The sequence below is a fragment of the Nannospalax galili genome, unplaced genomic scaffold (assembly GCF_000622305.1).
Source record: "Nannospalax galili isolate Female #2095 unplaced genomic scaffold, S.galili_v1.0 scaffold196, whole genome shotgun sequence".
Taxonomy (NCBI): Eukaryota; Metazoa; Chordata; class Mammalia; order Rodentia; family Spalacidae; genus Nannospalax; species Nannospalax galili.
The window spans coordinates 757718-823062 of record NW_008337421.1 but is presented as its reverse complement, the minus strand read 5'-3'; the positions used below and the strand labels follow the sequence as shown (position 1 = coordinate 823062).

The 65345-nt window shown below is 46.0% G+C and overlaps 6 protein-coding genes and 1 pseudogene across 14 annotated transcripts; 3 read left to right on the top strand and 4 right to left on the bottom strand.

Moving 5' to 3' along the window:
- Nucleotides 1–7108: 7108 nt before the first annotated feature.
- On the bottom strand, nt 7109–17117 carry Klhl33 (kelch like family member 33). 4 transcript variants are annotated; one of them, XM_029563322.1, is made up of 5 exons: nt 15359–17117; nt 10209–11133; nt 9933–10100; nt 9634–9700; nt 7109–9009 (listed from the first exon to the last, which is right to left on the bottom strand). In XM_029563322.1, the coding sequence occupies exons 1-5, from the start codon at nt 16080–16082 to the stop codon at nt 8929–8931; spliced, it is 1965 nt and encodes a 654-aa protein (XP_029419182.1). In that variant the 5' UTR covers nt 16083–17117; the 3' UTR covers nt 7109–8928. The 4 variants fall into 4 exon arrangements, with proteins under 4 accessions (XP_029419182.1, XP_029419181.1, XP_008830782.1 ...); XM_029563321.1 differs by having other exon boundaries at nt 7109–9700; nt 15359–16160; nt 16317–17117; XM_008832560.2 differs by having other exon boundaries at nt 7109–9700.
- A 7369-nt stretch (nt 17118–24486) lies between these two features.
- On the bottom strand, nt 24487–35473 carry Osgep (O-sialoglycoprotein endopeptidase). Of its 2 annotated transcripts, XM_008832557.3 has the most exons (11): nt 35218–35473; nt 32107–32226; nt 31795–31970; nt 27041–27136; nt 26653–26702; nt 26444–26522; nt 25856–25921; nt 25659–25749; nt 25369–25444; nt 25179–25277; nt 24487–24717 (listed from the first exon to the last, which is right to left on the bottom strand). In XM_008832557.3, the coding sequence occupies exons 1-11, from the start codon at nt 35330–35332 to the stop codon at nt 24678–24680; spliced, it is 1008 nt and encodes a 335-aa protein (XP_008830779.1). In that variant the 5' UTR covers nt 35333–35473; the 3' UTR covers nt 24487–24677. The 2 variants fall into 2 exon arrangements, with proteins under 2 accessions (XP_008830779.1, XP_029419178.1); XM_029563318.1 differs by lacking the exon at nt 25856–25921.
- On the top strand, nt 27662–27761 carry LOC115070257 (annotated as a pseudogene).
- Nucleotides 35474–35500: 27 nt separating the features above from the next.
- Apex1 (apurinic/apyrimidinic endodeoxyribonuclease 1) lies at nt 35501–38076 on the top strand. Of its 2 annotated transcripts, none has more exons than XM_008832559.3 (5): nt 35501–35615; nt 35820–35945; nt 36147–36334; nt 36982–37174; nt 37304–38076. In XM_008832559.3, the coding sequence occupies exons 2-5, from the start codon at nt 35888–35890 to the stop codon at nt 37819–37821; spliced, it is 957 nt and encodes a 318-aa protein (XP_008830781.1). In that variant the 5' UTR covers nt 35501–35615; nt 35820–35887; the 3' UTR covers nt 37822–38076. The 2 variants fall into 2 exon arrangements, with proteins under 2 accessions (XP_008830781.1, XP_008830780.1); XM_008832558.3 differs by having other exon boundaries at nt 35579–35717.
- An 83-nt stretch (nt 38077–38159) lies between these two features.
- Pip4p1 (phosphatidylinositol-4,5-bisphosphate 4-phosphatase 1) lies at nt 38160–41856 on the bottom strand. Of its 4 annotated transcripts, none has more exons than XM_008832555.3 (7): nt 41602–41852; nt 41164–41354; nt 40638–40744; nt 40309–40414; nt 40093–40145; nt 39909–39999; nt 38160–38990 (listed from the first exon to the last, which is right to left on the bottom strand). In XM_008832555.3, exons 1-7 carry the CDS (start codon nt 41762–41764, stop codon nt 38847–38849), a joined length of 855 nt encoding a protein of 284 aa, XP_008830777.1. In that variant the 5' UTR covers nt 41765–41852; the 3' UTR covers nt 38160–38846. The 4 variants fall into 4 exon arrangements, with proteins under 4 accessions (XP_008830777.1, XP_008830778.1, XP_029419179.1 ...); XM_008832556.3 differs by having other exon boundaries at nt 41623–41852; XM_029563319.1 differs by lacking the exon at nt 40309–40414 and having other exon boundaries at nt 38879–38990; nt 41602–41856.
- Nucleotides 41857–50043: 8187 nt separating this feature from the next.
- Nucleotides 50044–56015, bottom strand: LOC103733663 (60S ribosomal protein L37a). The gene is made up of 2 exons (XM_008832553.3): nt 55517–56015; nt 50044–50258 (listed from the first exon to the last, which is right to left on the bottom strand). Exons 1-2 carry the CDS (start codon nt 55734–55736, stop codon nt 50107–50109), a joined length of 372 nt encoding a protein of 123 aa, XP_008830775.1. The 5' UTR covers nt 55737–56015; the 3' UTR covers nt 50044–50106.
- Nucleotides 56016–56062: 47 nt separating this feature from the next.
- Pnp (purine nucleoside phosphorylase) lies at nt 56063–62660 on the top strand. The gene is made up of 6 exons (XM_008832554.3): nt 56063–56198; nt 58377–58546; nt 60862–60965; nt 61145–61320; nt 61434–61624; nt 62018–62660. The coding sequence occupies exons 1-6, from the start codon at nt 56188–56190 to the stop codon at nt 62233–62235; spliced, it is 870 nt and encodes a 289-aa protein (XP_008830776.1). The 5' UTR covers nt 56063–56187; the 3' UTR covers nt 62236–62660.
- Nucleotides 62661–65345: the final 2685 nt, after the last annotated feature.

Sequence of the window (65345 nt, the reverse complement as noted above, 5' to 3'; positions counted from 1 at the left end):
TCCGGGCCGCGGGGCGGGGCCTCGGGACGGGATGGGGCGGGGCCTCCGGGTGGGCGGGGCTTCAGGCCTCGGGCAGATGGCTCCCTCTCAAAAGCTGCTGGCTTGAACGACCACACCCGGTTTTATGTAGTTTTGGAGTTCAAACTCTGGACTAGGCAGGCAGTTTACAAACTGAGCTACATGCCAGCCCAGTACAGTCATAATACTAATATAATTTGGATCTTAAATGTGCCCCAAAGGCTTATATGCTGAAAGAACGGTTGCCAGCCTGTGCCAGCTGTTGGAAAGTGGTGGAACTTATAGAAAGTGAGAGCTAGTGGCTGCTCTTGCAGAGGACTGGGGTTCGATTCCCAGCACTCACATGGTGGTTAACAACCGTGGGTAACTCCAGTTCCAGGGGATCAAGGCCCTCTTCTGACCTCCATGGGCATTGAACGACTTGGGTGCACTTACATACATGCAGGCAATACATTCATACACATTAATAAATTAAAAAAAAATGTGGTCTTTTTGAAGCAGGGTCTCCCTGTAAGCCCCAGCTGTCCTGGAACTCACTATGTAGACCAGGCTGGCCTTGAACTCACAGAGATCCACCTGCCTCTGCCTCCCAAGTGCTGGGACTACAGGCGTGCGCCACCACGCCTGGCTAATAAAATAATTTTTTTTAAGGAAAGTGAGAGCTAGTAGAAGGAAGTTAGGCCACTGGGAGTGTGTCCTTGAAGGGAATAATTGGGAGGCCAGTCTGGTCTACAAAGCAAGTAACAGGCCAGCCAGGGTCGCACATCAAGACCCTGTCTTATAAATTGAAAACAACACTTAAAGACATTTATTATCCCAGTTATTTTGTCCCAGCGACAAAAGATAATCCAAATGGTGGCCACATATCATGGACAGAGTCAGGGATTTGCCATGACTTTCCAGAATAATGTGTAACTTTTTACAAATTTTCAAATACAATAACGCATGTTCACCCCATGATTTTCAGAGTACTTGCACATCTCAAAAGTCTTGTGTATATTAAAAATACCATTAGCCAGGTGAAGTAGCACACCCCTAAAATTCCAACTATTTCAGAGGCTGAGGCAGGAGGATCACAAGTTCCAGACTAGGCTACTTAGGGAGAATGTCTCTCTCTAAATTAAAAAAAAAAAAATCTTAATTGTAGTGGGTTTTTACCTATATGAATGACTGGTAGACTTATCCAAAGTTGGAAGTACAAGAATGTCCCTCACTGTAGAAGTGCTCTGCCCACTTAGGACCGTCCTTCTTTTGGGTGGTGGTGGTGGTGTGGATCCAACATGCATTCAGGCACACTATTACCGTACTACATCCTTAGCCCTTCAAATTTTTAATTGGCTTTATCCGTGATTCTAGAATTGAGAAACATTTCATTTCATAAAATATGTGTTCCTATAGGCTAAGCAAAAGAGATGGATTTTAAAAAAAATATTTTATTTATTATTTTTATTTTATGTGTCTGAGTGTGTTGCCTGCATGTGTGTGAGTGCACCAAGAGATGAATTTTAAAGGCAGAGAAAGGGTTGAAGAAAGTAGAAACAAAACATTAAAAGGCGAATTGTCATTTTGAAGTTACTTTCCTCATAATGGTTGGACAGGGGAACAGAATATTAGAAAAATAGTTGATTGGTTAACAACAAGTAATTTCAGTATCTTATTTTGTGTAAGAGTTAAAGCAAGAAATCTTCACTATCCTGGCAATTGAAACAGAGTTGCTTGTGAACTTTGGCAGTCATTCCTCTAACCTTAATTTCTCAGAAGATCAGATGAACGGCTTTATTTTGACTTGGTGACATGGAGCTTCTAACCCGAAAGACTCCTTTTTTTGTTTGTTTGGTAGGTCAGTTTTGCTTTTTTGTTGTTCTGTTTTGCTTTGTTTTCTGTTTTTTGAGACAGGGTCTCACTTATACAGCCCTAGCTGTCCTGGAACTGGCTATGTAGCCCAGGTCGGCCTCAAACTCACAGAGCTCTGCCTGCCACTGCCTCCTGAGTCCTAGGATTAAAGGCGAGCACCCCCACATACAGTTTGAGACAAGATCTTAGTCCTGGCTGGCCTGAAACTCGAGATGCAAGCAACGTTTACCTTAAATTTGCAGTGCTCTTTCTGCCTCTGTGTCTCTAGTGCTGTGGGATTATAGGCATGACCCACCACACGCAGCTTCCATTTTCATTTTTAGCCTGGTCTGTTGAGGCATAGTCTAGAAGCTTACTCCAAAACAATGGAATGCACCTGCCACACCTGAATTACATGTATATAAATTAAAATTTTGACAGGCATAATTACATGCCTGTAATCAAGCAAAGAGGCAGAAACAGGAGAATTACTGCATGTTTATGGCCAACCTGATCTACACAGTGAGTTCCAGGGCAGCTATGACTACCCAGAACAAAACAAAATAAAAAATTGGACCCAATTCCAGAGATTCTGATTTAGTCAGAAAATCACTGCCTGAACCCTAAAGGACATTTCAGCTGAGATTTGGAGAAAACAGATAAACTGTATCTTTGACTGAGACAGAGAAAACCTTTCAGCTAACAAGATGGTCTCAAAGTGCAAACGCAGCTTCTTTTTCCCATGGACACATTGCCAACATTTGCTTATCTAAGCCCTGCCTTCCAAGCCAGCCACTTCCTTGAGTTGAAGCTTTTCCTTAGATTATAATCATTGATTGAATCAAGAGTTTTGACAACTATTCAGAGCCAAAGAGACGCACTGCCATTTTCCTGCACCTTGAATCCATTTAGAGTCATATTTTCCTTATTGTCAAGAGCTTAGGACCACTCACTTTTTTTTTTTTGGTGTTTTTGCTGGAACTTACTATGTAGACCAGGCTGGCCCTGAACTCACAGAGATCCTCCTGCCTCTGCCTCCAGGCATGCACCACCACACCTGGCTTTTTTTAAATTTTTTTTATTGAATTTTTGTGTATTTCATACAGAGTATCTTAATCATCTTTATATCCCTTCCCCATTGGCCTCCTCCCATAGCCCCCCCACTTGAATTCATATATTCTGTCATCCGTGTTAAGGCCTATCATGTCAAGTTAGTGTCCCCAGATGTCCCTCAGTGCGGGTTCATACACTGAGGTATAGTCAGCCTATCTAGAATCCTTCCCTTTAAGAAGATCAGCTCTTCCTCACCCAGCAGTAATCAGCTGCCAATAATTCTTCTACTAAGATTGGGGTCTGCTGTCCATTTCCACAGCTCTGTGCTGGGTTTTTGTCTGCTTGAGTTTGTTCCAGTCTTGTGCATGCTGACACCATTACTGTAGGTTTGTATGAGAAGGGTCCCAGGAGCCTGTAGGACTATTTCCATATGGTCATGTACCTCCTCCCTGGCTCTTCCAATCTTTCTGCCCCCTCTTCCAAAATGGTCCCTGAGCCCTCAGTGGGTGGATTTTAATATAGGAGTCCTGTCTAAGGACCCACACTCTGTAGACTCTTATTCTCTACGTTTCAGCCATTTGTGACCTTTTGTGTTCCTGGCCCTCTGTTGCATGAGGGAGCTTTATTGATGAGAATTGAAAGATGCATTAGTGTTCTCTTCATCCCTTGTTCTACATTCTGTGAGCCTTAGGTGGAGAGGTTACATCCTAGATGTGCCACTTAGGCTTGGGCAAGTCACAGAGAATCTCTGTGTGTGACCATTTGGGGAACTCTGTAATAATCTCTGTTGAAAAGAAGGTTCTTTGATGGGTGGTGACTGGGATACTTCTCTGTAAAATTAAGAGTCCATATTTTGCACATGTTAAGAAAATGCATCCTTAACTCCAGTTCTAGGGGAATCTGAAGTCCTCTTCTGACCTCAGAGGCATTGCACAACACGGGTGCACTCACATACATGCAGGCAATACACTCATACACCAAATAAATAAATAAATAAATAAGCAATATAATCACCAACCTTTTTCTCTGCTAGAGTTTCAAAATATTTCAAGACCTAGTTTGATATATTCAGCACAATAAAGAGGTTTACTCAGGGCTAGAGAGATGGCTCAGTGGTTAAGAACATTGGTTGTTTTTGCAGAAGACCCGGGTTTGAATTCCAGCACCCACATGGTAGCTAACGACTATCCATAACTCCAGTTCCAGGGGATCCTACAGCCTCTTCTGTCCTCCACAGGCATTGCATCATGCTGGTGCACTTACCTGCATGCAGGCAATACACTCATACACATAAAATAAAAATAATAAATAAAATATTTAGAAAGAAATTACACCAGGCGTGGTGGCATATGCCTTTAATCCCAGCACTCAGGAGGCAGAGGCAGGCAGATCTCTGTGAGTTCAAGACCAGCCTGGTCTACATAGTGAGTTCCAGGACAGCTGGGGCTACAGGGAGACCCTGTCTCAAAAATAAAAAAAAAAAAAGACATTGGTTTAGGGATGACAGCCTTGGGGTTTTCTCTAAGATCTATGGGTTTATAGTACTGCACATGAGTTTTCTCCCATTGAGCAGGCTTTAAGTCCCATTAGGCAGCTGTTGATTACCCCCAAGATAAAAGTGCCACTACTGCACCAATGTCATTTGTTGTGCTGGTCATTGATGTGATTTTTAGACCTTGAAGCTGGGCTTGGACCATTGATTGATGGTCCCTTAGCACCTTGCATAGTACTCTCCAAAGCTATGAGACCTGGGGGAGGTGGTTTCCAGGTTAGTTCCAGCTCCATTGCTCCAAATCCTGTAGGACCACTCAGTTTTAAAATGTATTTTTATGTTATCATTCAAAGTAATGGATTTCATTATGATATTTTCATACATACATGGCATTCTATTATATACTTGTTTATCCCTGTGCCCCACTGCCTGGCCCCAAACCCCTGTCTCTGTCTTACTGGTCTCTTTCTCCCCTAATAGTCATCCCTTTCTACTTTTGTGTCATGTGTGTTCCGTTACCCTGTCTTCTTTTTCTCCCTCTGCCTCTCAACTTCTCTTCCTCCTCTGTCACTGTTTCCTCTCTATGTAGCCTATTCCCATAATTGTTGATCAGTGGCATTGAGGCTCAGTGGCCTTTGGAGGAGTATAATGTCTACACTGACATGTCTCTGATGTCTTTTCAATCTTTAGAAGCCTTTTTTTTTTTAAGACAAATTTTCCATATATAGCCCTGACTGGCCTGAAGTTCTCTATGTAGAGCAGGTTGGCATTGAACTCATAAAGATGTGCCTGCCTATGCCTCCCAAAGTCCTGGGATTAAAGGTGTGTACCACCATACCCAGCTCTTGGAAGTCTTAAGAAAAAAAAATTTATGGGGGCTGAAGAGATGGTTCAGCAGTTAAGAGCACTGACTGCTCTTGCAGAGGACCTGGGTTTGATTCCCAGTGCCCACATGATGGCTAACAATCATCCTCAACTCCAGCTCCAAGGGATCTGACCTCTGAGGGCACTGCATGACATGGGTGTACCTACCTACATGCAGGCAATACACTCATATACATAAAATTTAAAAAGAATTTATTACATTTTAATTTATTGTATGTGTGTGTGCACATGCACACCCACAGCACATGTGTGGAGAGCAGAGGAAAACTTGTAAGAGCTGATTCTTTCCTCCCACCATGTGGATTCTGGGGATTGAACTCATGCTGTCAGGCTTAGGAGTATGAGCTTTTACCCCTGAGCCATCCCACCAGCCCTGGAAGCCCTTTTTGAAAAAATCCATCCACCTCTTAAAATTTCTCACCTTTGTTCAGTTTTCCTGTCCACTCACTGTCCTCCTCTACTTTGCTTCAACAAACATCTGTGCCATGCAAAGGACAGTCATACTTGTGTAAAATGTGTAAAAACACATGCTAGTAATTTTTTGCCAACTTGACACAAACTGGAGTCACTTGCTAAGAGCAAATCTCAACTGAGGAATTTCCTCCTTCAGACTAGCCTGTGGGGCATGTTCTCGATTGCTGGTTGCTGCAGGAGAGCCCAGCCCACTTCGGGTGGTGCCATCCCTGGGCAGGTGGGCCTGGGATGTATAAGAACAGTAGCTGAGCAAACCAGTAAGCAGCATTCCTCCGTGGTCTCTGTTAGTCCTGCCTCCAGCTTCCTGCTGTGAGTTCCTGTCTTGGCTTCCCTCAGTGATGGATTACAGTCTACAAGCCAAATAGACCCTTTCCTCCTCAAGTTGTTTTTGATCAGTGTTTTATCACAGCAACAGAAAGAAAACTAAAACAACAGGTCTTCTACATGATCCATGGTCTCATAGAGATGCACATCTGAAAAATCACGAAAATATTAGGCAGATGACACAAAGTGCTGTATTAGACTGAGGAACAAACTACAAGGCCATATAGTGTGTGTTGGGGTGAAGGGATCCCCAGCAACTTCCTGGAGGAGATCAGACTTTGAACTGGGAAGAGAAGGCCTCTGATAAGTAGCTAGGAAGGGAGTAGGTGAACAGAGAATAAGAACAGCACTTGTTTTACCTGAATCTCTCCCCCTTCATTCCCAATCACTGCCTTTATAGTGTGTGTTTCTTCTGTATAACACCCAACAACTTTTTAATTTAAAAAAATTTTTATTTATTATTTTTATTTTTATGTGTGTGTATTGCCTGCATGTAGGTAAGTACAACCGTGTCGTGCAATGCTCGTGGAGGACAAAAGAGGCCATCAGATCCTCTGGAACTGGAGTTATGGACAGTTGTTAGCTGTCATGTGGGTGCTGGGATTCAAACCCAGGTCTTCTGCAAGAACAATCACTGTTCTTAACCGCTGAGCCATCTCTCCAGCCCCAACTCTTCAATTTTTTTAAGCATTCAATACATGGTTGCTTTTATTTACTAAAATAAATTAAGTTCACATATAATCTTTTTTACAATTTAATTAATTAATTTATTTTTATTTTATGTGTATGGATGTTCTGCCTGCATTATGTAAGTGTGCCACATGTGTGCGATGCCCACAGAGGCCAGAAGAGAGTTACAGAGGGTCTGGGGTTACAGATGGTTGTTAGTGCCATGTGGATGCTGGAAACTGAACTCAGGTCTTGTAGAAGAGTAGCCAGTACTCTTATCCACTGAGTACTCTTATCCACTGATTTTTATAGAGGCACCCAGACAAGAACGATTTGATCAATATGAAACCTTTATTTAAATGTATATACCAATCACAAACAAAATGTTCACCCCTCCAATTTCCTTCCTCCTTTTCTTCTTCAATCTCTCTTGTCTTTTCTCTTAGCCTTATTTAACCTTTCTCATTTTCAGATCTATTCCTTGTCTATCTTAAACGGAGATATGGAGCCCAGCGTGGTGGTGTACACTTGTAATCCCGGCACTCTGATGGTCGAAGCAGGAGGAGCAGAAGTTCAAGATTACCCTCATCTACACAATGATTTCAAAGCTAGTATAGGCTACAAGAGACGCTATCTTTAAAACAAATCAAAACAATCAAGAAACCCACCTAAAACTTGGGAAAAATAGATTCAAAATAATGCTAGAGCTGGAAAGAAGACATTGCTTTTTCAAGTCTTCTCTGTCTTTTACTTTTCTTGGCCATGTTCCCCCATCCTCTCCAGCTGCCCCACCCCTTGGGACCTCAAACAACTGCCCTGTTTCTTCTCCTGATCCCTCAGTTCATAGAAGGAAAGACATTTGGCTGATTCTTCCCATCTCCTCAAACTTCACACCACCTATTTTCCACCATGGGCATCTCCCTCTTTGGCCTCTGTCCCTCCCATCTCTACCCTCCCTTCCCAACGAATAGACCCATCTCGTCACTCTGGTAGGCCTGCCTGGCTTCACCCCTGTGCTGTCCAAGTCTTGATGGGAACGTCTTGGTCGTTTGTTTTACTGGGTTTGGTTTGGTTTTCTTGAGACAGAATGTCAATCCTTGGTCATCCTACTTCCATCGCCTAAGTGCCAGGATTACAGGTATGCACTACGCACCACCATACTCAGCCCTGACGGGAACTTCAGCCTCAAACAGAAACCAAGTCTCCATGGGCAGCCTATGGGGTCTAGGTTAGGAAACTCTAGACTGTGCCTACAAAATTATCCAAGAAAGAGTATTGTCAAGAGGATTTAGGTATCCCAGGGATGCAAGAATAAAAGGAGCCAGTGCCAGGAAAGGGGGTGGGGCCGTATGATTCCTTCTGCACTCCTCTGGGGGCCAGAATCATTTTCCAATTGTCTACAGTCCTTTCCTAGTCCCTATTCTTTGCCTATTGAAGCTCGCTAACCCTTCCCTTTCTTCCTTCTTTCCTTTCTTTTTTCTCTCTTTTTTTGGTGCTGGAGATTACTGAACCAGGATGTTATGCATGCTAGACAGACTATGAGCTCCACTCACAACCCCAACTACCTGTGCTTCTTCCCGTTCTTCCTGGTTGCCTCCATTACCCAAGGATTCAGCTGCTTTCTCCTAAGGCCAGTTCCTCATCGTGGAACCACCTTTTCCTCAGTACAGATCATATCTATAAAGGCAGTTTATGAACTGCAAGGCACCGTGAGAACAAAATACTATCAAAAAGTTCTCAGTTGGGAGTGGTGATGCATGCCTGCAATCCCAGCACTTGAGAGGCAGAGGCAGGTGGCTCTTTGGGAATTTAAGGCCAGCCTAGGTTACATAGCAAGTTCCAGGCCAGCCAGGATTACATAGTGAGACTGTATCCAAACACAAAACGAATAAATAAGAAAGAGTAAAGCCTTTTCTTGGGGGCTGGGATACAGCTCAGTTGGTAGAGTAACTGCCCAGCATGCAGAAAGTCCTGGCTTTGAGCTTCAGTACCACATAAACCAGGTGTGGTAGTACATGCCTGTGATCCTTGCTCTTAGGGAGGTAGAGGCAGGAGAATTAGAGGCTCAAGGTCATCCTCAGATACACAGGGAGTTCTAAGCCAGCCTGGAATATGGGAGACTTGGTCTCAGATGATGATGATGATGTGATGATGATGATGATGATGATGATGAACACTTCTCAAGTCAGTTGGGGTGGTGAACGCAGTCTAGCACTCAAGAAGCTGAGGCAGGAGGACTTCAAATTTGAGGTCAGCCTGGGCTACATCGTAAGATCCGAGAGAGAGAGAGAGAGAGAGAGAGAGAGAGAGAGGGAAAACGCTTTCCTCCCCTCATAATCTCTGTCCTTTTGTCCTGGTATTTCTTATCCTTTCATCCCTCATATATTGCTGAGCCTCCTTCATCCAGCAGGTTTGGTTTGGTGCACAGTAGGGACCAAAGCTACGTGCTGCACAGTGGGCAATGTCAGGGTGCAGGCAGGCATCTCAGCCCGTGGCCTTGGTAGAGTTCCCAGGCAGAGCCAGCGGCCCAGGCCAGGGCAGTAGGCATGGATAAGGTGGGAAATGGCATAAGTACGGTGGCTGTAGCCCCCCAGCACCAGTAGCTCCCCCTGTAGCACAGCACCTGCAGCTCCCACATGGGGTGAAGGCAGGGGTGCCAGGTGAGTCCAGCTGTCAGTCCTTGGTTCATAGGCCTCAACACTCAGCAGGTCCCCTGTCTCACCTAGGCCACCTGCCACATACAACCGCCCACACAGAGCAGCCATCACATGACCAGCCCTAGGGATATCCATTGGGCTCAAAAGTGTCCCAGGCTTCTGAAGTTTGGGGTCATAGTGCAGCAGTGAGTCCATGAACTGGCCAGACCCACTACAACCACCACTCACATACAATCGGCCCTCCAGGACGGCAGCTGCGTGGGCAAAGCATGGTGCTGGAAGTGCAGGTCCTGGCCTACGGGAGAATGGAACAAGATCAGGCAACAAGAATGTTCAGCTTTATTGTTTTCGGAGGCAGGGGCTTGCTACACAGCCAGACCAGCCTAGGCTCCTGCCTTAGCCCCTGCAGTGCTAGGATTGCAGGTGTGTGCCTCCATGCCCAGCTTCCTTCTTTCCACTCCAAATGCCCAGCTTCCTTCTTTCCACTCCAAATCTAGTTTCTCCCTGATGTTCTCTTGCCTGCTTACCTCCAGACATTGAGCTCGGGGTTATAGATCTCCACAGAATTAAGGGCAACGCCATTGTCTCGTCCACCTAGAGCATAAAGTTGTCCATTGAACACCACCAGCGGGAAGAAGCTCCGAGCTTCGCACAAAGGTGCCATCTCCTCCCAGTCCTCTTGACTGGGGCCCCACCTGGACATAGCCGGAATAGAGATGGAAAGAGTGATTCTGGGAACCCATCGCTGGCTGGAGTAGTACTTTGACCTGTCCACTTTGGGGCCTGCCACACCTTGCCCATACCTGAGAGTTGAAGCCAGAGTGTCAGTCTGGCTGTAGAAATCCTGTCCCCCACACACATAGAGTTCACTTCCTGCTAGGCTCACAGCGCCATGCCGAAAGCGCCCTGGGGCAGGCAGGTCAGGCAGCCGGCCCCACTCCACAGTTCGTACCAGACCCATGCCACAGTGGAAGGCCCGGGCCCACCACACTTTGCAAGACGGCTGTCTTTGGGCCATGTCAGGACTGAGTCCATCCCCACCAATCACCACTAGTGCTCGGTCAGGTCTCCTCCACCTCTCTTGACCTGGAACCTCAGCTTCCACCATCAGCTGGTACAGCAGATCTGAGGTCAGGGGTGGGGGGAGCCCAGCTGCCCGCACCTTCCGCAGCTCCTTGGTAGACATGCGGCCAAATCGGACACATCGTAGCAGGGCCTCGGCCTCTGACTCCTGGGTCTCGGGGTTGGCAGCTAGCCAACACCGTGCAGCCATGAAAGCTTCAAACTCTTCCTGTACATGGAGCTCATCACTATCCAAGAGTTGAGCCAGGCAAGAAGCTGGTAAAGACGGGAAACTGGGGCACATAGCCACAGCAGGTAGGTGGGTGAGGAGGTAATGATGGGCTTTGCTCCAGAGCTTCTCCAACCCGGGGGCTTCAGCCATGGGAAACACGGCCAGGCAAAGGGCAGGGCTGAGGTTTTGTGCTAAGGCTCTCTGACACAAATCCAGGCAGGAAGAGCTTTGGTACTGCAGAGCAGCCTGGGCAGCTCTTAGTAGTCCAGGCCATCTTGCCTGCACAACTCCAGAATAGGCGAAAGAAACGAGGAGTCGTAGGTCTTGAGTAGAGATGGTGCGCAGAGACACTTTTGTGCCCTGGGACTCCCTCATCCCACTCAGAAGCATAGCCCCGAAGAACTCGCTGCCACAGGCCAGGGCTACTCGGTGCACTGCAGGAGAGAAGCAGAGGAAGACCCAGAGTGTTGCAAGGCAGCTAGGCATGGTTCTAATTTGTAACCCCAACTTTGGTCCAACCACCCAGGGCCATATTCCAAACCCCATGGTGTACACCGGAGTACCATAGGATGCTTGTAATTTTCAGGTCTGGGCATGTAGCCCAGTGCTGGAACACCCTAGTATGTGCAAGGCCTGGGTTCCATCCCCAGTACTGCAGTAAATAAATAAACAAACAAGCAAAATGCAAGTTTCAGGCCACTCCCTGCCCTGCCCTGGATCCTGATTCAATAGATCTGGACCCAGACCCTAGAAATTATATTTAAACATTCAAGTACCCTGTAATATTCTCATGTTAGTGACTGAAAAACACTTTAGTGTTTCAGGTTTAGGTCAGTTAGAAAAACAATCTTAATGGATCAGGTTGAGAAAATGTTATAAACAACATTTGCTGCCAGGGAACACAAAATAAACTGAATAGAACAATGTGAAGCTTATAGAGGTCTCACTACATTATGTGCAGAATATGGTTTTTTCATTTATAATCGAAAGAGCTGCTGCTTCGGTCATTCTGTCAGTTTTTCTGGAAATGTGGCAATACCAGTGCCAGGAAGATGCCTTATACCTTTAGTCCCAAAATTGAGTGGCAGAGGCAGGTGGATCTCTGTAAGTTTAAGGGCAGCCTGGACTACATAGCAAGTTCTAGGCCAGCCATGGTTACATAGTGAGACCCTGTCTTTAAAACAAACCAACAAAAAAAAAAAACAAAAAAAAACAAAAAAAACAAGAATGGTTATATTCTAACCCATCTTCTCTTGCCTAAGACTTAATTCGTGATTTCTCAATGTGTCCCTACTTTCTGTACTACTTTCTCCCCACCTCTGAATATTTCATGAAATTATTATGAGATTTAAAACATCAACCTTCAAAGCTATCTAATTCAATCATTCCTTAAGAACTGGGTGGTGGGCAAGATGACTCAGTGGGTAAAAGTGCTTGTCACCAAGCCTGATGGTCTGAGTTTGATCCCTGGGACCCACATGGTAGAGAGAGAGAACCAACTCCTGTGAGTTGTTTTCTGACCACCACACAAGCACCATAGCTTAAGCACACACATACACACACATACATAAAAAAGTAAATGTGATAAAGACTTAAAAAATATGGAAGAGTTTTAAAAAGAACCAAACTTTGTGGTGAAGACTTTGTAACCTCAGTTACAAGGAGGCTAAAGAAAGAGGGTCACAAGTTCAAAGACTATATGGGCCACAGAGTGTGTTCAAGCCCAGCTGGGCAACTTAGGGAGCTCTCTCAAAAAGTAAAGAGCTCAAAGATATATTTTTTTTGGTCTTTTTGAGACCAGGTTATCTGTAGCCCCAGATAACCTGAACTCACTCTATAAACCAGACTGGCTTCTATCGCACAGAGATTTGCCTGCCTCTGCCTCCTGAGTGCTGAGATCAAAGGTGTGCATCACCATACCTGGCTCAAAGATATTTTTTTTAAAGATTCAGTTTTAGATATTAAAAGGAGTTACCCCATGACAGAGGGGTACTGCCCCTTATACACATCAAAGACAAAACAAAACCTCAATGCCAGGAATGGATTCTTCCTCTAGAAGCTGTTGACCAAGGCTCCCCTAGATCCTCAAAGAATACTGGCAATTGCCCCGGGCTTGGTTACCCACCAGAACTGGATGGTAAGACCTTATTGCTGAAGATACTATGTACATGAGCAAACAAGGAACAAACAAGGAGAAATCACAGAAGTGCTCACTTCAGAGCCTTCTCTCTACTAGCTAGCATTCATAGTGCTATTCAAGGTGCTGTGCATGCTACTGAAAGGAAAAAATAGTCTTACCCAGCTGTGAATCCTGTGATCTATAGCAACAACTGCCTTGGCAAGATATGCCAGCTGGTGTAACAGTGACATGAGTATTATGGGAATAACCAACCACTCTTTTTAAGATCCACTTCCCAGATGGAATTCATACCTGACACTGATATCAGGCATAGGAACCTGAAGCTAGACAGGTCACAGGACATAGGAGAGAACCAGATACTAGCTTTCTATTAGTTATATTAAACTGACTCCTAAGGACTTATTGTTATGCCCATAGATTAATGCATCTCTCAACTCTCACCAAAGAAGATTCCTTATGTAGCAAATAGTGACTGACACAAAAACCCTCAACTGGCTAATGTGCAGAGAACAAGAACCTGCAGAATGCTTATCCCTGAGTAGGACACCTAAATCAAACTTTTGACTCAAGGATCATTCTGGAAGGGGGTGGAGGAGGGAGGAAGATTGTAAGAGCCAGAGGTGGTAGATGACCACAAGGAAACAGTTTTCCAGACAGCTGGTCAGTTACTCTTATGAACTCACAGCAATGGTGATAGCATGCACAAGTCCTATGCAAGCTCAAACCAAATAAAATGCCAGTATAGATGAGGGGAAGTGGGTAAGAAACTCCAACCCAACCCAAGGAACTTTTGGCAACTGAAGGCAGCTGTGAGGGGGAAAGACAGTCTCTTTCCTGCATGTTTTTTTTGGAGGTGTCCTGGAACTCACTATGTACACCAGGTGGAGGTGTCCTTGAACTCACAAAGATCTGCCTGCCTCTGCCTCCCAAGTGCTGGAACTACAGGCATGTGCCACCATGCCCAGCTTAAGACAGTTTCCTTCAAAGATAATACTCTAGTAGGTTAACGAGGCTCGAGTGGATGGACCCACACAGGAGGACATTCTGGGAAACATATTAAATTTGGTGTGGGGCAATAAGAGGAGGTATGGATAGGGTAGGAGATCTAAATACCATCAAATTATATTGTATGAAAAATCACAAAAATTCATTAAAATGTTTTTAAAAGACATTTTTATTATTTTAATTATGTGTCTGTGTCTGTCTGTCTGTATGTGCATATGAGTATATGAGCACAGGTGCCCACAGAGGCCAGTGGTCTCAGATTCCCCTGAACCTGGAGTTGCATGTAGTTGTAAACTACCCAATGTGGGCGCTGGGAGTCAAACTCAAGTCCTCTGGAATAGTAACAAATGCTTTTAGACACTGAGCTATCTCTCTTGACCTTTTTTTAAAAAAACATATCCATTATGAGGGAAAGGCCACAAATTTACTTTAAACTTCAGCCAAAAGTATGAGATAAAATAACTGTGTGATGAACATTTGCATGTGAATCTTTCTGTGTGTTTGAGAGGCAGAGGCAGGCAGATCTCTGTGAGGTTGAAGCTCCAGGCCAGCTGGAGCTACAGAGAGACCTGTCTCAAAAAAAAATTTTTTTTTAAATAAATAAGGAAATAAAGAGCACTGGGTGCTCTTGTAGAGGACCCAAGTTCATTTCCTAGCACTCACATGGTAGCTAACAACCATCTGTAACTCCAGTTCTAGAGGACTCATCAGCCTCTTCTGGCCTCCATGGGCATTGCACAGTGGTGCACTTACATACATGCACACAAAATACTCATACACATAAAATAAAAATAAATTAAAATAAAAAGAGAGATGTCTAAAAATTCCTGGTACTGTATAGGTTACTTACTAGATGTTAGTAAAAGTTGAATAATGTTTAACTCATTCAACCCTACTCAGTTTTCTGGCAATGATGGAATTCACTTCAGAGTGCCTGTCTGCTTGCATTAAGAATCTCACAAAACAGTACCAGACGTGCCTCCAAGCTAGAGAGCCCTAAAACCTGCCCCAGAGTCAAACACATTTACAAAGGACATGTTGGGAGATTTCCACCCGACGCCTCTGTTTTCTGCTGTATACTCAATGGAAGACGCCAAAGCCATTGGCTACTCTGACTGAGTCAGTCAGCGTGCTTGTTCTCCTGCCATGGATTGTACCCTTAGCTCCAGCCAACTGGCTAGAAATTTCTGTTACTAGGCAGGGAGCAAGCCCAGCGCCCGAATGGTCAGTTCATATCTGTCCCAGAGGCTAGCAAAACAACTCAACTGCGCATGGGCATCTCTTGGTGGCGCTGGATAAGCACCAAAAAGGATATTCAAAACTGTCATGGAGGGCTGGGGATGCAGCTCTCGTGGAGTGGTGGCGAGCCCTAGGTTCGCCCTAGCACTGCAAAATAAGCATAAGCCTCAGTGGCGGAGCTCCAGCCACCTGCAGCTTGCAACACCATCGTGGCCATTGCACCAGCCACCTGCAGCTTGCAACACCATCCTGGCCATTGCTCCGCAGGCCCTCACCGCGCAGCCGGTAGCCCTCTGCCTCCAGCTCCAAGTCACACCCGACGCCCTCTCGAAACAGAAGCTCCATGGCGCGCAGGTTCTCCCTCAGCTCCTCTGCCTGGCTGAGCTGCTTTCCGTCTTCCCTGGCTTTTCCGAGCCCTCCTGGCGTCCTCTGAGCCGCAGCCTTCAGCCTGGGCGCTCCCAGCACCTCTGCGGCAGCCAACACTTCGCCCTGCGTGGCGGGGCCCAGCACCCCCTCATAGGCAAAGGTCAGCGCGGCCTCCCAGCCCCCCCGGGTCACGTTGATGCTCAGCGGAGGCCGAGGACCTCCGCAGCTCAGCCGGCCTCGGAAGAGGCTGCTGACTGCGGCCAGGATCACCCGATGCACCCCGTATACCTGTCCCCCTACTGACACGTCTTCGTCTAGCAACAGCTTCTGCTCCCGCAGCCTCCTGGCTTCCGCGAAGAACTGGCCCGGGTGCGCCTCGCTGAACAGCATCTCGGGCTCTGCCTCGTCGCCCTCATCCTCTTCTTCCTCTTTCTCTAGGGACAAAGCTGGAAAGGGGAGGTTTCCTGGGACTGAGGGGCTAAGGTCAGGTTCTGCCAGAGGAAAGGAAAGTAAACCAGGGTCTTCCTCAGGAGAGGGAGACCAGGAGAGGGTTCTTAGCGCAGGCAAAGGGAGTCCAAGGCCGTCCTGGACAGGAAGGGAGACATGTTCCAAGTCCGAGGGACATCGTGCCATCTTCTAGAAGCTATGTTCCAAGTCTGAAGGACATCCTGCCGTCTTCTAGAACCTCATGACTCAGGCTTTGTTGGGTTGCTGCAGGTGACCAGGCAAGAGAGAAGGATGCCTTTGCTGTAGCCAGAAAGCCAGAACTCTCTTCATTTCATGAAACTGTCAGTCCTTTCCACCCATCCCAAGGTGACACCCTCATATTGGAATAGTGGGCCATATGGTATCAGCTATGGAGTTTACCAGGTTCAGAAAAGCATGCGGCACTTTAGAGATCCAGCATGCAGGCCACCCCAGCTCCTCTTAGTCCCCCTCAGGAGACACCAGGCTTCCAATTGCCTTCTCACTTGAGTGCTCACTCTGCTTGGGACTGCCGTGTGCAGAGGGAACTTACCCAGATCCCAGGCAGTGGCTCCATCTGGCTAATTATAGTTAGCCTGAAGGGCTAAACCCCAGTCTGTGTGTGCTGGAAGCTGACACCCTGGGCCATGTCCTGGAATGACTTCCCCCTTGCCTTCCACCGGTAGGTCACAAGAGGGTGCTGAGTGAGGGGAATTTGCAAGGCAAAGAGGATGTAGGCATTGGGCAGAGGGAGCCAAGCCAGAAGGGCTGTATTCACCACAGCTGGCGGTGGTAGTGGTGGGTGGTGATTGAAAGGGTCTGAAAAGTCTAGACTGCGCACTGGATGAGGAGAGAGGTAGGTGTTCTGAGTCAGCCCAGAGCTGTGTTGACTGGAATCCTGGAGTAAATAACACTAACGTGAAATGCAAACAGCCTAGCCCTGTCCATGACAGCAGAGGAAAGTGGGTTAGTGAAAGGGCAGAGGACAGGTTAGAGACTAGGTGACTTTCCCTGGCAGGTCTTCTCCAACCTGAGGTGAGAGCGTAACACCCAGCTCTGTCCTTAGAAGAGTCTTTGGGAATCTAACCAGGGCCACTGGGATGAGAAACAGTGGAATGTGTGGCTGATCTTCCCTGAAGCAGGGATCAGAATCTTGGACTAACTGGGCTGGGGACACACATGTATTTGTCCTGTTTGAGGCAGGACATCTGCAGTTACTCCCTCTGCCTGGAACAACACCTTGTGTGTGTGTATGTGTGTGTGTGTGTGTGTGTGTGTGTGTGTGTGTGTGTATGAGTGTTTTGCCTGCATGCATACGAGTGTACCCATGTTGTGCAACACCCACAGAGGTCAGAGGGTGTCAAATCCTCTCTGGGAATGGAGTTACAGACGGTTGTTAGCCCCCATGTGGGTGCTGGGAACTGAGCCCAGGTCTTCTGTAAGAGCATCCAGTGCTGATAACTGCAGAGCTATCTCTCTAAGCCCTAGAAGAACATTTTTCAGGCTGAGACCCAGTGCTGGGCTAAAGCCCTTAGAAGGTCATAATCACCTGCTACACAGTTCCAGGTGACATCTTGGGGAAGGGTTTTAGGGAGGAGGGCAGTAATGTGCCTCCTGTCCTTTCTCCAGGTAAGGTAGGATGGGCCAAAGCCTTGATCTAAAAAGGCTGGTCTAGGTTGGATAGGCTGACCAGACAAGCAAACTTAATGGGGGAGGGATTACTGTCCCTAGATTCAGGTGAGTGGGTTTTCAGTGTGGAGTAAGGAGCTAAGATGACTAGCACAGTACTCCCTTTGCTTCTGGAGTTGTTTCTCCATTACAGTTTGGGTCCTATCCCTGATCATCTAGAGTAGTAATTCCTGGAGAAGCCTAGCTGGTGGGTTGCATTCCCCCAATTTTTTTGGGGGGGGTGACTTTGATTTTCTTTTGGGATAGTTTTTCAACTTTTATCTGATTTTGTTTTAATATTTTATTATTTTTATTTTATGTGTACAAGTGTATTGCCTGCATGTATGTGAGTGCACCAGTGTTGTGCAATGCTGCAGAAGTCAGAAGAGGGCTTCAGATTCCCCTGGAACTGGAGTTAAGGATGGTTCGTAGCCACCATGTGGGTGCTGGGAATCGAACCTGGGTCCTCTGCAAGAGCAGTCAGTGCTCTTAACCACTGAGCCATCTCTCCAGCCCCTACTTTGATTTTTTTTTTTTTTTTGAGAGATGGTCTGGCTAGCTTGGAACTCATTATGTAGACCAGGTTTGCCCCAAACTTGTAGCCATCTTCCTGCCTCCACAGCTGGGATTTTAAGTATGCACCACCAAACCTAGTCAATAAAGGGCTTTTTACTATGTGACCCAGGCTGGCCTTAAACTCTAGATCCTCCTGCCTTAGCCTCTCGATGTCCACAACGATGCCTGGGCCAAAATAGTTTAACTGACAGAGGGAGCCCATGTGTGTCCTCACTGATGAGTGGGGCGATAATGACCAACTTTGACAATGTTTTTTTCAGTGCAAACATGTCAGAGAATGCTCATGCCTCCCCTCAGTAAGACAGCTTGAGGTCCCAGCAGGAAGTACAGGAACTACAAGTTGGAGATACACCCTTGCTAACTGCTGTCATCTGCCTAGAACAAGGCCATTGGACCCTGCTATGAGTTCTACACCAACTCCGTGGTCCTGGGATGGCTCTCCTGCAGCCAGTCACCTTTGGAAGCTCTGTATAGCTCTAACCTGGTGCAATCCATGCCCCACAGTAAACTCCCAGATAGGATGAAATCTACTGGCTGGGTCACCACTCACCCCATGCAGGCCCTGGGACTGCCACCAAGACCTCCAGGTCTGGTAACTACCCTCTTGGTTGCAAACAACCTGGCTTGGGAAGGGTCTTGACATTTGCTCTATCTGTGCTGTCTCAGCCAGAGGACAGTGCATCTTTTACCTTTGGAGAGAAGATCCATGCCAAGCCACACTCCTAAGAAAGTGACTCAGAATTCTAGTGGCAGGAACTGTAAGACCCCAGCATGATTTGGGTGGGTCATGAAAGCGGTGGTAAAGGACTGGAGCTCAGAGTCCCTGGTTTCAGGACCTAGGTAGGTGAAAGAGCTTCCTCCTAGACATCTTGGAGGATACCTCTAAAGAAAGAAGAGGTCTGAGGGAGGATTATTGTGGGGACTCCCTCTTCTTACACCACTCTGCTCCTCAGATTAGCTACATGCTCAGTAATGGGGGTTGGGGCGGGACATCATTCTCTAGCTGCAGCTGCTTTGGATTACTGGTCAGGCAAGTGTAGGGATGAACTCAGAGCTCTTAAGGCAGCAGAGAGAATTCAGGGAACAGGGCCTGAGTGACTGAATTCCCATCCCCATCTCAGGGCTCACATGGCTCATTATCCTAATCTCTACCTCAGGCATCACTATTAGTGCCTTGTCTAGCTCAGCCATCTCCACCAATGGCAAACTCAAGGCCAGTGTGTCTGTTGTGACCCTGCTGTTCTTGGAGCCCCCAGGTCCTGTCAGACTGAGATCATAGACCAGCTCTTCCTTTACCCTCTGGTGACTTGTATCTCCCTCCTCATCTTACACAGCCTGGTAGGTTCCATGGGGCTCATCTTTACCTTTGCCAATGCCACACCTGTGGCTATATACACAGTGGGCTTCGCAGACCTTGGGTATTGCCTGTCCCTTCCCTCCTTGTGCATCTCTCATTGCTAACCTTGTAATGTCTGACCCTGTACTGTGACACCAGCTTAGAAACACTGACCAATTTTCTGTAAAACCTGTGTTCTGCCCCTCCAGGAACACAAAATGCAGCTGCTTGAAATAGAGAACAGTTGTTGGTGGTAGGTGTGCTGACTATGACTTTCCGCCCAGGTGTGGCACTGGCCAGCATGCAGTGGGAGCCTAAGGCAGGTGCTGGAGTGGAGGACTGAGGAGGCTGAGGGAATGGTAGTGAGAGTGGACGGAGCTGAGAGGAGCCAAACTGCAACAGAGGAAGATGTGGGATTGGGGGAAGGGTGTCAACGAACCTGGTGTCTGAAAATCAGGGAAAGAGCTGACATGGCAGATTTTTGAGGGATGGCAACCTGAAATTGGATGGTTTTCCTGGAAAGACTCCATATCCCAGCTCCTCAAGGGCAAAGAAAGAGGCCTTATTCTGGGACTCCACCAGAAGCACCAGACAAGACAGAGGGGGAAGACCCCAGAGAACTGTTTATTGCTCTCAGACTTTTGTAATCTAGAGAGCCACCTCTCTGTCCTGGGGAGCAATGCTTTGAATTTGGGAGGAGAAAGGAAAGACTGCCCATTTGGCCAGAACTCCTTCTGGAAAGAGGGGATGGGAATGGGTGCAGGGAGGAGGTGGAACACTCATCCCACACCTCCCACTCAATGACAGCGTGACTTTAAGCAGAGACAAGTTTCCAGGCAGGGAGAAGAGCAAGGCCTTGATGACAAAAGCCCGTGTTGTTGAGGGAGACGGAAGGAGTAGCAGGAGATGAGGCCCAAGTGGGAAGTAGGAAAAGGAAGGAAAGATCCTAGCAGGTCCTGCAGCCCTGTAAAAAGATTCTAGAGGACTGGAGAGCTGGCACAGCCATTCAAGGCTCAGCCTTACAACCTAAAAGACTCTAGAGCCAGGTGTGGTGGCACAGGCCTGTCATCTCAGCACTCACGTCGTAGATCAGGAGGATCAAGGGTAGCCTCAGCTACACAATGAATCCAAGACCAGCCTGGACTACATGAAACCTTGTCTCAAAAAACCAAAGCAGGGACTAGAGAGCTGGTTCAGCTGTTAAGAGCACTGGCTGCTCTTGCAGAGGACCAGGGTTCAATTCCCAGCACCTACATGGCAGCTACCAACCGTCCATAACTCCAGTTCCAGGGGATCTGATGTCCTCTTCTGACTGACACAGGCACTGCACAGCACAGGTGCACTTACATACATGTAGGCAATACAATCATACAAATACGAATAAAAATAATAAAATATATTAAAAGAAAAAAAATAAAGCCAAAAGGACTTTTATGTAACCTGATGCAGGAAAATACAAGAGGATTTTGAGCAGAGGAGGGACATGATCTGGCTTCCATGGCAACATCATGCACTGTAGCTGCAGTGCTGCGAAGTGGGCAGTGGTGGAAACAGAAGGAGCAGCTACTGCAAACAGCTTGAAGATAAAACTGCTGACTTGGTTTAGCAGAAATGGGGTTCTGGATAAATGCTGAAGGCAAATGCAAGAGGATTTGATTAACTGGAAGCGAAAAACACACACAGGAACACATCAAGGAGAATACCGAGGTTTGGTTTTTGAGACAGGTTCTCATGTAGCCATGCCTCCCTTAAACTTACACTATATATACCCAAGGATGAATTTCTGATCTTCCTGAGTGCTGAGGTTACAGGTGTCATCACCACTCTTGATTTATGTGGTGGTAGGGACCAAATCTAGGGCTTTGAAAATGCTAGCTAAGCCATCTAAGCTATATTCCCAGCCCCAAAACAGATTTTAACCAGAGCGCTTATAGAGAGGAATTGGCAGAACTCTTTTAAGCTTTGCTGTGTTCTCTCAACTCTGGGGACCTACTGAATTCCACTCACTGATGCTCAGTGACACCTGATGTTTAGATAGTAACAAGTCACAAAAACTAGCCCAGAACCACCCAAAGCTAAGCAGCTGTGTATGCATATTCAACACTTCAGGGTTTAAAAAGAAAGCTTTGCTGTAGACAGTAAAATGGGGAACAGCTGGAAGGAGAAATGGAATCAAGAAAGAGTATTAGGGGGCTGGAGAAATGTTTCAGCAGTAAAGAACACTGGCTGCTCTTACAGAGGACCCAGGTTCTGTTCCCAGAACCCACATAGCAGCTAACAACCATCATTAACTCCAGTTCCAGGGGACAGGGGATCTGATGCCCTCTTTTGCCCTCTGTGGGCATTGCAAGCACATGGTGTACTTATACACTTGCAGGCAAAACACTCATATACATAAAAGCAAATTAAAGAACAAAAGAACAGTATTATTTGAAATACAGGAACAGTAGTAGCATTATTTTGCCCTTCAAAGCTACTGTACAAGTCTGTGGGTGAAATGTGGACCATGTCTGCAGCAGTTTCTCAACCCTGATACCAATGACATTTTAGCACAGAAATCGTTTGGGGACTCTTTCCACTCTTCAGAGTATTTTCTAGCATCCCTGGCTTCTCTTTAGTAGCACCTGCATTTTGTCTTCTTAGGACAAAATCAGCCCTAGGTGGGAGCCTCTGGTTTATGGTAAGAGGAGAGACAATGAGCTCTGATGCTGAGGTAGACAGAACAGTGTGGGGAACTTGTAAATGTGTTCTCATTGCCATTTTCTCAGAAGTAGGAATCAGGGTGTATTAGTCAGGGTTCTGCAAAGAAACAACTGGTAGAATGAATATGTATGTGTAGAGATTTATCAGCTTAGCTCACAGGAGAGTCCGAGTAGTTCAACAATGACTCTGGAGAGGCTGAGAATCCATAGTCACTCAGTCCATGAGGCTGGATGTCGCAGTAGGCCCAACCTGGCGCTGAAGGTCTGACGAATTCCAAAAGATCAGCTAGTCTTCAGTCTATAGCAACAAGATGAACTCACCAGCAAGATGAACTCACCAGCGAGAGAAGGCAAACAGCAAGAAGCCAGGTGTTCTCCTCTGCCCTGGCCTTTTATACGGGCTGCCATCAGAAGGTAACACCCACATTTAGGGTGTGTCTTCCGGCTTCAGATGATCCAATTAAGAAGCTCATTTCAGTTAATCCCAGATCCAGTCAAGTTGACACCCAGGATTAGCCATCACACAGGGAAAGAGTGAGAATGAGGATTGGGGGATCAAAAGATACAGACATTATCAGAGAGCATGTGAGAGGGCTGGGAGATTGAAGACACCGAGTGACAGTGAGGACCCACTTTGGTGTCATTGTGGTGAACGTCTAGGAGCAGTGAGCAAGGCTGTTCCTGCCCTTTCAGCAGCATGGAGCAGGTATCGAGCAGGTGATGAGCAAAACAAAGTAGGATGGGTGCTGGGGGTACAGCTCAGTTGGTAGAATATATGTCTTACAGACAAGCAGCTCTGGGTGCCATCCTCAACACTGAATCAACTGGGTATGGTGACACACACCTGTAATTCCAGCACTTTGGCAGAAGCAAAAGATCAAGAGTTCCAAGGGCATCTTCGACTACAGAGTGCATACTTAGTCTGACGCTAGCCTGGGCTATGTATGAGATCCTGTTTTTTAAAATTAAGCCAGGCATGGTGGTGCTTGCCTTTAATCCCAGCACTCGGGGGTGGGGGGCAGAGGTAGGTAGATCTCTGTGAGTTCAAGGCCAACCTGGTCTACATAGTGAGTTCCAATAGCCCCAGTTGGCCTGGAACTCACTTTGTAGAGCTGGTGGCCCCAAACTCACAGAGGGCCTCCGAAGTGCTGGGATTAAAGGCATATGCCGCCACATCCCAATTCATTTAAGATTTGATTTTTAATTACGTACATGTATGTGTGTAGATAGGTACACATGAGTTCAAATACCCAAGGAGACTACCAGATGGCACCGAATCCCTGGAGCTGGAGTAGCAGGAGGCGGTGAACCACCTGGTGTGGGTGCTCTGCAAGAGCAGCATGTGTTCCCAACCGCTGAGCCATCTCTCTAAGCCCCGAGATCTTTTTTCTTTGTTTGAATTTTAAAAGGTAAAACGGCTGAGGGAAAGGAAATCTCTGCAGCGAGGTATTTTTTACTGGTGTTTAGCTGAGAAGAAGGGAAAGGAAGACCAAAGGCTTGCAGGTCCTGGGGACCGGGTGAATCCAGCAGACTAGAAGGAATGACTGCAACAGACAGGTTACAGAACGGGATGAAACCGAAATGGAGGAGCTGCGAATTTAAAATATGACTGAGAAAGTAAGTGCCTGATGTAGATGTTAGAAGAATATTGAAAACTGGTGAAACCAGGTCTCTAGCCAGGAAGAGGAAAAGAAGTGAAACCAGGTCTCAGACCAATAGTAAGTATTCAGGGAAAAGATGCAGGACACATGATATTTACAAATGAATGGTTGTCAGCTCCAAAGGGCACAGAGAAGCTTCAAGAGCTTGGAAGGGGACAGAAATGAAGATGGGAGATACATGGCTACCAGACGGCAAAGATGAAATGGATTGATAATTCAGGAAGTCTAGTAGTTCCAATACTTATGTAGGGAGGGATATCTGGGGTCCCCTCAAATTGGCCAGTGAAGTGTCTGTAGGAATATATTAAAAGGAAGTTTATGGGGGTAGCTTTGCTCATAAATTGGACCTATCTTCAGGCTATTTTAAGGGAAGTCCTGGATATCTACTTCAAAAATTTTAAAATGATTTGGTAAATGTACAGCAGTCAGCACAGGGACTAATACTAAATACTGCATAGTTCTGACATCATTAATGGGATGTTAGGACAGAACCTCATGTTCCACCTGAGTAGCAGCCATCAAGACTACCTGCACCATCAACCATGATGCTACCTTCACCTGTTTATCCATTGACCTTACCAGTAATTTACCCAGTGCTAACTCTGAAAAACACAATCCAATTACCAACATACAAAACCAAAAGTTTTATGGCTGAGTCATCTTGAGGTTCCACAGGGGCCCAAACCTTGTATGGAGTCCACACAATTGCCAGAAGAGGGAAGTTCATAGCACTGCAAAGACCTACTCCCACATCAGCAGAGACTAAAGGGCCCTCTGAGCTCTATTTGGAGAGCTATCTACTCTGATCCTGCTCATCCCGTCAGTCCCTCCACGTCACTTCTACTTCATCTGTCCGATACCTGCAAAAAAACAGACAAAATTTAGTGGGACTAGCCTTAGTTTTTTTTTGTTTTTAAGCATCTGTAACTTAGGCTGGTCCTCAAAATCAAAATCCTCCTGCCTCGGCCTCCCAAGTGCTGGGATTACAGGTGCATGTCGCCACACCCCACCCCTAGCATTTTCTATTCTTTTTTTTATTTATATTTTGTGTGTATGAGTGTTTTGCCTTCATGTATATAAGTGCACCTCTTGTACACAGTGCCCACAGAAGCCAAAAGAGAGCATCAGATCCCCTGGAACTGGAGTTACAGACAGTTTTCAGTCACCAAGTGGGTGTTGGGAACTGAACTTGGGTCCTCAGCCAGTGCTCTTAACCACCGAGCCATCTTTCCAGGCTGCATTTTCTATTCAAATCTACCCTTCCATCCCTAGACTTTCCTACCTATTGATTTTTGCCTATCTCCCATTAACTATCACTCACCTCTGTGTAATTCCAGAATCCCCGAGGGGGGTCCTATGTCCAGCCTGAAACATCTCCCAACCAGCTTGAGCTATCATGGCTCCATTGTCAATGCAGAATCTGGGAACAGAGATAATGAAACTTGTGATCTATAAACAGAAAATCGTAATGATGGGAAGAGAAGAAATTAGGAAATGGAAAAGGACTTTACCTCTCATCTGTTGCAAACAGCTGGGCTCCCCGCTCCTGGCACATTGTCTCCATCATCTCTTGCAGCCTCCTATTACCTAGGAAGAGAGGGAACAAGGTAAGCTTACTTTAGCCACCTCTCCATCAAAGTAGCTGCGTACTTAGGACAGTTTAGTGGCAGACGGGGAGTGCGGATCAGGAAACACAGAGCAAGAAATGAAATAATCTACCCCAACTATTGGCAATTTCCAGTATCAGGAGGACACAGACTACCAAGATAAGGAAAAGGGAACACTGTCCAATGATACATACACCCCACTCCTCCTACAATGAGGGCCTCCTTGGAGCCACAGTGTGCCATGGCTCGCTCTGTGATCTCCACCAGCATTGCAAACACAGTTTCCTAAGGACAGACAAGGTGAAAACATGGGCGGGGCATCCCATCTCAGCTCACTCTACTATGTAATGGCTCTTCCAGTCAGCGCTTCACCCCAGCTTTCACTCCATACCTGCAAGGAGAAGCAGAGATCCTCAGGAGTACACTCCCCTGTGGCCAGCATCCGTTGGGCCACATCCTACAGTTGAAGTGGAAAACAAACCAAAAAAAGAAGAGTGGGCTGAGGATTTCATGAAAGCAAAACTGCGCTTGAAGGGCTGCTGACCTCTAGAAGACTCCTTTCTTTTTTCAGCTTCTTTTTCTTTCTTTCTCTTCTCTCTCTCTCTCTCTCTCTCTCTCTCTCTCTCTCTCTCTCTCGGAGACAGAATCTCATGTGGCCTACACTGGCTTTGAACTCAGTATGTAGTGGACCCCAGCCCTGAATTCTGGATCCTGCTACTTCCATCAACCAACTACTGAGTTTCCAGGTGTGCAGCACACCACGGGAGCCTCTACTTTCCATATATGGACGGACTCTTACTTTGCCCTTTACTGCTCCCTATTACTGGAACAGTGCCTGGCACACAGACAACACACAGGATTTGCTATGTGAATGCACTCCACACTTGCTATGGTTACTACCACATGCAGGGAAATGCAACGGTGAGTGAAGCGGGGTGTGTCCCAGAAATGCTCCTGTCTTCTTACCACTCACACTCACCTCAATGAAAGACAGAATCCCTGAGAATGAGACATCCATCCCCTTGACAGTGTAGGGCAGTTCAACCAACTTTTTGCCTCTATACAGAAATGAATAAAGGCACTAAACCTATAATCAGCTGGTTACTCACCTCTAAAACCCCTCCCATACCTCATTAACATATTCAAGAAATCTCTAAAGTCTCAACAGCCCAAGTTCTTCAATCTTACCGCTTTGCCATCTGCTCAATGTTGTAGCCTGGACTCGGGTCATTGGAAATCTAGCAACACGAAAGAAGCAGATGACTGACCATGTAAACACACATAATACAAAATACAGAAACGCATTCTGACACACACATGGATACACTCATCATTCTGGCCTGCCTCCCCAAACCAAGGTGAAGAAAAGCAATACAATGTTTTATAAACTGTACACATACAAAGGTACAAGTTAACACATGTTTGTAACAAGTAATAGATACATAACTTTCCATGTTAAAAACAAACATAAAGTTAGCGATATAGGAAACCCAGGGACTATTCACTGCTTCCCTCCTTTCATCTCTACATTTCCCAGACTGATACCTTAATGTTTCTCTACATCTGAAAGGCCTACCTTCAGCACTCGAGCAAAACGATCCAGACAATTACCCACAGCAATATCAATGGTTTCCCCAAAGATGCGGTAACGATGTTCTGAATAAGAAATCACCTAAGGACAATGAGAATGTCCATGAAAGTTCAAGTCTGTAAAGAGGAGTATTTGGCTGTGTGGAAGAAAGCAGCAGTGTCAACATGGCCACCAGACATCTCAGAGTGGCAATCAGAGCTGTAATTCCAGCACAGGAAAAGTGGAGACTGGCAATCAACTCGGGCTTACACAGTGAGTCCAAGACTCATAGCAAGCCCAGACTACATAGCAAGACCCAGTTTCAAAAAAATAAAACTAGGGGCCAGCAAAATGGCTTAGCAGGCAAAAGCACTTGCCATGCATGCCTGGGAATCTGAGTTTGATCTCTGGAATCCATGTAAAGGTAAAAGGAGTGAACAGACTCTCAAAGGTTGCTCTGACCTCCACACACACACAGCATAGCATATACATGCCCATATTACACACACATCATATATATGTGTATATATGTATATACATGTGTACAAAGTAAAATAAACCCAAATATGATCAAAATACGTTGCATACACATACGAAATTGTCAAAAATACTTAAAAAACCAAACCAGTGCTTACTTTGCAGCATGCATACTAAAATTGGAATGGTACAGAGATTAGCATGGCCCCTGTGCAAAGATCTCTCTCACACACACACACACAAATTCATTAAGTATTTCATATTTATGTGACAACAACAAAAACAACAAAACTGAACCCAAACTAAAGAGAGCTGGGGATGGTGGCCCACCAGAACATTCTAGTAAGAAATCTAAAAAAGTGGGCCAGGCATGGTGGTGCACATCTGTAATCCCAGTACCTGGGAGGTACTAGGAGGTGTTGGCAGGAAGCTCACAAGTTCAGGGCAAGCCTGGGTACCAGAATGAGAACCTGGCACAAAAAGGAAGAAACAACGAAAAAAGGGTACAGGTTTGTAATCCCAGATACCGAGGAGGCTGAGGAAGGAGGACAAATTTGGGGTTGTGTTGTCTGATGAGGCTGTCTCAAAAAAAAAAGGGGGGGAGGTGGGGTGGGGGTGGGGGTGTTCAAAACCCTGAATAGCTTTTTCATAGCTTGTATCTAAAAAGCCCATGCACCCTGAGGCTTCCTAGAGCTGATTCCTAAACTACAGAATACAGATCAGGTAAGATGAAAACTGTTGTTTCAAATACAATATTGCTTTTCTAGCTTAGAACCCTATCTATCCCAATCTATCCCTGCGAAGCAGGCTGATAGTGTAATGAGCCTGTCCACTTTGAGGCAGGGACCAAGAGTCCTAGGCTATCCTCCCCCTGCTGACACTGGGAACAAAAAAGGGGTAGGTGAAGTTCTCAAAGATCAAGATTAGACTCCTGTCCACCCAACAGAGCCATGGCCACCGTTTATGCCCATTCTTCACTTGGGAGTTTGTCTTTTTTAAAAAATATTTTATTACTTTTATATTTTTATGTGTATGCCATTATTTATGCCCATTCTTCATTTGGAAGTTTGTCTTTTTTAAAAAAATATATTTTATTTATTACTTTTATATTTTCATGTGTATGCATGTATTGCCTACATGTAGGTAAGTGCACCTGTGTCGTGCAATGCCCTCAGAGGTCAGAAGATGCTGTTGGATCCCCTGGAACTGGAGTTACAGACAGGTGTTAGCTGCCACTCGAACCCGGGTCTTCTGCAAGAACACTCAGTGTTTGTCTTTTTTTAAAAAATATTTAATTTGGGCTGGGCATGGTGGCACATGCCTTTAATCCCAGTACTCGGGAGGTAGAGGCAAGCGGATCTCTGTGAATTCAAGGCCAGCCTGGTCTATATAATGAGTTCCGGGACAACTGGGGCTATAGGGAGACCCTATCTCAAAAAGACCAAAAAAAAAAAAAAATTTATCTTATAGGCTATGAGTGTTTTGCCTGCATCTATGTAGGTGTACCACACATGTCGGATGAAGATGTACCACATGAGTGCTTGGTGCCTGAGGAGGTCAGAAGTCTGATCCCCTGGCACCAACTGCTCTTAACCATAAAGCCATCTCTCCAGCCCTTATCTTTTGTGTTTTTGAAACAGCTCTTACTCTGTAGCCATGGTAACCTTGACCTCTAACCTCAGCAGCAGTGCTGGGATTATACTACATGTGCTACCACACCTGGCTCAATGAATAATTTCTAACAGTAATGAATCCAATATCAGTATTTGAAAAATCAGATAAAGTATCCCACACTACTTTAACTTTACCTACAAAGGGAAAATACCTTCTATTTATGAAGTAATTGGTAGTATCATTATCATTATCCTTATTATTTTGGCTTTTTGAGACAGGGTCTCCTTGTAGCCCCAGCTGGCCTGGAACTTGCTAAATAGATCAGGCTGGCCTCAGATTTCACAGAGATTCACCAGCCTCTGCCTCCTGAACGCTGAGATTAAAGGCGTGTGCTACCACACCTGGCCTTCCATTATTTTTTATTTTTGTGCCTGTATGTTCATGTATGTAAAGGTGTGGGTGAATAAGAGGACAACATCAGGTATCATTTCTTAAAAATGCTGTACATCTTTCTTTCAAGAGACGGTCTTGTGGCTGGAGAGATGGCTCAGTGGTTAAGAGCACTGGCTGCTCTTGCAGAGAACCTGGGATCAGTTCCCAGCACCTATATGGTGGCTAACAACCACCTGTAAATCCAGTTCCAGGGGATCCGAGGTCCTTTTCTGACCTCCACAGACCTTGCACAACATGGGTGCACTTATATACATGTAGAAAATATACTCAAATACATAAAATAAAAATATTAAAAAAAAAAAAAGAGGACTCTCACTGAGCCAGGAGCTTTCCTAGTAGTCTAGGCATTAGTCATGCCTCTAATCCTGCTTCCCCGTGCTGGGATTACAAGCATGCTATGTCACCCCCATGGATTCTGAGGCTAGAACTCAGGTTCTCATGCTCAAGAAGTTATTTATACTTTCAGACTCTTAGAATATCAAACTCGAATCTCCAGTAACATAAAACAACATATAGTTATCTTTAAAAATTTTTTATTTACCACTAGGGAGGCAGAGGCTGGCAGATCTCTGTGAATTCAAGGCCAGCCTGGTCTACATAGTGAGTTCCAGGACAGCTGGAACTACAGGGAGATCCTGTCTCAAAAAAACCAAAAAATAAATTAATAAATAAATTAATTAAATAATAAAAATTTTTTTTTAAAAAAAGGGGCCGGAGAGATGACCGAGCAGTTAAGAACACTGGCTGTTCTTGCAGAAGACCCGGGTTCGAATCCCAGCACCCACATGGCAGCTAACAACTGTCCATAACTCCAATTCCAGGGGATCCGATGGCCTTTTCTGTCCTACATAGGCACTGCATGGCATGGGTGCATTTACATACATGCAGGCAATACACAAAAAATAAAAATAATAAAATTTTTAAAAACTTTTTAAAATTTACTTTTCTGGATTTATTTTTATTTTATGAGTGTTTGCCTGCATGTAAGTACACCTTTGTCATACAGTGCCCAGAGAGGCCAAGAAAGGGCATCAGATATTCTGGAATTGGAGTTACAGAGGGTTGCTAGCCACCATGTGGGTGCTGGGAACCAAACCCAGGTCCTTAGAAGAGCAGCCGGTGCTCTTAACCACTGAACCATCTTTCCAGCCCTGACTTACTTATTTTTATGAAGTGTTCTGCCTGCATGCATATAAGTCTATCTATGTTGTGCAATGCCTGCAGAGGCCAGAAGTGTGTAAAATCCCCTGGAACAGAAATTACAGATAACTGTTAGCTGCCACATAGGTGCTGGGAGCAGAACCTGGGTCCTCTGCCAAGTCATCTCTCCAATCCCCAATACGTATTATCTTAAATAAGTCAGTTAGTGCCACTTAGCTTTAAGTGCTAAGATTTTGGAACTCACAATGTAGACTGGGCTGGTTTCAAACTCAGTACCCTCCTGTCTCTGCCTCCACCTCCTAAGTGCTGGAAATACAGGAATACACTATTATATCTGCCTCCTAAGATTTATTTTAAAAGTAAGCTTCAGCTGGGCGTGGTGGCGCAAGCCTTTAATCCCAGCACTCGGGAGGCAGAGGCATGCAGATCTCTGTGAGTTCAAGGCCAGGCTGGTCTACATAGCAAGTTCCAGGCCAGCTGCGGCTACAGGGAGACCCCGTCTCAAAAAGACCCCTCCAAAAAAATCAAGCTTCAAAACAATGACACTGAAGAAAACGACATATTATTTTGAAGGTTTCAATTTACGTTCTTTCCTTTTTATACACACACACACACACACACACATATTTTATGTGTGTGAGTATATTGCCTGCATGTAGGTAAGTGCACCCACGCTGTGCAGTGCTGGCGGAGGACAAAAGAGGCTGTTGGATCCCCTGGAACTGGAGTTACGGACAGTTATTAGCTGCCTTGTGGGTGCTGGGATTTGAACCCAGGTTTTCTGCAAGAACAACCAGCGTTCTTAACCGCTGAGCCATGCCCCATTCTTTTTAAAACTGGAAATTTCTAAACTTTATAATTGCATATATAAAACTTTAACTTTCTAATTCTCCTCCAAAGATCTGCAATTTTACAAGCCCCTTTATGATTCCTACAGTGTCTTAGGTCCAGATGAGCCTCGTTTTGTCCCTGCAGTTTCTGTAACTCAGGAAAATGAAGGAACTTCTCAAACACCTCAGAAATTAAGATGGGTTAGAGAGAATACTCTTAAATACCTGAGTATTTCCTCCGCTGACGTATAAGACAGTTGGATTAATGGCTCCAGTGATAAGGCGGCCCATTTCAATGTGGCCTATGCAGTGGTTCACACCTAGCAATGGCTTATTCCACAGCTGGGCCACCGTACGGGCAACAACAGCTACAGAAGCCAGTGGGGCGCCCATGCCAGGACCTAGCAAGGTACAAATGGGAGTTAGAATCCCAGAGATTAGGAAAAACAGGAGAAGGAAACAGATTTGAGAGTCTGTATGGAGGGGTAGTGGTGACTCTGGTAATTTCCTCCACTTCTGACCACTCTCCTGGCTTACCTTTGGTGTAAGCAATGCAATCAATTTCCTGGGAGGTTAATCCAGCTTCTGTTAGTGCCTCTTGCAGCAGGTCTAGGATAACAGCTCGATGGTGCCTTGCAGTGTCACCCGGAAGGAATCCTAGGAAATGCACACAGATCAGTGATCATCGCAAAGATAGGTATTAGGCGGGTGCACAGGGAATTGCAAGTTTCGGACTGTAAATTTTAAATCATTATAACTAGGTTAAACCCATTTTATTAATCAAAATAGGAACTATTGCAATCAACACACTTTTTCCAATAAGAAAAGTTTATTACTGTAGCATTAAAGACCCATGCTTCAGAATTCAACACCTGCTGGTTGTGGAAGCATTTTCCTGCAAAATATTGTTAAGATGCTCAAAAAAGTGGTAGTAGTCAGTTGGTGAGTGGTCAAGTGAATGTGGTGGATGGAAAAAGTCTAATTTGTTCAACTTGTGAAGCACTGGCTGGGCCATACACAGTCAGGCACTGTTCTGGAAAAGTGAGCCCATGCTGACCATGCCAACTACAGATGTTGCAGCTTTAGGTGAATTCATCAACTTGCTGAGCAAAAAACTTCTCAGATGCAATGGCTTTGATTCTGTAATGCATTAGACCAGCACCAGACCACCAGTGACTATGACCTTTTTTTGATGGAAGTTTGGCTTTGGGAAGTGCTTTGGGGCTTCTTCTCGATCCAATCACTAAGCTGGTTATGGCCAGTTGTCCTATACAATCCACTTCCTTAAAAAAATTTTTTTGGTCTTTTTGAGACAGGGTCTCCTTGTAGCCCCAACTGTCCTGGAACTCATCATGTAGACCAGGCTGGCCTCGAACTCACAAAGATCCGCCTGCCTCTGCCTCCCAAGTGCTGAGATTAAAGGCATGTGCCACCACGCCCGCCTCACAATCCACTTTTTAAAAATCATTTATTTTTATTTTTATGTCTATGAGTGTACTGCCTTCGTGTTTGTAGGTGCACCTGTGTCCTGCAATGCCCGAAGAGGTCAGAAGAGGGCATCAGATCCTCTGGAACTGTAGGTCACCATCAGATCCTCTGGAACTGTAGGTCACCATGTGGGTCTGGGAACCGAACCTGAGTTTTTTTGGTCTTTTTGAGACAGGATCTCTCTGTAGCCCCAGCTGTCCTGGAACTCACTATGTAGACCAAGCTGGCCTTGAACTCACAAAGATCTGCCTGCCTCTGCCTCCTGAGTGCTGAGATTAAAGGCGTGCAACACCACGCCAGGCTGATTTTACTTTTTTCTAACATTGTTTCCATAGTATAAAATAAAAATAGTAAGTAGTGTCATTAGCAAAATTGATAAATGTACTTTAAAAACATAAACACGCCTAAGAATGTACCCCCAGCTGAGTGTGGTGGCTCATGCCTTTAATCCCAGCACTTGGGAAGCAGAGGTAGAATAATCTTTTTGGTCTACACTGTGAGTTCTGGGCCAGCTGGGGCTACAGGGAAACCCTGTCTCAAAACAACATCAACAAAAAATGTATTCCAGCCGGGTATGGTCTACAATCCCAGTACGAGGGAGGCAGAGGTAAGCAGAGTTCTGAGTTTGAAGCCAGCCTGTTCTATAGAGCAAGTTCAGGCCAGCCAGGGCTACAGAGTGAGACCCTGCTGAAAGGGTATTCCAGTATCAAAGAACAAATTTCAACAATGAAAAACCTGCAATTACTTTTACACCAACCCATTAGGAGTAAGAAAACGAAACAAAACAAAAAAAAACCCTAAACAACACAGAGAATCCCTTCATCCTCCTAGGTTTTCAGATAGCCTCTTTCCAACTTCATAAGCATGCTTTTCAGGGGATGGATGGATTCATTTGAGACAAAGTCATGTAGCCCAGGCTCACAATCTCCCTGCCTTAGTGTTTTCAAGTGCTCATGTGCTGGGATTACAGGCATGCAGCACATCGGAGCTTTCTTTCCAACCTCTCTCTATAGGATACTTAAGTTTCAGAAATGCCCTTGCTCACATACAACCTTCAGGATTCAATACATGTGACACAAACCAGTCCGAGCACTTGGGAGGCAGGCAGAGGCACGTGGAACTCTGTGAGTTGAAGGCCAGCCTGGTCTACATAGTGAGTTCCAGGCTAGCTGGGGGACCCTGTCTCAAAAAAAAAAAAACAACAAAAAAAAAAACACCAAACAACACAAGTGATACAAACCTCCTACTATTTGGCCTTTCCCCATGACCCTACAGAATCCTACACATGGTTATATTCAGTCACTAGAATTATTGGGATTTCTGCAGTTTAATCACAAGTATTTCACACCACAGGCTATTAATATTTGTATTCCTAGTCCTAAGGGTCTAAAAGATTCCTAAACATATATGTATTTCTATTGAGTGACCTGAAACATCACACCTGTTCATGGAGCCTTTACAGGACGTATATGCAGCTCATACACCCACAGTGTGTAGGAGCTTTGGGGAGGGGGGGAGGTAAGATACAACTTGTAAATAATAATTGGAAGTTGTGGAGCTGGAGAGATAGCTAAGTGGTTAAGAGCATTGGCTGCTCTTGCAGAGGATCTGGGTTCGATTCCCAGCACCCACATAGCAGCTAACAACTGTATAAAACGCCAGTTTCACCCTCTTCTGACCTCCACGGGCACTGCCCAACATGGGTGCAGGCACATAAAAACAAAATATTTTTTAAAGAACTTGCACAGTGTCTTGGGGTCCTACGTAGTCAAGACCAAGTGATACCCATTTTCATGTTATGAGTAAGGCACAGAAACATAAAAGATTTAGTAAAAGCTTTGTAAAGCCAGCCCCTTCTCAGCTAGGAGTCCTGCTTTTTCTTTTTTCTCTTCATTCTATTTTTATTCTTTAGTACACCATCTTGCTGTAGTGAAAAACACTCCATGTGCAGCTACAGAGCAGTCTGTAACACATATTTTTCAACGCTCATAACAAACACGGTTCTCGACGAACTCTGGACGAACCCACAGGACCCAGGTTCGTGAACCTGTGACTGCAGGAGTTCCGTCGCCAGGGTTTGTTAAGGGGCGGCAAACCTGCAGTGCCAACACTCGGGGAGCCAGGGCGCGGAGAAGCCCAGTCCCGGCCGCGGCCGCTCACCTGTGCCCGGGGCGGTGATGTAGGTGCGCCGCGGGTTCGCCAGCACGAGGCCGTCGCGTACCACGCCCACGCCGATCTTGTTGGCGCTGCCTTCGAACCCCAGCACGGCGGGCATGGCGGGCCGCACTGCACCCGCAGCCTGGGAGCTCGGCCGCCCCCGACTCGGGATCCTCGGGAACCGGCAGCACCGAGAACAGCCCGAGAACCGAGACTCGGGACCTTCCGGCGCCGCGGGAGCGCCAAGCCAGGGGGCCTCTGTCACGTGGTGCCGTGCCAACCAATTACCGTGCCCCGAGGCCACGTGGGCTCTCGGGTCACGTGACCACGCCAGCCGCCCACGTGGGGACGGGCGCTCTCGGTTCTTTGTGCTTGGTGGGGATTCTTGGCTGCGCCCGGAGGTTGAGTAAAGCTTGTTCTAGTGGGTTCGGTGTCCACGCCGCGGCTGGGGCGGGCACCGATGCGGGCATGCTGCAGTTTGGACCGCGCGGCGGGGCCGGGAGGTGCGGGAAGTCAGGACCGAATGGCGGCAGGAGGCGTGGGACCGCTTGAGGAGCGAGGCTCGTTCCTCTCCTCGTGGACTTGACTTTTCTTTTCGTCTGTAGGCAACGTAGTAAAAACGCTACTTCGGTTCGCGGCGTGGTCCAGGCGCCGGACGTCTTTCGTCACAGGGATGCCAAAGCGTGGGAAAAAGAGAGTGGCGGCCGAAGACGGGGAAGAGCCCCAGCGGGGTAAGGGAGTTGCACTGAACTCCTTCCTGTCCTTGCGAACTGCGCATGGGTGTTTCTAACCACCGTGAAAGGTAGAGAGGCCAAGTTATTTGTGCAGGTGTTTGAGAAGTCAGGGCAGCAGAGGTGCGCTTGGGCCTAGAGATAACTCTGGATTGGGGTTGGAAACCGCCAGCTTGTATCACTGTTAACTCGCTTTTACAGAGCCAGAGACCAAGAAGAGTAAGGTGGGAGCAAAGAAAAACGAGAAAGAGGCGACAGGAGACGGCGCAGTTCTGTATGAGGACCCTCCAGATCAGAAAACCTCGCCCAGTGGCAAATCCGCTACAATCAAGATATGCTCCTGGAATGTGGACGGGCTTCGAGCCTGGATTAAGAAGAAAGGTTTAGATGTGAGTACAGTTGAGGGGATTTGACAGCCTGATCCCGGGGTGCGTCACCTGATTTCAGCCGCCAGGATGTTACTTATCTCTGGCCTGTAGTTTTCTAGTGGGATGGTTCATCGACTGTTACCTAAATATCTATCCCTTCCTTCAATTCCATTACAATCCCCTCGTGAAGTACCTTTTCCTCTTCCCGAGAAAGTTGCAAAAGCCGGTTTCCAGGACTTCATTCTAGCTCTAGCATATCCCCCATCTGATACTAAGTTCTAAGCTGAGGGATAGTGCAGACGTCACTTGCTTCTCTTCAGAGGACCCAGGTTGGGTGCCCATCACCCCCTGGGATGGCTCATAAGGCCTGTAACTCAAGCTCCAGGGGATCTGATGTCCTCTTCTGGCCTCCATGGGCACCTGCACACTTGTACTATACACTCACATTCACATAAATAAAAAAAATCTTAAAAAACAACCAATACTGTTAGTTATCCACTGGTTGTAGAAGAAATAGTGTCCTTAGTACATCATTTAAAGACATTCTTCAAATTACAAATGCATGATTTATAATTGTCCTGCTACTTATGCACAGGGATGGTTATGTGCACATGAAGTTGTTCACTAAAAGCCTGCCAAGTTGGTAACCTTCCAGGTTTTTCATTCAGTGGGTGAAGGAAGAAGCCCCAGATATCCTGTGCCTCCAAGAGACGAAATGTTCAGAAAACAAACTACCAGCTGAACTTCAAGAGCTGCCTGGACTTTCTCATCAGTACTGGTCAGCTCCCTCCGACAAAGAAGGATATAGTGGTGTGGGTCTACTTTCCCGCCAGTGCCCACTCAAAGTGTCCTATGGCATTGGTGAGACTGTTGGTTCCTAACGTCTAAGCTTTTCACAGTTAATACTGCCCCCGCCCTGATGTTTATCCCTTTGTTCTATGCTTTTCCTTTTCTGGTTCTGTTATGCTGATCCTCAGTTTATTTCTATAGGTGAGGAAGAACATGATCAAGAAGGCCGGGTGATTGTGGCTGAATTTGAGTCATTTGTGCTGGTCACAGCCTATGTACCTAATGCAGGCCGTGGTCTGGTGAGACTGGAGTACCGGCAGAGCTGGGATGAAGCCTTCAGAAAGTTTCTGAAGGGCTTGGCTTCCCGTAAGCCCCTTGTGCTATGTGGGGACCTCAATGTGGCTCATGAAGAAATTGATCTTCGTAACCCCAAAGGAAACAAAAAGAACGCTGGCTTCACTCCCCAAGAGCGGCAAGGTTTCGGTGAATTGCTGCAAGAGGTACCACTGGCCGACAGCTTTCGGCACCTCTACCCCAACACTGCCTATGCTTACACTTTTTGGACTTACATGATGAATGCTAGGTCTAAGAATGTTGGCTGGCGCCTTGATTACTTCCTGCTGTCCCACTCTCTCCTACCTGCATTGTGTGACAGCAAGATCCGTTCCAAGGCTCTTGGCAGTGATCACTGTCCCATCACCCTGTATCTAGCACTGTGAACACCCCCCTCCCCATATCACTTTGAGCCTGGGAAATATACTCTCCCCCCAGTGAACTTTTCAGAGCTTTCTAGAGAAATCCAGTGTATTTCTCTTCTTAACCAGTTCTTCAACCAGGCTCCCATAACACTTAGGTTTCTTTTAAGCCGAAAGTTAATTGTTTTCATGTATGTCCCTCTCCCTTTGAAACATTAAAACCTGATGACTTCCTTTAAACAAGCCAAGTAAAAATAAAAGGCCATAGTTTCCACTTTGTTATGTGTGTTTTCCCTTGTGAAGTTACAAATCCCTTTTCATCTTCTCATACACACACTTTATCTGGAAATTAACTAGAAAAGTTTTAGTCATGACATTTATTTACAAGCACAGATGAATCCCTGACCTCTCCCAAGACACAGCAACCCTACACCAGCCCAGTTCAGTACTGCAACTGGAAGTAAGGAAAGTTGGAAGGATTAAGGGACATACAAGACTAGGGGACATACCCCACATTAAATAGTTATATACACATCAATTCCTGTAGTTCTGTACAGAGCAGCGGCTGACCCCACCCCACAAGCCACGAAATGTGGGGAGAAGAGACTGAGGGTACTGCGGCCAGAGTCAGCCCCTGGTGAAGTGCAATAGCAGCAGCAAGGTCCTAATGATGCACAGGAGGGAGGGGAACACCCCCGGCCCCCAGGACGTCCCACCCCCACCCTGCCCTGGAATGTGTAAGGGACAGGAATGGTTTTCAGGGAGCACATATAGGAAGGACATGGCTAGAACCATTTTTAGGATCCAGGTTTAGGGGCAATGTTTTGCCTATTTTACCCTAAACATAGCAACACCTGGAGGAAAAAGCAGCCAGCCAGCAATGGTCTCATCTACCCTTCCAAACCTAAGTGAGGGACTGGTTCCTTCCTACTTCTCCCCAGGGAAAAGGAGGCAGCTGCTTGGCTTCCTTGTAGAAGTCCAGGGAGCCTTTAACCCCAGTTCTTTTGTAGTGTCACTGTTGCCGCCAGGCACACACTGGATAGAGAAGCTCAGGAGAAGTTCTGGACAGGATGGCTGACCTTCATACAGGCCCAATAAAGGGCCCGGCCCAAACAGAGAACAGCCAACAAAATGACAAATGCCCAGGCTGCGTAGATACCTCCATACTGCTGTGCATGCTCCCATGTGCCAAACTGATAGATGATGAAGAAGAAAAAGATGGTTACTTCTGATGTCTCACTACTGCCTAGAAGTCTTAGAAACAATGCAAGCTTCAGTCCCTGTTGCCTATCTATTCATAACCACTTTCAGAGAACTTTCCAAAGATCAGGTGGTTTAGCTCCCTTCCCTTATCCAGGAAGTACTCTTGCCCTCCCAGGCATCTGTCATATCTTAATTCTGACAAATGAACCAGGATTCCTAATAATTCAATTTAAGCCTTTCTCCAATGTCCTCTACAGAGATGAGACAGCTACTTTTACATTTTGTGCCAATACGGACCGTTCATTGGTCACCTTTAACTTTTTTTTTTTTTTTTCCCTTCGGTCTTTTTAAGACAGGGTCTCCCTGCAGCCCAAGCTGCCCTGGAACTCACTATGTAGACCAGGCTGGCCTTGAACTCACAGAGATCCACCTGCCTCTGCCTCCCAAGTGCTGGGATTAAAGGTGTGCGCCACCATGCCTGGCAGTCACCTTCAACTTTAGTTCAACTCTATCTTACATTAGATTCTTTCACTTGTTTTTTTAACGTAGGGTCTCATGTAGCCTGAGTTGGCACCAAATTTGTTTAGCTGAAGATGACTCAACTCTGGTCCCCTGCCTATACCTCCTAAGTGCTGGGTCCATAGATGTGTATCACTAAGCCTGGTTTGTATGGTGCAGGAGGCTGAACCTAGAGTTTCATGAATGCTAGGCAAACACTCTTACCAACTAAGACATACTGCGAATCCCTTTGCTTTGATCCTGCTATATTGCCTGAGCTAGCCTAGAAATGCTAGCTCTTGGACTGCAGGCACATAACCAATTTTTGTGTCCAGCTCTTTCACCAATTTTTAGGGCACCAGTTTTTCAAATCACTGATAAATGAAGGGAGTTGCATCGAAACTACTCACAGCAAGGCCAGTGGCAGTGACAGCCAAGAGTAAACCAAGCAAGAAGCAGCAAATACATCTCTTCCGAGGATATCTGCGCCCAATAGATGACCTGTGGGAAACCAAAGGAGATTAACATTTGGTACAGCCTTGTTGGTTTTATGCCACACATTACCCATTACCAGTGCAGTTCCTAACCACTTACACTTTCCTGCAGTGAGGGCAACGTGCCAAGGTTCTGTCTGTGAATTCTGCCCACTACAGAGGAAGAAAAAGAAACAAGTCTAGAAAGGAAAGTCCTAGGCAGTGAGAACCATGAGATGGGGGGAGGGCGAGAGATGAGAAAAGAGGACAGGCTTCCAGGATTCATTATTGTTCCTAGTACTTGCCTCCTCCAGGGTTTCCCAACATCCCTCCTCACCAGAAAAGTGTTCTTGCAATGTCCACAGATGACCCTGACACCCCCTGGCTGTGGTTCTGGACTCAAAGGTCCTGGATGCACAGGTCCTAGGTTGATGATTCTTTTACTATACAGGAGAAAAAGACTGTTTTTAAAAGTTCTTAATTCTGGCCAGGAGTAATGACACATGTCCGTAATCCCAGCACTTGGGAGTTGTGAAAAGAATCAGGCACGCAAGGTGCTCCAGAGTATTTCCACTGCCACCTCTCAAGTGCTGGGATTGTACTATGCACCACCTTGCCCAGCCAGAGGAATCCCAAGTATGGCCTTCCCCACCTCATGTCTCTTACCAGTAGGGCCGAGGGCAGGCAATCCGCTGGGACGTCACCTTGCAGATAAGGAGACAGTTGCAGGGGCATCGGACATACTTCTTCCCTGGGGGTGCATTCTTGATTGGCTAGAGAACAAAGGATAATCAGCGAGCAAACCTGTAATCCCAATCCCTTCCATTTCTCTTCAAGAACACTACTGAGGAAGGAAAAATGAGACAGACGACCTATGCAATTGCTGCCAGCACAGTGGCTCACGTCTGGAATTCCAGCACACAGAAGAGACTGCAGGGTGAGCCTGGGTCATGGACTGTCTCAGGAAACAAAAGAGCCCCCAGATACAAAACCCAGAAGCAACAAGAAAATCTGTCAACCAGAACTACTACACTTAAGGATCCAGGAAAGGTGTGAAGGTGAGGGCTGAACGTCAGCTTGAATGGCTTCTGAGGAACTGAAACTGGCTTTCATGAAGAGCCCCTGGTCGGGGTCTAGAATCAGAAAACGGATCCAGGAAACAAGGCCCATCTTGTAGATAGGTGTCACTCACGGTGGCTTCATTGCAGACGCCACATTTGACTACGTGCTGATGCATCTTGCCTTCCACGTTGATCAGAGACTGACAGACGCGACAGGTGATCATGGGGGCATTCCCACTATCCGGGCTAGTCAGGGGTGAGTAGGGGGGTGGGTCCTCTCCGGGCAACACGGCTGGATGCCCCTCCGGGAACGGGGGAAACGCTGAAGAGGAAGCAGACAAAACGGGATCACTTGCAGACACTCCCCACGGATGCTACACGGATGCAGGCCCTGCAGCCCGAGCTCGGCGGGCTTCTCCGACCCCCTTCGCTCCAGGCTCTGCGGCAGCGGAGGAAGGAAGCCTCGCCCATGACAGGTGCCGGAGTCGCACCTGGCGCCGGGGCCTGACTCCGCCCCCAGCCCGGCCCGCCCCGCCGAGGCCCCGGCGCACCTCGCATCGCCGGCTTACCCTGGGGCGGGGCATGTTTACCGGCTCCGTAGGGAGGTGCGGAGGGGGTCAGGCCTCCGCCGGGACCGGCGCCGCTCCCGCCCGGGCCCACCAGGCCGTTGCCGCCAGCGCCGCCGTCTCCGGGCTCGGACAGCAGCGGGGAGCGCTCTCCGTCCGCCGCCATGGCGCCTCCCGCTCGGCCACCTACTAGCTCCCGCCGCCGCCGCCGCCACCGGGTCCCCAGGGCGCATGCGCACCGTGCGCCGCGCCTGCCGGCAGCCAGCACCACCCCACCCCCGCCCACGTGACTCGTGGCCCCGCCCCTTCGTGCCGTCATTGGCCGAGGAAAAGCAGTTCCCCGTCTGTGAGGCAGCGTCCCTTCCTCATTGGGGAGTGACTCGTCACGTCACTATCACATGACCGGACCGGAGCGGCTGAGCTTGCGAATGCCGCACGTGACCAGATGTCCAGCGAGCCATTGGAAGCGAGGCCATCGCGCTACGCCGGCGGGAGGTCACGTGTGTGGGAGCGGTGCGCGGTGCCGTGCGCCAGGAGGGTCGCGTGAGCTGTCGGTCTCTGGGCCTGTGTGAGTGCTGGCTTCCTATTGGCTGCTGGCCTCCTTTCCTGGTCCTGTGATCCTTGGGACGCAATTCTATTGACCCAAACTTAGCACGGGAACGTGCGGGTCAAGGCTGTTCTTGAACTCACAGGGATCCCAAGTGCTGGGTTCAAGCTGTGCGCCACCACGTCTGCGGTGTTCCCCGGTATTGTAACTCCTAGGCCTGCTTTGGAAGGCCTCGGTTCGCAAGATCCAGGGTGCATTCTCCAGCTCCACAGTGAATAGCCAGCGTGAGGAGCGGGCATGGGATGTGAGCACAGCCCCGGGGAGGATGCGGGAAAAGACAGGGACTCCTAGGCCAGCCTCAGAAATAGCGAGACACCCCGGAGGAGAAAAAAACAGAAAGCAAGTGGCCTGGAGGGTATGGCTTAGTGGTTGAGTCGGTTGTACGCTTCCAGAGGACCCAAGTTCCATTCCCAGCACCCTCAGGGTGGCTACAATGGTCTCCAGCTCCAAGGGATAGCGTTCCCTCTTCTGGCCTCAGAGGGCCTTCACACTTGTAGCATACACTCCCACCCCCACACATACATACACACAAACCCCTCCCCCATATTCCAGGGCTAGACGTGGTAGCATAGGGCTGTCATCCCAGTACTTGGAAAGATGGAGCCAGGAGGATCAGGAGTTCAGCTTTGGCTAGAGTCCCTGAGTCCCTAGACTGTTCAACTAGAATAGTGCATATGCTTGTTATCATCTCAGAGACGCACTTGCCTCTCTGCCGCCTGACTGCTAGGATTAAAGGAGTGGGTTACCGTGCCCGGCTGATCATTAAATCGAGAATTGAACCCAGGGCTCACATGTGCTAGGAAAGTGCTATGCAACATTCCCAGTCCTTTTTAAATTAAAAAAAAAAATATTTTATGTGTGTGTGTGTGTGTGTGTGCGTGTGTGTGTGTGTATTGCCTGCATGTAGGTAAATGCACCTACGCATATTGCCTGCATGTAGGTAAGTGTACCTGCATGTGTGGTGCAATGCCGGGGAAGGTCAGAAGAGGCTGTTGGATCCCCTGGGACTGGAGTTACGGTTGTTAGCTGCCATGTGGGTGCTGGGATTCGAACCCCGGTCTTCTGTAAGAACAACCAGTTCTTAATCGCTGAGCCATCTCTCCAGCCCCACTCTTTAAATTTTGAGACAAGGTCCGGGCCAGGAACTTGGTGGTTCTGCCAAAGCCTCCTGGGTAACTGTGATTACAAGTGTTTGCTGCTATGTATGGCTGTAAAATTATTGCTTTAACAAGTCTACACTACTGGAAGGAAAATTATGAGTGTCTCACCCTTGCAGCGCTCATTGTTTAACTCAGTTTATGTACAATGACCCTTAAGATACATACACAAGAGTTGGTTGGTTGAACAGGTGAATCAAAGCCCAAGCTATTTTAATCACGTTTGGTAGATGGAAGTTTTTAGACTTTGCTTGATTTTGTCCTCAGCCAGAGGCTGTTAATGGAAGTTATTTTTTGCTTTGGATCTTTGTTTTGAAACACTCTCACTCTTAAGTGAGGCTAGCCTTGAATTCATGGTAAGCCCCCCTCCTCCCTGGTTTTCAGATTAAAGGCATGAGAAACCATGTCTGGCTGTAGGTTCTGATTTTTTTTTTTTTTTAATGCAATTTTCCCAGGTCAGCTTCTGTCATCAGTGAGGTCCTTAAACAAGAGGTCCATCACTCTCCAATACACATTCAAGAAATAAAAACCTCGACGCAAAATGAGAAAAGGGTTATAGCTCTGCAGGAGGACAGGCTAGTTTGCTGCTCTTGATGTTTGCAGCACAGAGATTCTCAAGTATTCACTCTGAGGTTGGGGTCAACTTTATTATTTGCACCCTGGTTATACATAAAACCCCAACTTCCATCCTCACAGTTGTACTTGATGATCACTTAAATATGGTTCTGTCTGTATAAAAATGTAAAGAGTAGATTTAGGGATATAGCTCAGTAGAAGAGCACTTGCCTAGCACACTTTATGCCTGGATTTCATATTTATCACCTACACACACATACACACCTTTACCCCCCCCCCAAAAAAAAAAAGAGTAGAGAGAGAATACATTGCATACTCTATGCAATAAGGGGCCCAGGGGACAAATGAGTAGAATGGTTATTTATGATTTAGTATTCATTCATTCATTTGTAGTTTTGGCCTGTAGTTGATGTTTTTACTATAGGTTAAATATAGGGATGTTTTTCATGACTAGAAATTAAATGTAGGCCAGTAGGAAGGATGTGTCCTCTAACAGGTATGCAAAGTGTTGAGGGAAAGTATGATGGGTGAATCCATGAGTATACCTTTCTACATCTTTTTCTGTTGTTTTCTTTTTCTTTCTTTCTTTCTTTTTTTTTTTTTTTTTGGCATTTTGAGACAGGGTCTCCCTGTAGTTCCAGCTGACCTGAACTCACTATGTAGACCAGGCTGGCCTTGAACTCACAGAGATCAGCCTGCCTCTGCCTCCGGAGTGCTAGGATTAAAGGCATGCACCATTGTGCCTGGCTTGTGTTGTTTTCTGAGACAGGATGTGTCCACATGGCCCAGGCTACCCTGGAACTAATGACCCTGTTGCCTTCCCCTTCTGAATGCTGTGAGTACAGGCTTGAGCCACAAAACCCAGTTTAGATACCCCTCTATACACACCTTTTTTTTTTCTTTAAATCTTAAAACTAACCTCCACCTATATGGTGTGGGAAGGGTTAAGAGAAGTGTAGTGGCTCTATAAGTACTCTTAGTATAAAGCCAGGTTATAAAAAATTCCTATCTTAAAAAAAAGATTTATTATTATATGTATATTTGTGTGTGTGTGACTGAATGAGTTTATATGCACTATATGCATGCAGGAGCCCACAGAGTCCAGAAGAGGGCTTCACTTCTCCTCGAACTGGAGTTACAGGCAGTTGTGAATCCCTGTGTGGGTACTGGGAAGCAAACCCTGGGCCTCTGCCAGAGCAGTAAGCACTGTTTACTGCCCAAACTACCTGAAAACAGAGTCATCACTGTTTTAAATGATGAAGGTTCTTTTTAGGTTTGGTACAGAGATACCCTGGGAGGGATTTCAGGGAAGCTGGTCCTTTACTTCTGCCAGCCACCCACAGAAGAAGCTGGGGTAGGAGATTCAACAGCAAACCACAGAACAAAGGAAATTCCTTACCTTTAGACTTTAAAGAGAGGCCTCTGAAATTAGAAAGGAGGAGTTCCAAGTTTAGAAGATTGGTGACGGTATCAGGTAGGATAAAAGGTTGAAATTCAGGATGATCCTATTGTCCCACAGTACCTTGGCATTGCAAAATGCTAGCAGAGTAGCAGTTTAGGGAAGGTACTAGAAGTATATAATGTGTGGCTAGTCCCCTCTAGGCGGGTGTCTTGATCTAACACTGCCTCCAGTTCTGAGCACAGCATTCTAAGGGAAGCCAAGATCAATAAATTCTATCTTTCCCTCAAGTGGACCAAATAGTGTGGTCAGAATTTAAAGCTCAGAATACAAGGTCATTTGTGAGAAGGGTCATCAAAGTAACAGAAGAAAACATTATCAACATAGGAATAGTTCTAGCCTTTATTCATCTGCTGGTGATAAACAGTCCCCAACAGTGATACGTTCTTCTCCTGTTCTGTGGTATTCAGTGCGTGATTCTTTACCGTCTCACTTGGGCTTCTTCATGACCATCAGTCAGAAGACTCGAAATAACTCAGTGGCTTGAGATGGCCTCACCTTTAGAGCATGGTGGTGCTCCAGAATGCAAGAGGGCTAAGTGAGAAGCTGCAAGACTGCAATAGACCTAGGCTGCAGTACCAGCACCATCACGCCTGCCTACATTCAGTGTGGGAAACTAGGCAGTCTCTCTCTCTCTCTCTCTCTCTCTCTCTCTCTCTCTCTCTCTCTCTCTCTCTCTCTGTGTCTCATACATATATAGATACATACATACATATGTATATGTATGTATGTGTGTGTGTATGTTTTTGACACAGGGTAAGAACCATAGTAAGCCCAGGCTAGTCACCTCTTGATGATCCTGCCTCAGCCTTTCCAGTGCTGGGATCACAGGCATGCATCACCACATCTAGCTTAACTTCCCTTCCCTTTTTTGTCTTTTTGAGACAGAGTCTCCCTTGAACTCACAGAGATCCACCTGCCTCTGGCTCCCGAGTGCTGGGATTAAAGGCGTGCGCCAGTGCACCCTGTGACAACTTCCCTTCCCTTGATGGGAGTTACATAGTTTTCCTTTTTCTTTTACTCCTTTTTCTACACTCCCTTCTCTTTCCTCCCCTCCCTTCTTCCCTCCCCTCCCTTCTCATGCCCCGTTCTCTTTTCTCCTCCTCACCCTTCTCTCCTTCTCTGTCTCTTCGGAGATCAAACTGATGGCATCATGCATGCTAGGCAACTGCTCTACAATGTTATACCCCACCACCACCTCAGCCCCAGTGGCCATAGTTTCAATTTATTCAGTAATCAATATATCTGCAGATACTTACTGCATATCTGCTCTTTGTAAAAGATATGCCTTAAGAAACTTATGCCCGGGGCTGGAGAGATGGCTCAGTGGTTTAGGACCACTGGCTGTTCTTGGAGAAGATCTGGGTTCAGATCCTAGCACCCACATGGCAGCTAACAACTGTCCATAACTCCAGTTCCTGGGGATCTGATATCTTCTTCTGTCCTCCATGGGCACTGCATGACATTGGGTGCACTTACATACATACAGGCAACACACATAGACACATAAAAGTAATTAAAATGTTTTTTTTTTAAAAAAGAAACATACCACTGGGCATGGTGGCACACACCTGTAATCCCAGCCCTTGGGAGGCAGAGGCAGGTGGATCTCTGTAAGTTCAAGGCCAGCCTGGTCTACATAGTGAGTTCCAGGACAGCTGGGGCTACAGGGAGACCCTGTCTCAAAAAGACCAATAAATAAATAAAATAAATAAATACCCGGGTAGGGGAGCAATAGTATAAACATTGATAGCATAAAATGTCAACACTGGTAATCTTTTATGTGGGGAAAAAAAATCAAATGCTAGAAATTCATAGCACAGCATAGATGCTTCCTAATAAATAAATTGAACCATTTAATTCAAATTTAAGGAAAAAAAAAGAGGATTGGGGATGTGGCTGAGTTGGTAGCTTGCATGCCTAGCATGCACAAACCCCAAGTTCAATCTCCAGCATTACTTAAACCCAACATGATGGCATGACTATGGTCCCAGTGCTCAGAAGGGTGAGTAGCATCAGAAATTCAAGTTTATCCTCAACCACATAGAGAGTTGGAGACTAGCCTGGGCTCATAGGACCCTGTATCAAAAACAAAACTAAACAAGGACAACAAGAAAGAGAGCATTTCTATCTAGCCAGAACAGCCAGGGAGGTCTTTAAAAATAGAAAGAAAAAGTTTGGGATAGACAGTGGTGACATATTTAATCCCAGCGCACAGAAGGCAGAGGCTAGTGGGTCACCGTGAGTTCAAGGCCAGCCTGGTCTACATATTGAGTTCCAAGACGAGCAGGGCTACATAGCAAGACCCTGTCTCAGGAGATATATATATATATATATATATATATATATATAGAGAGAGAGAGAGAGAGAGAGAGAGAGAGAGAGAGAGAGAGAGAAAGAAAATATATGTTATTATGCATGAGTAACTTGAAATTGGGTTATTTGAATAGGTCAGTAGGCAGAGAACTGCGAAAAGTAATGATATTTCTCATTTTCTCACAGTTAAAGCTCATTTGTTCCTATTTATTTATTTATTTATTTTTTGGTCCTTCGAGACAGGGTCTCCCTGTAGCCCCAGCTGTCCTGGAACTCTCTGTGTAGACCAGGCTGGCCTTGAACTCAGAGATTTGCCTGCCTCTGCCTCCTAAGTGCTGGGACCAAAGGTGTGCACCACTATGCCTGGCTCGTTCCTTTTTTAATAGTTTTTTTTTTTTTATGTGTATATGTGTGTGTCTCTACATAGGTATGTACATTTCCTTTTTTATGTATTTCTTTTTGAGACTAGGTCTCATGTAGCTCAGGCTGGCCTGGAACTTTCTAAATAGTGGAGGATAAGCACTATATAGAACATATTGAATTCCTGATCCTCTTGCCCGCACCTCCCAAATAGCTGGACTACAGGCTTGTGCACCAGACCTGATTTAATAAAGTATACTTTCTTAAAAAATTTATTCGGGCTGTCCCAGCCAGCCACCATGAGGTTCTTTTGGGTTTACCCACCTTTCATACTTTATCTTCATTTCTGTCTCCTTTGAATGCCGGACAGAGCCTAAACATGTTTTCTCTGGTGCTTTGGGCTTCCTTACTCTTTCCCGAAAGCCCCCTTTCTGCAATGTGGTGCCTGCTGTCCTGTCTGACCTCCATGCCAGCCTAAAACAGTATGGCTTTTTCCCTTCACCCCTCCATTCTCCTCCTCCAGGCAGCTGCTGAGATTTGCAGCTTGCCTACCTGTAGCGTTGTTTTTCCCTTAGGGATTAGGGCACCCAGTGCCCCTAGGGTTAAACTTCCTTAGACTGACTGTCTCCCTGGAATGTTGGGGGTGGTGTTTTGTGCATGTATGCTTTTAAACAAAAACTAAGGGAGTTTGTTTTTTACATTTAGTCTTGAAGCAAGTCTCCATGTCCTTGAATAAAGTCTAGTCAACTCCTAACTAATGTGATAATGAGCTTTCTATGTGTTTTGTAGTGTTTAAGAATTGGGTATCTACACCTGCCCTGGGATTTTCTGTTTAATAAAATTGTACTTGAGCATCAAAAAATTTATTTCATATGCTTGTGTGCACTTTTGTGTTTGTGTGTGTGCACATTTGTGCAAGTGTGAATGTAGGCACACCATGGATGTCAGTTCTCAGGCATCATCCCTCCTCAAGAATCTACCTTGTTGGGTTTTTTTAGAGACTTATTTTTATTATGTTTTAATTATGTGTGTGTGAACACTCACGGGCACACATGTAAATGCAGGTGCCTTTGGAGGCTAGAGGCACATAATTCCCTGGACTTGGACTTATAGGCAATTGTAAGCTTCCTGATGTGGGTGCTGAGAATTGAACTCAGATCCTCTGGAAGAGCAGTATATACGCAAGTGCTGTGCCATCTCTCCAGACTGTTTTCTTCTAAGACCGCTGCTATGGGCTGAAGAGGTGGCTCAGTGGTTAAGAGTGCATACTGCTCTTGCAGAGGGCCCAAGTTCAGTTCCCAGCACCCAGGGGGCTGGGCTCATGGCTGCCTCCAACTGCAACTCCAGGAAATCTAACATCCTCTTCTGAACTCCAGAGGAACCTGCATTCACATGCACATATCCTCCCCCATATACATGAAATTAAAAATGTGTATAATACAATACGTACATACATACATACATACATATTGTTACAAATAAGCAAAAAAAAAACCCCAACATTTTTATTTTAATTTTATACGTATGAGTGTTTTGCCTGCATGTATGTAAGTGCACCATATGCATGCAATGCCCTTGGAGGCCAGAAGAGCATTGGAGCCCCTAGAACTAGAGTTATGGTAGGTTGTTAGCTACCATATGGGTGCTGGGAATCAAATCTGGGTTTTCTGCAAGAGCAAGCAGTGCTCTTAATGACCGAGGACTCTCTCCAGCCTCTCGAAATTTTTTTTTATTATTTTTAATTTTTTTTCATGTATATGAGTATTTTGGCTGCATATATGGAAGTGTACCCACCCATGTCATGCAATGCCCACAGAGTCCAGAAGAGGGCATCAGACTGGAGTTAACATTTGTTTGTTAGCCACCATGTGGGTGCTGGGAACCAAACCCAGGTCTCTACAAGAGCAGCCAGTGCTCTTAACTGCTGAGTCATCGCTTTAGCCCCCATGGCCCTGTTCTAAATAATTGAATTTTTTTGTTACATACATTAATCCATTTATTGTGGGCTAGGGATATCCCAAACGGCAGCGCGTCTACTGGTCTTTCAGTTCCTTCAGCCTTCTGATGTCAGACTTGACCGTGCCGCAGAAGTGGTGGCCGTAAGCCCAGGATCCGCCAGCCACTGTTTTCATGCAGGAGCCACAGTGCCGGATGCCAACAGTCGGTCTCTTCCTCTTGGTCCTGCCTCAGAAGGAGCACAGAAGGAGCAAATTTACCTGGCGTGGTGGCTGATTTCAACCTTCCTCACCGTTTTCCAGGGGGAGGCTCCATAGCGGGTCCTGTATTTCATGGTCCGGACCTTGGTGCGTTTAGCCGTGTCTCTGGGACCTATGTCCTGTAGCCTGGAGAGCATAATGGCTGTTTAAAAATTTTTTAATTTTTTTATGTGTATATTGCCTGCATACTGCTTAAGTGCACCCTAGTCGTGCAATGCCCACAGAGGACGTAAGAAGGTGTGGGATTCCCTGGAACTGGAGTTACAAATGGGTGTTAGCTGCTATGTGGATGCTAGGAATTGAACCGCTGAGCCATCTCTGCAGCCCCAATAATAATTAGTCTTTCTACGTTTAGTAGAGAGATTTGCCAAGACGGATTTAATGTAATCAGGTCCTTTAATAACGCTGGCCACTCACCTCAGGGAAATCAGATAGGAGATCCAACAGCAACCCACAGAATAAAGGAAATTCCTTACATTTATAGACTTTAGGAGGGAGAGAGGTCTCTGAGTTTAGAGAGAAAGGATCTGAGTTTAGCAGATTAGTGAAGGTGTTAAATCTGCTATAAAACAGTAATTTAGGAAGTTAATCCTCTAGCCCATACCGTGGGGCTGTTACTTGCTATGAGTTTAGCAGTTTATGGAAAGTATTAGGTAGGGAATGAGATGTGCCTGATCCCACCTACAGGGGCAGCCTCTGTTATCTAAGAGCCCCTCCCCCTTTGTGATCTTATCTAACCTTAATTACCACTTTAAGTTGGGACTGGTGGCAAGACTTGAAAGGCTGAGGCAGGAGGACGGCAAGTTTAAGGTTTGTTTGGGCTTCATACTACATCTAAGGCCAACCTGGGCAACTTAGTGAGACTGTATCTCAAAAATCAAAGAGCTTTAATCCCAGCATTCAGGATGCAGAAGCAGTGGATCTCTGTGAAATCAAGGCCAGCCTAGTCTCCATAGCAAGTTCCAGGTCAGCTGGCTCTATAAGGAAGAACCTGTCTAAAAAAACAAAACAAAAAATTATTTAAAAAAACAAAAATTAAAAATTAAAAAAAGGGCTGGGGATATAGTTCAGTAGTAGGATGCATGCCCAGCATGCATAAGGTCTTCAGTAAGGTGTTGGGAGGGTGAACAAGTTGGGGGTGGGGGGAGTGAGGGTAAGGAGGGGTCATCCTCAAATATATTGGAAGTGGGTTTCAATATATCAATTTGAGGGGAGTACAATTCGGCCCATAAAAGGAAAGATAAAACAGATAAAAATAATAAACATAACAGGAAGGTGTAAGAAAAGAAAGTATAAGCATTTTTTTCTTTAGCTTTCTACCCTGGTAGTGACAGTACATGGGTCACATGAGCAGAGCAGGCACAGCAACTGCTGGCTTCCGTCACTCAGTTTTCCAATTTTATTTGATTTTTCCATGTGCTCCACACACTCTTTTTTCTTTGAGTTAGTAGTTTATTACATCTGCAAAAATAACACAGTCTTTTACTTCATTTCCAGAATAAAGAATGCTTTTAGTTATGTGCAGAGCGAGTTAGCCCAGATGATGGGGTTGGATAGGGTTAGGTGGACAGGGGAATTATACTGGGCTTTCACTCCCTTGTGTTCTACATCTTTCCTGAGCCCCCAGTTCTTTGCCTTTTAGGAAGTAGTGACCCTCTCTCTGGGAGCCATCTCTTTGAAACTGAAGGTCTGGAATCTCCGTTCTGTTATTTCTGCCACTTAAGTGAGTCATAAGTGGAGAAATGAAATGGAACTGAAAGAAACAAGAGTGATACTAATAGCAAAATAAAGTAACATTTTAATTTCAGTCATTGGAGAAGATAGGTCAAATACTGGTGGTGGTGGGGTGAATATTTCAAATGGAGAGAAGTCCAGTTTGTGGCTGGAGAGAATGAGAGATCACATTTGAGATAGCAAGTATTAAACAGATCCCCTCCCGAAGATCCCAAAGAACCTAGAGATTTGGCAGCTTTTTGTTATGTTTTCTTTCTTTCTTTCTTTTTTTTTTTTTTTTTTTGAGACAGGGTTTTATATAGCCCAGGCTAGCTTCCATCCTTTATGTAGCCAAGGGTAACCTTGAACATCTGAATCTCCTATCTCCACTTCATACGTGCTGGGATCAGACATGAGCCATGTCCAGTTTTATGCGATGCTGAGGATTGAACCTAGGGCTTCATGCAAGACAGGTAGACACTATGAATTGAGTTACATCCCCAGCCCTTGAGATTCTTCTATAAGAACTCTTACAGACTTACAGAAGCTGAGTCTGCTTTTATGATGGTTGGCACTGAGAACCACTAAGTGAAAATACTTCCTCATTCCACAAGGCAATACTCAGAAACTTAGAACTTCTGTTTTTCAGTCTCCCTAATCTTGCTGGTGAAGGAGGGGCATGTTACCAACAATGTACCCAGACACAAAAGTCCTTCTGATAGAAGATAAAGGGTAAGACAGGGCGAGTTTAGCAGGCAGTAATAACCTATAATCATCCTAAAGTTGATGACTGTTTAGTTCTTGGTTGTAGGAACCCTTAAAATATCATTACTTTACCTTAATGTAAAGAATAAAATACAATTCCAGTTTCTTTTATGGGTCCAGGGTAGCAGCAATTAGAAAAGATAGGGGTTGGGGTTGCTGCAGAGTGGAACTTCCTGTGGTAATAGAAACACTTCCAGTTTATGCAATATAGTAGCCTAGCCACATGTGACTACAAGCAGTTGGAACAGTTAGTATGACTAGGGAACTACATTTTTACTTTTATATTATCTTAATGTTATTAAGTGTGAATAGCCAAATGTAGCTATTTTGAGTAGTTTGGGATTCTAATTGATGATGATAGGCTAAATGCACCACTGATTTTCTTTGCCTTTTCTTTTATGGTTAGGTGAATATCAAAAGATTAAAAAGAGACAATGGAAAAAGTAACATTTACTGTGTGTTTATTATAATTATAATGCCGGCTGCTTGTCCAAACACTTAACTGGTATTTTATATGATGCTTGCAACAGTGGCATATAATTACTGTCATCATTTTTCAAATTAGAAAGTTGAGGCACAGGAATTTTATTTGGGACGGATGACAGAGTTGGTAAGCAATAGGGTAGAAATAGAATTCGTATATAGGTAGTTTGATTACAGAGCCTATTCATTTCTATTGCATAATTCAGGAATGAGATTACATGAAGTGGCTGAGACCATGGTTCTCAAAGTTTGTGCACCATCCAAACCTGTGGGGTGGGCAGTTACCCAAAGTATATGTTATATATATATATATAATATATATATAATTTTTTTTTGAGACAGGGTCACCCTGTAGCCCCAGCTGACCTGAAATCAGTATGTAGACCAGGCTGGCCTTGAACTCACAGAGATCCACCTGCCTGTGCCTCCCAAGTGCTGGGATTAAAGGTGTGTGCCCCCACACCTTTAGTTATTTATTTGAGATGGATTCTCACTATGTTGCTCAGGCTGGTCTCAAACTACTGGGCAAAAGTGATCCTTTTGCTTCAGCCTTCCAAAGCTGGGACCACAGGCCAGTGCCACCATGCTGGGTAGGGTACATGTGCACATGTGAGTGTGGGACACACACACCCAGGGCCTCATGCATGCTAGGAAAGTACTCAACACCGAGATATGCCCTCAGCTCCAGAATATTTTTAAACTTCAAAAGAAACAGTAATATTGCTAGTTCTTGTATACTGTATAGATTATTAGCTTGAGATCATTCAAGTTTGAACACTAGATTGTGCTACATTCATTTTGATGACAACCTATCTTTGCAAAGCTGGTTTTAGGAGATCCCACTGATAAAAAGTAAGTACTGTGGAAAAAATAGCATGGAACAGGAAATGAAGGGAGTATTTTTGGATTTTTTTCTTTGTTGTTGTTTGTCTTGTTTCATTTTTTCATTTTTAGTCTTTTTGAGACAGGATCTCCCTGCCCCAGCTGGCCTGGAACTCACAATGTAGACCAGGCTGCCTGCCTCTGCCTTCTGAGTGCTGGGATTAAAGGTGTATGCCACCACACCCAACTTTACCTGTGGTTGTTTAAGAAGAAATTAAAGCCAGGTGTAGTGGCACACGCCTTTAATGCCAGCATTGGGTTGGTGAGGTGGGGCAGAAGCAGATGGATCTCGGTGAATTTGAGTCCAGCCTAATCTACATATCAAGTTTCAGGCCACCAGGGCTACACAGTGAGACCCTGTCTCAAACAATGAAAAATTGTTCAGGCCAGGCATGGTGGTGCCTGGCCATAATCCTGCATTTTGGAGGTTGAGTTAAAAAACTGTAAAAAAAAAAAAAAAAAAAAAAAAAAAAAAAAAAAAAAAAATCATGACACTAATGACACTAATTTTTTTTTTTTGCGGCTGACACTAGACGGCGGATGCAGGATCCGCCAACAATAGTTTTTAAAAATTACAAATAAAAAAATAAAAAGTAAGTACTGTGGAAAAATAGCATAGAAAAGGAAATGAGAGGGGGTAATTTGGGACTTTAAAGAGCAATAAAATATTAAATATTAATACATATTTCCTTGGGCTTTTTTTTTTGGAGGGGGAAGAATAGCACAGACTAGACTATTATGTAGCACAGGCTGGCTTCAACCTCAATCTTTCTGCCTTAGCCTTCACAGTGCTGGGATTACAGATGTGGGCTGCCACACCCTACTGTTAAAAAACTCTTATGCATAGTTGATGCTCAGTGAAAAGATTTTCTCTTTTCTTTTCCTTTCCTTTCTTCCTTTCTCCCTTCCCTTCCCCTTCCCCTTCCCCTTCCCCTTCCTTCTTTTCTTTTCTTTTCTTTTCTTTTTTCTTTTCTTTTGAGACCAGGTCTCACCTGGCCTGGAATCTCACTATGTAGGCCTGGCTGGCCTGGAAGTCACTTTGTAGAATAGGCTGGCCTTCATCTCACATGTATGCATGTATGTAAGTGCACCCATGTTGTGCTCAAGCGACCAGAAGGGGGTGTCGGATCCCCTGGAACTGGATGGTTGTTGGCCGGGGTTCTCTGGAGGAACAGCAAGTGTTCTTAACCGCTGAGCCATCTCTCCAGCCCCATCAATAAATAATTCTTAAGTGAATGAGAAAAATAGGATTGGAAAACAGTGTTTTGAGCTATCGTGGTTTCAAAAATGGCAAGCGGGACAGACTGTTCTGGAGGGTCAGCTAGAGGGTCCCAAGGGGTTGCGCGCGGGCCCTTGATGTGCTGGGGGAGAAAAAACTGCTTACCGAAGTGTTGCACTGTGTATTCTGTGCGAAGGTGTGATTCTGTTACGCCAATTTCCATCTTGGTTCTCTGGTGAGAGGAACTGCTTGGACCCAGGACCTCCTCTAACCTGTCGCCATCCGGGTGGTGGGATTCGAGAACTCTTGTCCTAGAACTTTTCTTCTCCCCATCTGGACCTGGGTGTCTTTTCCCCAACCGCCCCCGCCCGGTCAGCTCCGCCATCCGCAAGGCCCTCTTCCTCCCCCTTCGCAGGTCCCCTAGTCAGATCTAGTGGGGCAGATCTGCGCGGTCCGAGACGTTCTTTCACTTTCTTCGGGTTTCTGCGCCACAGCCGGGAGCCGAGCTGCAGTGGGCGGTTCCGGCTGACCCGATCCGGGCCTCCCGCGGGGCCTCCTGCTTTGGCCGACCTGGAGAATCGGGGGCGCAGGGGAGAACAGCCAAGAGCCCGGACCGGGGAGGCTGGCTCCGGAAAGAGCCCGGTGAGGTTCCAGCCCTGCCTCGAGTCGGTTGCCTGAGGGTGTGTCACCATGGCGACGGGCTGGCCCGCGTGCTCTGCTGCCATTGGCCGGCGGCTCCCGGGCTCGGGATATAAGCCAGCGCCGAGCATTGAGCACAACCGTGTGGACCAGCCCTGCAGCTGGGCCCGGCGCGGAGTCAGCCTCGCCGTCCCACCATGGAGAACGGGTGAGCGTCGCCGGGACCCGGGGGCTTGGCAGTCTGGACGCGAGAGGGATGAGGAGAGCCTGGTACCGAGCCGGGCGGCTGCTCGGGGTGCCGGTATGGGGCGGGGCGGGGGGGCAGGGCTCGCGCGGGAACCGAGCCGTGGTGGCGGCGGAGCAGGAAGGAGCAGGTAGTGCAGGCTAGGCCTCTGCCAGGAACTGCCTACCTCTGCGAAGCCGGGCAGGTGGAAGGGAGGCCCACGCCACATGCTCGGTTCCATCCTGGGCTCTAGGCAAGCCCAGTATTTCTGTTGCGCAAGCCGCAGTTCTTCCGTAGAGGGAAATTGCTCACTTCCCCTGTCAGCTCCACCCTTCCCTCCAAATTGGAGGTACCATTAGCCGGTTGCGTAGAGTCTGTAAGGTTAGGAGATTTTTATTCTCTGAGCTGCGCAACACCTACTCACTCCTTCCCACCCCGAATCAGAAAATCCCTTCCCTCTCCCTGCTTCTGGGATTCCCGGCTCGATTTAGCAGCGGAGCTATAGGGATTACTGCCCGCTTTTGTGGCTAGATGTGACCAGGTGGCCTTGGCCCCAGACTTTTGCCTCTTGGGGATGCAATTTCATTAAGTTCTTTACGACTTAATTTCTTCTCTTTACCCTGTGGCTCCATTGTCTTCCCCCACCCCCCAACCCATTACCTAGCTAGCTACTTTCCCGAGGGTAACCTGTTGTGTGGTTATCCTGTTTGGTTTCCTATAAAGTACTAGTGTGTGACAAAGTTTCACTATGTGCCCAGGCTGGGCTCAAGTTATCCTGATGTGTGAGCTCTGCCGTGTGGCTGGGGTTTTAGGTGTTTGTAATTGTGTGCCCTGCCTCTAGGCTCTGCTGGAAGAAAAATTCTCTGTGGGGGCATTTTTACTTGTGTTCAATTCCCGACACCTCAGTTCTACCTCTGGGAGCAATCTTTGATCTTTCCAGTTGAGTGTGATGGACATGGACTTGGGACTGTGAGGAAGCATGAATTGATTCTTGCTACTATACAGGGTTTATGAGTAAGTGTAAGTTGCTCTGAGCTCTTTAAAGGACAAAGTGCCTTACTGTGGAGAAAAGGAAAGATGAGTAGATCGGAGGGAGAGGAGGGGCAGGAGGAGGTCAGGTGGAAGGAAGCAGGAGAAAGGTTTATGAACTGTGTAATGTGGTTTTTTGGAGCTTCTTAATAAGTTTGGCCAGGGGTTGTTGGGTTTTTTGTTTTTCTGAGACTGGGTCTCCCTATGTAGCCCTGGCTGGCCTGGGACTTACTGTGTAAATCAGGCTGTCTTTGAATTCACAGAGATCCCCCTGTCTCTTGTCTGGGTGCATGCTGTGAAGCCTGATGACCTGAGTTCCATTCCCAGACCCACTTGGTTGAAGGAGAGAGCTAACTCAGGAAAGTTGTCCTTTGACCTACATACACCCACTAAAATAAGTGTAATTTTAAATGAAAAAAAAAATTCATCTGAAGAGCTGCCTTAGGCTCCTCAAGTGTCAGGCTTTAATGAGGATCACTGATGCCCCAGAGTTGGAGCTTAGGCAACATAGAAGACCCTATCTCAAACAAAAAACAAATAAAAACAAGACCCTGAGATGGAGATGAGTATCGTGAAGAAGAGACAGAAACAGACAAAAAATTTAGTTTCTTTGGTGTTGGTTGGCCAAGGAGCTGGATAATGATTTGCTTTTAAGGCAGTGTTGATCACATTTTGACTGTCCTTAGGGAGTTGAAAGATTGTTGAAAGCTAGGTTTGTCACTTGGCTTCAGGAAGGCCTTAAAGAAGTGCTCCTTTTGGTCTTACTCTCCTTGATTTGGTTATTTCATGACACTCTTGGAACCTCTGGTTCTTTATTTCTGTCATAAGGAGAGGGTTGAATCCTCCTGGTGGCGGGGAGGGGAGCACACAATCAGAACACTGAGTTGGAGGTGTTAGTGGAAATAGGCATCATTAACTTTTGTCATACTCTCAAAGGAGGGGTGTTTCGCATGGACTTTCAGTGGGCCTAAGGCAAAACAGAGAAGGGTAAGTGGGTGGGTAAACATGGTGACTTCTCTCTGGGCTGTCCTCTCAGTCCTCTTAGAATACCTGCCAGGTTTTCTGAGTTGAGACTCTTGCCTGTCCGTGTCTTTGGAATAGGAGAAATCACTTTGGTCTTTCTTTTATCCCTAGATTCACATATGAAGATTATCAAAACACTGCAGAGTGGCTTCTGTCTCGAACTGAGCACCGACCTCAAGTGGCAGTGATCTGCGGTTCTGGGTTAGGAGGGCTGACTGATAAATTAACTGAGGCCCAGACCTTTGACTACAGTGAGATACCCAACTTTCCCCAAAGCACAGGTACTGGCAAGCGAAAGCAGTGGCTAGAACTGAGGGATGTTTCGCTTCTGTGGGGTTCAATCAAGGAGGCCAGTGTTTCCACTCTTTTTTTTTTTTAATGGGTCAGGGTCTTCCTGTAGTCCCAGCTGGCCTGAAACTTGCTATGTAGACCAGATGATCTCACAGAGATCCACCTACCTCTGCCTCCGGAATCCTGGGCTGTAATGTTTCTACTCTTGGTCCTAACCTTTGACCAAAGATAAATGTCTTAAGACTACCAGGAAACAGAATGAGTTTAGAAAGAAATTTCCCTGATTGAAATTCTACACTGGGGTTGGAGAGATGGTTCAGTGGGTAAAGGCACTTGCCACCAAACCTGATGTTCTGAGTTCAAACCCTGGGGCTCACATGGTGGAAGAGAGAATTAACTCATGCAAATTGTCCTCGGACCTCCACATACAATGCTATGGCATGTGTACACAAACACACACACACACACACTAAATAAGTAAATGTAAAAAAATAAATAGAGGCTGGGCGTGGTGGTACGCACCTTTAATCCCAGCACTCGGGAGGCTTCGTGGATCTCTGTGAGTTCAAGGTCAGTCTGGTTCAGGCCAGTTTGGGCTATAGGGAAACTCATCTAAAAACACCAAATATGGAAAAAGAAGTTCCACAGTGGACCAGTCGTGCTTGTCAATGAGATCACATGTTTTCTTTGCTTAACTGACTCTGAGCTCTTACAGCATCTTCCTCCCATGTACCTCCTTCCATACATCATACACACACCCACACTTTCATTTCCACCAGAAAAGGCAGTACCTCTAGCTCCTGGGACAAAGGCAGGCCTGTTGCCAGTCTTCCTACTATTGTCCATCCCCAGCTCCACCTGCAGGCCCAGACTGATACACTGCAACAAGAAGCACACTAACAGCCATGTTCTACAAGACACATGGACATGGATTATTACAGGAGAGCACAAGGCCTGAGTCACACTGAGCCTTTGGAAGGGGAAAGGGACCCATAGTCCTCGTGTACCATGGAGCTGTGACATCTCAAGTCCACATCGAGCATTCTGATAGCAACCAGGAAACTCTTAAGATTTAGAAAACGGCCAAGTGAATAGGACAAAGGGTTTCTAAATAACTAACTTGCCTTGATTTATTTATTAGATTTTTGGATTTCTATCTTCTTCTTTCCCAGTGTACTTTGAACTTCTAATACATATTTACAAACCCTTTAGGAAGCCAGGCATGGTAGCACATGCCTTTAATTTCTTCTTAAATAACCATGGATCATGCTGGGTGTGGTGGCATGTGTATGAGTGTGTTGCCTACATGTATGTTAGTGTACCCCTGTAATGCAGTGCCCTTGGAGGTCAAAAGAGGGCATCAGATCCCCTAGAACTGAAGTTATGGATGGTTATTAGCCTCCATGTAGATGCTGGGAACCAAACCAGGGTCCTCTGCAAGAGCACCCAGTGCTCTTAACTGCTGAGCCATCTCTCCAGTCCCTTATTTTTATTTTATGTGTAGAAGTGTTTTGCCTGAATTTTTCCAGCAACTGAACTACATCCTTAGCTTGCTTGCATTTTTCTAAGTATGCCACATGCTCCCAGTGCTGGCAAGGCCAGAAGAGGTCATGCAATCCTCTGGATCTGGAGATATGGACAATTCTTAGCTGCTATGTGGATCCTGGGAGCCAAACCCACATCCTCTGCAAGAGCAGCCAGTGCTGTTAACTACTGAGCCACCTCTCCAACCTTTCTCCCTTGTTTAGGGCCCACATCTTTAGGGTGCCAGCATATACCATAACTTCCTAGCTGAAATGAGGAGGCATAGCCTGGCATGATGGTGCATGCCTTTAATCCCAGCACCCAGGAGGCAGAGGCAGGTGGATCTCTGTGAGTTTGAGGCCAGCCTGGTCTACGTAGTGAGTTCCAGGCCAGCTGGGCCTACAGGGAGATCCTGTCTCAAAAACACCAAAAAAAAAAAAAAGAAAAAAAAGAAAAGAGGAGGCATATAGTTTAGTTAAGATGATTAATAGACATATTTTAAGAATTTGGAAAATATATGAGTGAATACATGTATATGGGCACCCACACATGCAATGCTTGCAGAGGCCAGATCCCCTGGAACTGTTACAGAAGTTTGTTAACCACCATGTGCAAGAGCAGCCAGTGCTGTGGACCACTGCGTCATCTCTAGCCTCCTGTTCACCAGATTTCTAATATCTTTTGTTTAACTGTATCGTCACATGGTAAACACAGTGGATGGCTCTGGCAAGTGCTACTGGTATGTGTTGCATGAATGTGTAATTTCTTTTTTTCTATGCAGTACAAGGTCATGCTGGTCGACTGGTGTTTGGGATCCTGAATGGCAGAGCTTGTGTGATGATGCAGGGCAGGTTCCACATGTATGAAGGATACCCACTGTGGAAGGTAAATCAGGGGCACGGGCCTGGTCGAATTTGGAAGAAGATAGGGAGAATTGTTTTTATTGCCTAATTATTTGGACTAAGTGGAGTTTGGGTCTTATTTCATCTTTCATGGTGTATATTATGCATGTCTTTATAGGTAAATTGGTAAAGTTTTAATTCTTCTGATCTTTTGCCTCTAAGGTGACATTTCCAGTGAGGGTTTTCCGACTTCTGGGTGTGGACACTTTGGTGGTCACCAATGCAGCTGGAGGGCTCAACCCCGATTTTGAAGTTGGAGATATCATGCTGATCCGTGATCACATCAACCTACCTGGTTTCTGTGGTCAAAACCCTCTCCAAGGCCCCAATGATGAAAGGTGTGTATCTTGACCCTTTGCTTCTAGATGCATTGGGTTTAGGGACTTGTGCAGGAGTCAGGGGAAAGCTCACTTAATGCCATTTATCTGAGATCTTCCAACTTGTGTTCTAGGTTTGGAGTTCGCTTCCCTGCCATGTCTGATGCTTATGACCGGAGTATGAGGCAGAAGGCTTTCAGTGCCTGGAGACAGATGGGGCAGCAGCGAGAGCTACAGGAAGGCACCTACGTGATGTTGGCCGGCCCCAGCTTTGAGACTGTGGCAGAGTGTCGTCTGCTGAAGGAGTTGGGGGCAGATGCTGTTGGTGAGGAGGGGATTTGAGTGGAGGTTTGAGGGAGGGCTCTGGTGAAGGAGCCATGGGGAGGAGATCACAGACTAAGAGAAACCAGCGAGGCTGGGCAAAGCCCCCCCAGAGACTATTTGACTATTCATAAGAATCCTAACGAATATCAGCCTAACCACCTTCTGAACCTGTGTCATTAGAACTTCTAAATTACCACAAATAACAGAAATAAATTGTATTGGCAAAACTGATGAGAAACTTGTAAGGCTAATGGAAGAGATATAGGGTGGCCTAAGTCCAACAGTAATTTAGTTGCTTCTTGGATGCCTTTTGAGAGCTGGTGAACCTAGAATGACAGTGAGACTAAAGGGGGAGGAAAAAAGTTACCTGTGGGTCTTCCTCTTTCTCCATCAGGTATGAGCACAGTACCAGAGGTTATAGTTGCACGACACTGTGGACTTCGTGTCTTTGGCTTCTCGCTCATCACTAACAAGGTCATCATGGATTATGAAAACTTGGAAAAGGCCAATCACAAGGAAGTCCTAGAGGCTGGGAAACAAGCTGCAAAGAAATTGGAAGAGTTTGTCTTCATTCTTATGGACAGTATTCCACTCTCTGACCCTGCCAGTTAATCTGCTTTGGAGTGGTCTATTGCTTCCCTGATGGGATCCAAATAGCTATCTATTCTGGCCCCTTATTGCCGCCCTTATGTAGAAGCAGAAAGAAGTGAGGAAGATCCCTGTCCGTTCACTTACCCGTGTTCTCCCACCAGACCATCTTGATAGCCGGTCCTCTTGTTCAGTTGCCTTCTAAGAGCAGTTTGTTTCAACACCTGTTCTGTAAGAGCTAGAGCACATGCCTTGCCACATTTGGGATATGAACACCCTGTAACTTAACGTGCACCATCAAGTAGTAACTACTAGATTTGTGAAATGATCACTCGTATTCCTGTGGGCTCAGTCTGGACCATCTAAAGTGCTAGAGACCAAAGACCAACCCAATACCTCTTGGACTTTATTTAATACCATAATGTTTTGAAAATAAAAAGATAAAACAGTGTGTGTGTAACTTGGAATGAAGCCAGGGCATATATACCAAGCTTACCTTATCTTCTGTTACTGATCCTCAAAGTAGCAGCTAAGGGTAGAGATGAGGATGAAGGAAAGGCAAAGGGTGAATTGTGCTGTAAGGCAGGAGAGGGTGACCCTACTCCTGTTCCTTTAAGCGGCATCTTTTTCCTTGCATTCTTATTGTACGCATCATCTCCACTCGGTTCTGACAACACAGTGGCAAGCACCCTTCTGTCTGCTGCCATCCGCCCTACTGCTGGTCAGACTCCTTTCTGACAACCCCAGTCAGATCTTTGAAGTACCCAGTTTCTTCCTAAGCAGCACCTTTCATCCTGCTTTTCTCCTAACCACTTTGGCCTGGTTAGGAGCCCTCTGTAATGCTTACTACACTGTTTTTGCTTATTAACTTGCATTCAGCTTTTGACATGTTTGGAAAACATACTACCCTTCCAGCCTTCCAGGCCCATGGTTTTTTGTTTTGTTTTTTTGTTTTTTTGTTTTTTTTTTTTAATGAAAGGACAGTGGGAATAAGCCTGGAGCTTGACGCTTTGGCCAGCAAGCCCCCAGGATCTACCTTTTTGCTGCTCCCCCAATGCTGGCTTTTATGTGGGTGCTGGGAATCCAAACTCAAGTTCTTAGACTTGTGCATTAAGTACTTTACCCTGATCGATCTCCCCAGCCCTCTTTTCCTTTCTTTCCTCCCTTCCTTTTCTTTCACTGTGCTGGAGATCAAACCCTGGATCTACATATCTAGGTCCTATGCTTAGTCTTGATTGAAGGAAAGGATTTCACAATAAGATAAGCCTGGATTAAGGATATTGCTCATTCGCTTACTGAATGGTAGAACACTTGCTTAGTGTGTTTAAAAGCTCTGGGTTCAATACCCAGAATCCCCTTACACACACACAAAAGGCCAAAAGTATGGCGAAAAGTATTAAGCATGATCCTGGGTTATTGTTGATATGACTAATTGATAGGACTAGAACTAATTGATGTGACTAGAACAGGGCGAGACATGAGAAGAAAGGTGGTTGGAGGTTGGAGGAGGGTTACATTTGGTGCTTGGTTTTCCCACCCATGATCTGCCTCTTGGCCAGACTGATCAGAAACCAAATGGTGCTGCCTGCAACCTGTGTCCTGGAGATGCTTAGGGAATATTTAAGGGCATTGTTAACTTTTTAGATTTAGTCAGATGGGCTTACTAAATATGTGTTTATATGGAGATAGAATTCACATACCAGAGAAGTCACTCATTTGAAGTAAATAATCTAGTATACTTACACTGCACCTCAAAAGGAAATGATCTACTTAACTCTTCCCAGCTGCAGACAACTACAATTACATTTTCTGTCTCTACAGGCAGCTATTTTGGACTCATTGAGCAGAGATGTGACTGGCTTCTTTCACTTAATAGTTTCAGGGTTCATCTAAGGAATAGCACATTAGTATTCAAAAAATGTTGGCAAATATTAGTATATATATATATCATTTGGTTTAGAGAGTGTACAGTTTGAAAGGACTGATCAATTCAGCTAAAGCTGACTTACCAGTTTAGGAGACAAGAATAATGGCTCAAAATTAAGAGATCTAGGTCTGGAAGGATCCCCTAGTCAAAGGAATTTCTTAGAAAAATTAGTGAAGTTACTCCTTTCTAGAGAGGCCTGTAAGATACATGTAAATGGACTGATTTTTTCATAGTCTCCTGGCAGGTATACTAAGACCCTCAAGTTGTACTTACTTTCTTGACCTTTCCACAGTCAGCTTTGTAGCATCAAGAAATGCTTAATTATGCACTATGCATAGAACATTGTCCTAAAACTCATAGCATAAATTGGTCTAAGAGGAAGTATTTGGGGCTGCCTCAGCAGTTAAGAACATGTATTGCTCTTCCATAGGACCCAAGTTTGATTCCCAGGACCCAAGTCCTGGCTCACAACTCACTCCAGGGGATCTGACCTCTGTAGGTACCTACATTCATGACCAATCTCAAAAAAAAAAAAAAAAGCACAGATGTGGTGGCACACACCTTTAATCCCAGCATTAGGGAGGCAGAGGCAGGTGGATTTTTGTGAAATGGAGGCCAGTCCAGCTAGGGATACAGGGAGACCCTGTCTCAAAAAGACCAAAAAACAACAAAAACCAACAAACTACAAAAGGCTTATTTTACTGGTAAAATGATTTTCAGCTAAAATGAACTCTAGGGCTGGTGAGATGGCTCAGCACTTCCCACCTGTGGCCTGTGCTGGGGAAGAAGACAACCAATTCCAGAGTTGTCTTCCAACCTCCACTCTAAGGCACCCATGCATCCACACACAACACAGTAAATACATAAAATTAAATAAAACTTTAAAAAAAAAACACTAACCAATAGTAAAATTATTAGTGCAATGTATTTACTCGGGTTGTGGTCTTTGTTGATACTAGCTGTTACTGGCTAGGAATATAGCTTAGGTAGAGCACTCGCTTAAGCCTGTGTATGACCCTGGCTTTAATCCACATCTCTCTGTCTCTGTCTCTGTCTCTGTCTCTGTCTCTCTCTCTCTCTCTCACACACACACACACAAGTGTGTAAAGGCAAATTACAATTTAGAAGGGAAAATTGGAGGTGACATGGCAGTCACTTCCAGCACAGTTTCTGCCTTCCAGCCTCATCCAATGATACAAATCCCATG

Bases quoted from the DNA above. Each gene is read 5' to 3' on its own strand.
- Klhl33 (XM_008832560.2), bottom strand. From the start codon at position 16,082: ATGGCACGATGTCCCTCGGACTTGGAACATGTCTCCCTTCCTGTCCAG. The intron at 10,101-10,208 runs GTATGGGCAAGG...GGCTATGTCCAG, and splicing joins ACTCTGGCTTCAACTCTCAG to GTGGGGCCCCAGTCAAGAGG. The intron at 9,701-9,932 runs GTAAGCAGGCAA...ATTCTCCCGTAG, and splicing joins CCCGAGCTCAATGTCTGGAG to GCCAGGACCTGCACTTCCAG.
- Osgep (XM_008832557.3), bottom strand. From the start codon at position 35,332: ATGCCCGCCGTGCTGGGGTTCGAAGGCAGCGCCAACAAGATCGGCGTG. The intron at 32,227-35,217 runs GTGAGCGGCCGC...TGCATTTCCTAG, and splicing joins CATCACCGCCCCGGGCACAG to GATTCCTTCCGGGTGACACT. The intron at 31,971-32,106 runs GTAAGCCAGGAG...GTACCTTGCTAG, and splicing joins TTGCATTGCTTACACCAAAG to GTCCTGGCATGGGCGCCCCA.
- Apex1 (XM_008832558.3), top strand. From the start codon at position 35,675: ATGCGGGCATGCTGCAGTTTGGACCGCGCGGCGGGGCCGGGAG. The intron at 35,946-36,146 runs GTAAGGGAGTTG...TCGCTTTTACAG, and splicing joins CGGGGAAGAGCCCCAGCGGG to AGCCAGAGACCAAGAAGAGT. The intron at 37,175-37,303 runs GTGAGACTGTTG...TTATTTCTATAG, and splicing joins CAAAGTGTCCTATGGCATTG to GTGAGGAAGAACATGATCAA.
- Pip4p1 (XM_008832555.3), bottom strand. From the start codon at position 41,764: ATGGCGGCGGACGGAGAGCGCTCCCCGCTGCTGTCCGAGCCCGGAGAC. The intron at 40,745-41,163 runs GTGAGTGACACC...TTTGTTCTCTAG, and splicing joins GCGTCTGCAATGAAGCCACC to CCAATCAAGAATGCACCCCC. The intron at 40,146-40,308 runs GTGAGGAGGGAT...CTTCCTCTGTAG, and splicing joins ATTGCAAGAACACTTTTCTG to TGGGCAGAATTCACAGACAG.
- LOC103733663 (XM_008832553.3), bottom strand. From the start codon at position 55,736: ATGGCGGAGCTGACCGGGCGGGGGCGGTTGGGGAAAAGACACCCAGGT. The intron at 50,259-55,516 runs GTAAGCAGTTTT...GCTCCTTCTGAG, and splicing joins ATACACAGTGCAACACTTCG to GCAGGACCAAGAGGAAGAGA.
- Pnp (XM_008832554.3), top strand. The intron at 60,966-61,144 runs GTAAATCAGGGG...TTTGCCTCTAAG, and splicing joins AAGGATACCCACTGTGGAAG to GTGACATTTCCAGTGAGGGT. The intron at 61,321-61,433 runs GTGTGTATCTTG...CTTGTGTTCTAG, and splicing joins CAAGGCCCCAATGATGAAAG to GTTTGGAGTTCGCTTCCCTG.